Source organism: Panicum virgatum, chromosome 9K (genome assembly GCF_016808335.1).
Source record: "Panicum virgatum strain AP13 chromosome 9K, P.virgatum_v5, whole genome shotgun sequence".
In the NCBI taxonomy this organism is placed as follows: Eukaryota; Viridiplantae; Streptophyta; class Magnoliopsida; order Poales; family Poaceae; genus Panicum; species Panicum virgatum.
Window position 1 is genome coordinate 5824637 of NC_053144.1, and position 61336 is coordinate 5885972.

The 61336-nt window shown below is 49.9% G+C and overlaps 6 protein-coding genes, 1 non-coding gene and 1 pseudogene across 8 annotated transcripts; 5 read left to right on the plus strand and 3 right to left on the minus strand.

Annotated features, from left to right (window-relative positions):
* Window positions 1–8902: 8902 nt before the first annotated feature.
* On the minus strand, window positions 8903–10387 carry LOC120649629 (protein PHLOEM PROTEIN 2-LIKE A10-like). Its single transcript, XM_039926475.1, has one exon. It carries the CDS (start codon window positions 10281–10283, stop codon window positions 9165–9167), a length of 1119 nt encoding a protein of 372 aa, XP_039782409.1. The 5' UTR covers window positions 10284–10387; the 3' UTR covers window positions 8903–9164.
* Window positions 10388–16656: 6269 nt separating this feature from the next.
* On the minus strand, window positions 16657–17572 carry LOC120649630. The gene has a single exon (XM_039926476.1). It carries the CDS (start codon window positions 17344–17346, stop codon window positions 16870–16872), a length of 477 nt encoding a protein of 158 aa, XP_039782410.1. The 5' UTR covers window positions 17347–17572; the 3' UTR covers window positions 16657–16869.
* Window positions 17573–20076: 2504 nt separating this feature from the next.
* Window positions 20077–24590, plus strand: LOC120649631 (cytochrome c biogenesis protein CCS1, chloroplastic-like). 2 transcript variants are annotated; one of them, XM_039926477.1, is made up of 8 exons: window positions 20077–20619; window positions 20744–20963; window positions 21058–21169; window positions 21261–21533; window positions 21620–21891; window positions 21991–22147; window positions 22247–22330; window positions 22437–23083. In XM_039926477.1, exons 1-8 carry the CDS (start codon window positions 20178–20180, stop codon window positions 22596–22598), a joined length of 1722 nt encoding a protein of 573 aa, XP_039782411.1. In that variant the 5' UTR covers window positions 20077–20177; the 3' UTR covers window positions 22599–23083. The 2 variants fall into 2 exon arrangements, with proteins under 2 accessions (XP_039782411.1, XP_039782412.1); XM_039926478.1 differs by lacking the exon at window positions 22437–23083 and adding an exon at window positions 24142–24590 and having other exon boundaries at window positions 20083–20619.
* LOC120649636 (probable calcium-binding protein CML41) lies at window positions 24529–25479 on the plus strand. The gene has a single exon (XM_039926482.1). It carries the CDS (start codon window positions 24615–24617, stop codon window positions 25149–25151), a length of 537 nt encoding a protein of 178 aa, XP_039782416.1. The 5' UTR covers window positions 24529–24614; the 3' UTR covers window positions 25152–25479.
* On the minus strand, window positions 25470–29033 carry LOC120649633 (annotated as a pseudogene).
* A 3899-nt stretch (window positions 29034–32932) lies between these two features.
* TRNAE-UUC lies at window positions 32933–33006 on the plus strand. The gene has a single exon. It is a non-coding gene; the product is annotated as a tRNA-Glu (tRNA).
* Window positions 33007–34818: 1812 nt separating this feature from the next.
* LOC120649635 (30S ribosomal protein S9, chloroplastic-like) lies at window positions 34819–37263 on the plus strand. The gene is made up of 2 exons (XM_039926480.1): window positions 34819–35262; window positions 36805–37263. The coding sequence occupies exons 1-2, from the start codon at window positions 34879–34881 to the stop codon at window positions 37090–37092; spliced, it is 672 nt and encodes a 223-aa protein (XP_039782414.1). The 5' UTR covers window positions 34819–34878; the 3' UTR covers window positions 37093–37263.
* Window positions 37264–37773: 510 nt separating this feature from the next.
* On the plus strand, window positions 37774–47136 carry LOC120649634 (probable hexosyltransferase MUCI70). Its single transcript, XM_039926479.1, has 6 exons — window positions 37774–38162; window positions 44047–44249; window positions 44514–44687; window positions 44769–44924; window positions 45135–45411; window positions 46292–47136. Exons 1-6 carry the CDS (start codon window positions 37844–37846, stop codon window positions 46528–46530), a joined length of 1368 nt encoding a protein of 455 aa, XP_039782413.1. The 5' UTR covers window positions 37774–37843; the 3' UTR covers window positions 46531–47136.
* The last annotated feature ends 14200 nt before the right edge of the window (window positions 47137–61336 follow it).

Consider the following 61336-nt stretch of genomic DNA (forward strand, 5'->3'; position numbering starts at 1 on the left):
TGATTTATGCTATGAATAAATGCACTAAACTAAGAAAAATAGCTTCTGTGCCTAGAAAAATCTGATACTTTTACTAAAGCTTGTTTTTGAGTACTTAATCATTCTAGTAATGTTTGAGCTCCTGGTACTCAGTATAACTACCTATAGAATTTATTTTTCTTTACTGCAGTTGTACATTGTGCTATTTTTCATGCCTTGTGAAATGTTTAGTTAAATCTGAAATTTTTCCAGTAGGTTCATAATAGTATCATAAATACTCAGTTAAAGTTTCAGTACTAGTACTTACATGGTTTGATCTATACAAATTAATCTTGTTCCTAGCAGTGGCTGTTTAATGCTTTTTTTATAATTAATATGCTCAGTAAAAATAGCTGAAAATTTTATGGCACGTTTGTAATTAAGTAATTTACTCTACATAAAAATTCCATCTTCAGAAGCTATACCCTTCAGCGGATTTAAATATTCCATGCTTGCACTTGAAAATAACTTTTTTTAACAAAACCCCCACTTAATTAATAAGAAATAGTTAATCTAGATAATACTATATAAATGATTGCCCAAGGAGATGTAAAGAAAATATTTTACAACTTTATAGTGAAGTAAATAATAAATTGTTACGGTCACACAATTCATGCATGTGTATTTCATATAGATACGCATACTCTCGCCGACGGTACGTACGAGCTGGTGCCAGAGTCCGAGAATGAGCAGCGTGAAGCCCAAGCTAATCTAACTGAAGCCGCCGAAGATCCGAACCAAAGTTCAGAAGAGCCCAAGGCTAACTTTGCTTAGCAAGGCAAGCCCCGGAGCATGTCCTACCTATTTTAATTTATGCAACTATTTGTATTCCTATTTATTGTGCATTTAAGTTGCAGGAAATGTTTGGAACCTTAGTTGCATGATCCTAGATATCTATACTTGAACACTAGTATGTGTAGGTCGCTAGTTGGCTATGCTAATGGTTCGGTAGAAGTCGAGTGATTTCCTGTCACTCGCGAGCTCATAGGAGTTGAATGCTTACTACACACTGCAATATAAGGTTTACGGGCGGGGTTGTTGTACTTGTGATACCCCGTTTGTTTAGTCAAAATGGATAAGGCCGCGGTGTGTGGTAGTGGTGGTTAAGCGTTTGAACGTACTAACCACATGCCGAGAATATGGTAATCGGTAAGCTTAAGTACCTGATGGAACCGGCCGTGGAACATACTCCCCACTGTCTGGTCTATGGTCACGCACGGGTGCAGGGCACCCTAGGACGGTGGGCCTGTTTCATGCCCGGGGAAAAAGGGGAAAAGTCGCGTGGGTGATTGCATTCCCCATGCGTGTGTTTAGGTCTGCCTGGCCAGGTTAACAAATTCGATTCGAATCGTCCGTCTCTCACGGATATTGACACTGCTTAACCCTTTTGCCACATAGAGTAAGAAGTGGAACAATACTGATGAGAAATATGGTTGAATGATGAAAAATAATTGTTTTTCCACCATGTATGCTATTGGATAGATGCTAATGTAGAATGGTTAATCAAACTAGAACTTGAAAGCTAAAATCAGAAAATAAGGACTTACTCTTTATTGCTTGCGGCAAAAACAAAACCCCTCAAGCCAAAAGCCTTGCATGTCTAGTTAGAGGGTTAGATATATCCTAGTCGGGTAAGCCTTGCGGAGTATTAGTATACTCAGCCTTGCTTGTGGCTCCACTTTGTTTCAGGTAATACATGTGAAGATCAGATAGCTAGTTTGACTTGGCCGTGTGTTTTACCTCCTGGTTGGTCGGTGGAGTGGGATACGACTCCGGCCAATGATGGCAATGCCGAGTGACGTCATGTACGGGCTTCATCATGACATCATGTATCGTCGTTTAGAATTCGTTTTATTTCCGCTGCAGTGAACTCTGAGCATCTTTCAATTCGAACTTCAAGTACCTTTCGGAGATTTCGAACTTGGTTTGTAATAATTAATTTAAGACTCTGTAATGTAATGTATCTGGGAATTGTTGTACTTTCGGGACTCACCTTCGTGTGAGTTGCATGTAAGCTTTGGGTTCGATCGACGCTCAGGTAGATTCTTTGGGACTTTACCCGACAGCACTGCCGGATTACTCCGTTTGAAGTGCGTGTTGGCCGGGATTATCTTTAGGGTGATGGTTAGCGCACTTGAGCCGGATTAATTTGGGCGGTACTGCCACAATATGTAACAAAGTTGTCCATAAATACATAACAGATACGTAACATGAGCTGCTACTTGCGTAATTCGGTACTAGTTCGGTACTTCGGTTTACCGAGATACAGAACTGAATATACCTCGGTAAATTCGGTTCCCCAGAACTAGGAACCGAACAGGGAACCGAATATTTCGGTTTCGGTACTTTCGGTTCGGTTCTCGGTAAATTCGGTTCGGTACTCGGTATTTGGTATTTCATGCCCAGGGTTAAACTTGATAGTAATCATCCGATCGAGTGAGAGAGCGATTCTAGTGCGATTGCTTTGAGAGATTGCATCGAGTGGCACTAGGTGATCGTGTTGCAAGCCGGTGTGCTTGTTACTCTTGGAGGTTGCCACCTCCTAGACGGCTTGGTGGAAAGAGGCTCCGTTGAAGCCCGCAAGAAGATTGTGCGGTGCTCCGGAGAAGAGATTGTGAGGGGCATTGTACTCACCCCACGGGAGCCGCGAAGAGCAACTCTAGTTGAGCAAGACGTGAAGAGCAACAAGTGGTTCGGCCGGATCATGTACTAGAGCTCGGTGTGAGCACTCCACGTGGGAGAGTGTGACTTGAGAGTCACCACTAGCAAGAGGATCGACGGCAACCTTGGAGCTTGTCTCAACGGGGATTAGCTTGGTGGCAACCAAGTGAACCTCGGGATAAAAATCACCGTGTCAATTTTGTCTACTCTTCTCGGTGGTTTGCATTCTCCAAATCACAAGCCTTGTATATATATATATATATATGTGTGTGTGTGTGTGTGTGTGTGTGTGTGTGTGTGTGTATATATATATATATATATATATATATATATATATATATATATATATATATATATATATATATATATATATATCTTGTGCTTGTATAGTTGTTCTCTAGTGATTAGTTAGCTTGTGTAGCTTGCTAATCATCTTCTTGCTTGTGTAGCTAGAAGTAGAGATCCTAGTGTAACTAGTTAGCCTGTGTAGTTTAATTAGTTGCTCTTGCTTAAATTGTGTAGCTAAGCAAGTTGAGCTCTTGGGTTTGGATTGTGTATCCTTGTCCTTGAGCATCTAGTAAGCTTAGGTTTGGCTTTGTGCTTTTGCTCATTAGAATTGTGTAGGAGCTCCCCTTATTTGTGAAGTACTAGTGCTTCGGCTTGTGTGGTTTGGCATTAGATTTGTTAGGAGAGCTCTTGCTAGCTTGGCACTCCATTTATTTTGTGTAGGATCTTTTTGGAGGTGCCTTAGAGTCATAGTTAGAGGGGTGAAGTCTTGGCTAAGCAAATAGTTTCAATTCCGCATAAGTTTCGGTTAGCCGGCGCAATTAGTTTTAGAAAGGACTATTCACCCCCCTCTAGTCTGCCATCTCGACCCTACAAGTGGTATCAGAGCCGAGGTCTCTCATTTGTGGTCCTTACCGACCCGAGAGGATGTCGACTTATGGGCTAGATGTTGAGTGTCCACATATTTTTTATGGCACACACTTTGCACGGTGAAAAAATTGGATGATATGCAATTTTAAATTTATTTGTCCTCAAATGTGGTGGATGGTGGGTGTAGGTTTTTCTCATGTGTTAGATGAAGAAAATCTAACTCCAACACAAGAGAAATGCTTAGATCTAGACATTCAAGCTACTAACATCTTGTTTAGATCTTTGCATAATTGCATTCTTGGTGAGTTCATGGACAAAGAAGCCGCCCATGAGATTTGGAGTTATCTAAATTAGAAATATGGGGCGGCCTCCGATGATCATGATGATTATAAGACCAAGGAGGAAGTGCATGAGGATGATGAGCACATCCATGACATGGTGGTTGTGGAAGATTGCTCCACCTCATGGTCAAGTGATGATGATGATAGTCAATCTACAACAAGTTCACTTGACATGATTGATGATGATGATTCAAGTGTTGCAAATTATGATTCTACTCCAAGCACACTTGATGACACAAAGGTATCAAATTGCAATGTGATTAATCTTAATTCATATGATGAGCTTCATGTCACAAGGTGACACAAATGTATCAAATTGCAATATTCATATGATGAGCTCTTGAGTAGACATGCTAGCATGACCAAATTATTTGAGAAAGTATTAGCCAAAACAACCAAATTGGAAAAAAATTTCTTTCTCAAAGACACATGTGAACAACAAAAGCATCTACTTTATGTCATGAGTTGTTCACATGAGGAGCTAAAATTGACTCATGAGAAGCTTAGTGTTGCTCATGAGAATTTTGTACTAGACCATGCTTTACTCACTAACAAATTTTCTAGTAAAGAAATTAAAACTAGTGAGAGCTCATCACATGGGTCAAAGGATCAATTGCAAAATATTGCTAACCCTTGTGATGTAGGCAAGAAGCATGTATCAACCTTATGTGATGATCTATTATCTATGTCATGTTCTTCACAATTAGATGCTTGTACTACTTCTATGTCTTGTGAGACTAAACTCTTGAAGGAGAACAATGAACTTAAAAATGAAATGAAGTATTTGAGCAACAAGATAGAGAGGTGGACAAAATTAAAAGTCACCCTTGAAAGCATAATCAAAAATCAAAGAAGCTTCGGTGACATGAGTGGCATTGGTTCCAACAAGAGCAAAGCCAAAGGCAAAAAATGGGGCAATAATAAATATAATAGGAAGATGAAGAAGTAAGAAGAAATGAAGTTATCTCATTTCATGTGCTTTCAATGCCATGAGATGGGACATCTTGCAAATGGTTGCCCCAACAAAGAAAAACTCAAGTTGAAGAAGGAAGAAGAGAAGCTTAAACATGTCAAATGCTTCAAGTGCCGCACTTGGGGTCACCTCACCTCAATATGCCCAACCAAGCAATTGGTGAAGCAACAAGAACCTCAATCAAAGCCACAAGTTGAGCAAGAGAAGGCACCCCAACCTCAAGTCAAGAGCAACCATGATGATCAAGTTGATGACTTGAAGATGATGAAAAAGAGAACAAGAAGGGGTGGCAAGGCAAGAGCAAGGCATCCAACTCATATTCAAGATGCCAAGATGTTGAGCAAGAACAAGATTCAAGAGAAGAATCCGCATGCTCACATCAAGTGCTATAGTTGTGCAATATTGGTCACCTAGCTTCGGGTTGCCCAAACAAGCTTGAGAAGAAGGCTCAAGCAAACAACGAGAAGCAAGGCAATGAGAAGCATCAAATGAGTAAGGAAGAAAAGGCTCAACAAAAGAGAAGATACTACTTATGTCGGGAAAGGGGACATATGGCTTATTCATGTCCCTTAGGTAACAATTCTAAGCCTATTTCAATTGATGCAAATATTTTGGGGGGAGCCTGCCGCCCCCTGCCGGGCGGGCGGGCTGCCTGCCGCCCGGCAGGGGGGCGGCAGGCTCCCGCCAGGGGTCTCCACGCAAAAAAAAATTATATTTATTTACATATAGATCCCTGCCGCCCCCCTGCCGGGCGGTAGGTCCCCTGCTGCCCCCCTGCCGGGCAGTAGGGGTATAAAATTGTAAAATGTGAAACCGAAAATATATTTCTGTAAAAAACTTTTTTTAAAATATAAAAATAAAAAAGCCACCTCTCTATCTTTCTTTGTTGCGGATCGTAATGTGGGATGGCTGACGCCTTCGTTTGATTGCGCACTCACGGGCCAGCAAAAAGCACGGAGGCTATATGTCGCGCGGGCTGCAAATTCACGATCCATCACCTGAAAGATGCTAGATTTGTTGGTGGGCTATTTGATTAATTTATTTAGCCCAATCACTTAGCTCGGTGCGCCCTGATTTGATGCCTATTGACTAGTTATATGAGGCAGCATGCAAAGTGATTTGACTGGACCAAATAAATTTATAGCAGCCCATTACACACGCGCTACGAAGTTACTGTTTCAACATCACATACTAGTAGTAGCAATGAGCACTGCATGCATGCAAAGCTAGGCTTCTTTTTTCTGTTTGTTACTCTTTTCTTTCTTTTTTTCTCTTTCTATTTTCTTGATCTTTTATTTTTCTTTGTTTCTTTTTCTTCTCCTAGTCTACCCCTGAGTAGCATACTGTTTTTTTACTCTTTTCATTTTTTTCTTGCTGTTTTCTTACTCTTTTCTTTTTGTTTCTTTTTGTTTCTAATCTACAAAGCAGCTGGATCTTAGACTTTCTTTATGAAGATTAACTCGACATTCTTTGTAGATTAAATTATTCGCTCATAAAAACATTTTTTAACTATGTAGCTGCATTTTTCTTCATGTCAAATTATTTTTTGCGTGTAACTAATTTGTTTCATAATGCTAAATTATTTGTTCGCTTTATATATTAAATTGCTCCGTGACATTGATCTATTTGTTCGTGATATGCATTTTTGTTATTTACCCTATACAATTAAATGTTCGTGATGTTTAATAGTTGAAAAAATTAGATATGTACCATTAAAAGATCCCAAAGTTAGATATATACCATCGTGATCCACGTGTCATTAACTCATGTGAGCCCCATATGTCAGTGAGATAACGATGGTATATATCTAACTTTGGGATCTTTTAATGGTGCGAATCCAAATTTTCCATAGTTGTTTGTTCGTAGTATATTATTATTTGTTCGTCATGTTTAATTTTTTTGTTCGTAGAAAATTATCATTTGTTCGTGTTGTTAAAATAATTGTTCCTAGTAGCCGAAATTAATTGTTTAGTATTAAAACTACTTTTAAAAAATATTGTGCAAACATAAGCAAGTGTGATCTTGTTTTGACGATCTTGTCATAAAAAGATAGTGGTGTCATTGGAATTTAATTTGGACGCACCATTTAAGATTTATCGTTTTTTTTGTACAAACTCCCCTTGCATATGGGTGATATCATCAATTTTGTCTTCACTTGCATGTATGCACGTGAAAAAAAGGAAAACAGTCCGAACAGAGTACCGTTGGCACGTCTAAAATCTCGATCTAATAGAAAGTGCTCTCTCGGAAGAAAAATTGATCCGTTGGCGCTAACATCACCTGAAGCGACGCCTAACCGTGCCCAGCAAAAAGCGGCTTGTAAAGTCGCGTGACCACCTGCCTGCGCTGTAATCTCAATAATATTAATAATAATAAACCCTGCGCTGTCAACTGTTTTCAGTCCGGCGAGCCAACCTGTTGGTCGGTGTAGAAATATAAACAAATCTTCAGAGTTTGCAGGGAAGCAAAAAGCTCTACAACTCACGCTGATTGAAGTAAGGATACATCAGTCGGGGACTCGAAGCGGATCGCAACTTCAAAGGAAGCCTGGTTAGCCGCCAGGCGTCCAGGCGGCTAACAAATAAACACACGCAGGCCGCAGCTCGGCACCAAACTACCAATCTGGTCTGGAGTCTGGACTTGGCCCTGCAGTAGCTTTACTCTGCAAGTTCAAGTCTTGCTCAGAGTAAACATTGTGAAGCGACCTCCTTGATTCCTCAAGCCTCAAACTTGGAAGCCACCCCACCTGGTTAGAACCTGAAGTCGTAACTCCAGACTTGTACAAAGATGTTGCGGATCACAGATTCAAAGATATGATGGAAAGTCCCCAGATTTTAAGGAGAAAACAGGAAAGATCAATGAACACGGATAATTTCCGAATGTGCAAATAAAGGTAGCCTACGACAGGCAGACATGCCTCGGCCAACTTTAATGGATCATAAACAATTCATTTTGTTTTCGTGCGCCATATTTGAAGGATAACAATTCATATGAGAAAGTAAAAAGGGCCCTAACAATGAAACAAAAACATGGCTTGAGATCAGGATGTGAAAATGCGAATCGACATGTAGGCCAATGCTCAATAAAGCAAGCTACTTGCATTCCAAAGTGACCTCAGATGAAACTACAGATGGATAAGCTCAGATCATACAAATTATCCCAATATTTGGAGTGCACTTGCATATAACTTGCATATAAAAACAAGTACACAACACAGCCACCAATCAATGTCTAAAATCTTAGTTACGAGATAGAAATGAATGCCAGATTGCCATAGATCACATCATAGTATGATAGTATCACAGTAGTTATGAGAGTGATGAATGTCTAAAAACTATGGACTGTTGTGGAGTGATCACGGAAAATCAATGGATGCTTTGGCGAAAATGGACAAAATGGCAATACACTGCTAAATTTTGCAAAGTACAATTTTTATTTCCTTTCATTACCTTCAGGTCATATCCAAACGGAAATGACACGACAAATGAAATTCTAAACAGTTGCAAAAGATATCTTGATCTAAAACCAGGTGGTGAAATCAATATCGATAAGTATATAAAATAGTAACATAAAGCAAATTACGCGGACCCACAAACCAAAGAATGTCTCAAGATTGTCAGCTCCAACGGATTAATCTCAGCCTCTGGTATACACATGTTGAAGTTGAATAATTGAACACACAAGATAACCAAATCACCAGATTCTAGATTGGAATATCGCACCAAACATATGGTGACTTAGATGACTAGCATTTGTGAATGTTGCATGAAACAATATCAAGATGAACAATTTGGTATGAGTAGTATTTGTAAATGTCTAAAAAATCAAGATCAATATGAAAAAGATACCATTTCATCGACCAACAACATGCATAAATGCTTGTGAGTAAATCACTCAAATCATGGGAATTAAAATTGAGATGATGCACAATTTGAAATGCTGTGAGAAGGCAACCTCTGCAGATAGTTTGTTTGTGCAATACACAATACCAGTGATACCATCGATGCTTCACTGATCAAACTCAAAAGAATCCTTAAAGCATACCACACATCTAAGTGCCAATCAATTCCATTAATATGGTTGCCAACAGACAATACAACATATGAACCATTCTCTCACTAACTGCTAAATCAATGACAAACATCCGACGCCCCAGAATCTTGCAGCACAATTCACCATCTTCCACTCTTCTCCGTATTTGGATTTACACTTTCAAGTATGATTACCTACAGTTTTATACAAACAATGTGCTAAATTATGCAAGTTGAAAGATCCCCAAACTGCCGCATACAGCTTCAAGCTGTGACCAAGAGCCTAGTCCCATTCAAGACATGCAAGCACAATGTGATGCAGATCGTAGCAATAACCATAGACTTATCGCTCATATACCTCACGACATGCAGCCCACTATCAACCACGGTGTTCCCGCCCTTCCTTGCCCCGTCCTGCAGCTTCCAGAGAACAAACTCCAGAAATGACCTCACCGTCTCAAATGTTACTCTCCCAGTAACATCAAGCACAAACTTCCTGTTGCTAGGAACTGCCAGCGTGCTCGACACAGTCTCCACCCACCCTTCCCCAACTCCACCATTTCCATTTGCGTTGCCACTGCCCTCCAATTTGTCATTGGTGTTGTACAGGACATGATGGGTGGTCTTCACCAAGGTCTCGACCGCCCCATTGCACACCGAAATAAGCAATTCCTTGACCTTGGCATCGTGTTTCGGATTGGTGAGCCCTTCGAAGAGCTGCTCGTAGGTGTTGATATGGATGGTCTTGTCAACGAACTCCCTCACGGCGGCGCCCACGAAGACCTCGACCCAGTTGCTAATCGCCTTACGGCACTTCCCGGTCGCCACCACGTTGATCCACATCGTGGGGGAGGAGGAGGCCTCCCCCGGAGCCGAGGGGGCGGAGTAGAAGGCGAGCACGAGATGGCGGGCGAAGCTCCCGGCGACGGCGGACGCAAGGCGCTCGCCGGAGTCGGAGAATAGCTTGTCCACGAGCCGATCTGAGAGGGCCACGGCGCCGCCGGGCCCGGGGGCGGGGCCAGAGGACCCCGCGCCGCGAAGCACCCCGGAGGCCACCGCCTCCGACAGCGCGGAGACGGTGGCGGAGACCTCGGGGGAGGCGGCGAGCTTGGCCAGCTGCCTGACGCTGCGGGGCACCTCGTCCGCGTCGGACCGGACGAAGTCGGCGAGGTCGGAGGCGACCAGCGCGGCAGCGTCCGCGGACGAGGCGGCGGCGTCGGCGAAGGCCGCGACGGCCGCGGCGAGGCGCACGAGGCGGCGGCGGCGCGCCGCGACGGCTGGGTGGTGGTAGATCTTGTACGCGCCGACGGCCGCCGCCGCGCCGGCCGCGGCGAGGAGGATCCAGCGGCGGCGGCGGCGGGAGAAGGCGCCGAGGCGGTCCATCCCCCGGTCGCCGGAGGATAGGGGTTGGCTGGGCCGGGTCGGGTCGGGTGGGGGACGCAGCGTGGGACGGTGGCGCGGTGGGCGTAGCGTGCCGGGCTCGTTTTTTTTTTGTGACGGGCCCTTGCGGCGGCGGTTGTGGTGCGTGCCTCGCCTCGCCGTCGGGTGTGAATGTGAGCCGCGGACCGTGTGGAGCCGGGTCCGATAAGTCGAGGACGTGCGCGTCACGTATTTTAGGTCACGTCTTTTATCCGGATTCCAAAGTCGGCTAAAATTAAATATGACGAACGCGCGTTCAAGTCAAAAGCTAGGAGTTTGAGGTGAAATTTCGCAGCAGATAAATTTACTTGTACAGTCTGCTAATTTTATTCTAGATTTCGCTCGATAACCCTTCTATGTATTTTTTTGAAGACTATCTATGTATTTTGTGGGAGTATGTATTTGCAGAAGGGAAAAGTTGAGGATAGCCGGCTCGCAACCCAATACATACAAAAGGATAACCAGCTGAGAAAGATTACAACACCATTCGGATCATACGTGCCGCGGTCACTTTCACCTTTTTATTGTACGCAATCCGTGCATCGCTCAATTTGCATATCACGTGGAACGAAAAATATTTCAAGTGCAGTGGAGGGCTACATTTTGCAACTCAAATGGGCCAGCCCAACTTCAGTTGATGTGCCGAAAAGACTCTCGTGTTGGTGGTGAATTTTGGACGCAACAAAAAAGTGAGAAGCCCATAATACTCCTCGAGGCCCCGCCAGGGCCCAAATACGAACGGAACACTCAAATGGTTGGCAACACAGACGTCTGAAGAAACGAATTTCTCAGAGCTGATCGAAATGGAACAAAACGTGCTCGAATGCCTAGATCCGTCTCCTGACTCGCCCACCTCGAGCATCCTCTTCGACTTCGAGCTCGTCACGTAAGATTCTGAGCCTTGCTCCATTGCAGGTAACTGTTTCCATTGCGAAGAGAACTCTCTCTTCCTCTTCCCGTCAGGCAGGAGCAGCGCTGCCCTCGAAACTCTGGTGTTCCGTTCCTGCTTGGACAAGATCTCGGGGTTTTATTTTCGAAAAAAAAAATCTCAAGGTTTCAGAGATGACTCTAGGAAAAATACATAGGAGCTGTCTAGTAGGTGGTCTTATGCAATTACAAATCATCTTGGGATAACTGAATAAACAATCTCTACAATACGATAGATTGTCGTTTTTGTTATCTCGTAGTATTACCATATCTCTATAATTATGGAATGAGGAAAAAAATATTGTAAGTAGTGTGATAATAACAACTCTTATAATGGTGACTAAGGCCTTTCTCAGCGTTGGGTGCGGAGCATGCTGAGAAAATAGGAAAGATTTTACTTTTTTGGAAGCCAGCTCGTCCTCCATCGGTGTCATGCCCAACGGCACCATCGTTCTCCCTTTTTCTAACATCGTGATTTGTTTTCGTGTCACAGGTGTGCAACAAATGAACTTGTTCGTGTTCGAGAAAAACAAGTGAACTTGTTCGATTTTTTTAGTTGGGAGGTATCGAACCCAAAATAGGCTTGGATGCTTCTCTCTCTCCTTGAAGGTGCGCTTGCTCCAATCGTTGCCTCGATTCCTCCCGTCGCCATCTGGAATGTGGGTGCGACCACTAGAGAAGGTCTAAGCGGTCTCCTAGTCCTTAATTTTAATCTATAAGGCAATTATTCCACGAAGCAACCATCTAGTTTCCCCTGCACATCATTTAAAATTATGTATTAAAAATCATACATGGATCTACAGGAGACAACCTAAAAAACCACATGCGTAGCAATGTGCTTACCAAAATATTCTCTCTGCCTGGTTACGATTTGCAAGCACAATGACTAATTGCCGAATCACTTGAGCTTTGCCAGATGCACGTGCCCCACTGGCTGACTTTGTTTGGTCACCGGTAGGGGAGAGAATCCCCCACCTTCCACTGGCTGACTTTGATCATGGCCAATTGGCCATGTGTGTACCGACCAACAGCGCCTCGGGTTCAGACTTCAGAATGCGCCGTGGTGTGCCTCCAGCCAGACCTCATGTGGACAGAAATTTCTCTTCTTCTTTTTTGAAAAGATTGAAAGACAACAATGGCACGGCTGTTTTACAGAGCTCTATTGTTCTAAAATGTTGTGCATTACATTTCATGCATGAGATTGTGCGGACTGCAGAGGCGTGTATGAACAAAGGTAAACAGGACCAGATCAATGGCAAACAAGACAGGGTACGGCCGCTCGTTTACCGTCCGACGGTGTGCAGCACGGCGGGGGTGACTCAAAAAAAAAGTTTGCAGGAATTTTTGTTGTTCCTTGCTTTCAGGCGTTGAAACGCAAAAAAAAATTCGAAAGAATCTTGCTAATTTGAAGTACTAAATGAAGTCTATTTACAAAACTTTTTGCACAGATGAGTTGTAAATCGCGAGACGAATCTAATGATGCTAATTAATCCATGATTAATCCATAATTAACGGATGGCTACTGTAGCATCACTGTTGCAAATCATAGATTAAGTAAGCTTGTCGCGGGGTTTCTAGGGTACCCACAGCCGGGTGGCGGAACGCACCCGCCTATTCCCAGAGAGGGAGTGCTCGGTAAGGTACTAGGCGATTGGGCTAATCTAGCTCTGAGACAAGCACACAAGAACACACGATCTAGAGTGGTTCGGGCCGCCGGAGCGTAATACCCTACATCCACTGGGAGAGGTTTTGATCTCTGTTGTTTATGAATCTATCCTCTGCCGGGTCTTGGCTTTTTCCCCCAGCCTGAGTTTTTCTTCTAGCGGGCGCCCCCTTTTATAGACCAAGGGGTGCGGATACATAGGACGTTGGGGCCCCGACAAGTGGGCCCAACGTGACTGTGCAGCATACTGCGCAGAGTATTTAAATGGCTACAGTGGTTACGAATCTTTCCTCCGATACGCTTCCATGCCCTGCTGGCCCTCTGACGAAGGGTGGTCTTCTCTTGTCCCGTCAGCAAGGTGCCCGTTGGGGGAACGTAGCTTGCGGCGTGACCTGTTGAGGCTATTATGTAGGCGTCATAATGGGTGAAGCCGAGCCGTCGTATCCATCTGTTATGGCAGACTGACAGGCGCGGCGTGGGCGGCGCCAGCAGCCCCACTATGCATCTTGGTAATACGCGATCAATAGTGCCCCCTGGTCAAAGAATCGCCTCGGCTTTCTGCTACATCAATGCGGACGTCCTCCTACCGCAATGAATACAGCGGTAGGTGAACCTTAATATGGAGACCAAGCGTCTTTATATACGTGTCTGTGCTTGCAGACACGTGGCGGCTCCGGACCACCCCGAGGCGGAGTGTCGATTCCTTCCCTTGGCGAGGGGTCCGGTTACTATACCGGGGGTCCGAGACCCCAAAGGGGGGTCCGGGATTCCGCGGGGACCCGGACCTCCACGGGAGGTCCGGAGCCTCCGGCTGTTCGGGCTGAGCGCCTGCTTCTTCCGGAACACGTGGTGCTCCCGGATAACTACAAAGCTCTTCTTGCCTAGACACAGCAAGAGGGGGTACCCCAGTCATGGGGTACCGACAAAGCTCATTAGATTTGTCTCGCGATTTACAGCCCATCCATGCAAAAAGTTTTATAAATAGACTTCATTTAGTACTCCATGCATGTGTCGAAATATTCGATGTGACGTTTTTTTGTGTTTACGGGGTTTATGGGGTGGGAACTAAACAGGGCCTCACACTCCAAGAGTGTTTCCGTACACTGGAGTGAGACGCCACTAGGCGCCCGAGCCCAGGCTGGTGTCATCCTTGGCGGGAGGAGAGGACGGCTGTGACAGAATTGTCAAATTAAAATTTTAAATTAAGCGTAATGATCGTCATTTAAACACATCGAGCGCATTAGTTTAATGGTTTAATTTGACGGTCCTTTCTCAACCTACGGCCCGATCGAAACAACACCGGTAGTCCCACGCGAAGACGGACGCAGATGGTACAAGCATGACATTACTTGAAAATACAGGAGGAACATACGAAAATGAATAACTAGCTTTACAAACCGAGTTCAAATACAACAGTTATACCATCCTGATTCAAATTTACAAGTTTTACAACATAAGCCCAGAGTTTACAATAGAACACTACTCCCAACTACACTGCCGGCCCACCACCAGTCGGTCCGGTTAGTCTAACCAGTCAGACCGGCCTACATGAAACCCCCGAGATCACCGGTTAGACCGGTCTACGCAAAACAGAGGGGCTGCACACTCTGCCCTCAAGTGTGCAACCCGCCAACTCGCTAGTCTAGGGGTCTCGCTCCACCACCTCCCACTCATCTGCATCCCGGCGGATGAACTTGATACAGCAGGGGCAGAAGTCGACGTTTGGGTGTCCTGAAATACATTTTTGGGTGGCAACAAACTCTGAGAAACTAATACTACGCAAGACTTATCTGACCAGTGGGTATACTTAGCCCACATACCTAGACATGCAAAGCATTTGGCTGGTGGTTATTTTGCAGATAAAGCTTCTAAAGTAAATTCTTATTTTTCCACTTTTAGCTCCAAATTCTATATGCTTAATCATCAACTAGTATTTGCATCCTCTAATCAACCATAGCAAACATTGAATATTAAATCAAGATAATCATTTCCAATCATCACTTAAATTCCATAAAGCTTTACTACAAAGCGGTGCTGCGATCAAGGTGCTCATATCCGAGAGCGACTGACGGCGAATAGATCCGATTTAACCTTGCAAGGTGAACCTAACCAACACGGCACGAGTATGCCCCGTCGGATCACACGCACCAACCATTCCCCTTTCCGCCTCGAACTACAGGAACCGGCCCAACAACATATAGTCAGCCGAGCCCTACGTGAGACCTCCAAAAGTAAACATACGCAACCCCTTTCTCCACGGGCACTCGACTACCCTAAGAGTTGGGTGCGGGTTCCTGTACTTTCGAAGCAAGGCAGTACTCGGCTTACCGGTTTCAACTACCTCCTACTCCCGTCATGCGGTTAGTACAATTCAAACTCGATCACAGGACTAGACAACGAACGGTCCTTAACCGATACAGACGGGGCTAACCTTTCTCCGCCCGGTCTCCAAATTCTTTTCCTTTCCTGCATAATCCAATATTCCATATATACAAAATATAGATGCATCCTATATCTCGCGAGTGACCAGAAATCACTCGACTTCTACCGGAATCTATTAAGCATAGCATTTCTATCGTCATATACATACTAGTATAACTCAAGGGGACCTAGGAATCATGCAACTAGGGTTCCAAACAACTCTTAGAACTTAATGCACAAGTAATAGATACATATATAGGTGTCATAATTTAAATTAGTAGGTTGTGCACCGGGGCTTGCCTTGAATCTATTGCTCGGCACTAGGGTCGGCTGGGCCTTGGGCCAACTCCTCACGAACCTCCTGCTGCAGGGCTTTCCCCTGCGGTCCCTGTGGCTCCGCAACCACCTCGTATACAACCTCCTCCGCTACGGCTGCTACACGTATGCATATGCATATGACATGAGAAATGCATGCATAATTTATAAAAATTTACAAGCAACCAATAACCAAATTAATTTCTAACTATTTGCACTAACCATGACTTATTAACCCTGCTCAGCCACTGTCACACCGGTCGGACCGATCCACCTGACCGGTCAGACCGGTTCCATCTAACCCGACCAAACTACCGGTCAGACCGGTCCCTAAGACCGGTCAGATCGGTCCCACCCAGACCAAAAGCTAGAGTTCTTGGCGCGACGAAAATCGCCCACCAATTCTAAAACCCTTTTAGGCACTAGTTCATGGTTACAATTGGATGTTTCTGACTAGAGAAAATCACCAAAAATCATCTAGAAAAAGGTGATCGACCCATCTCTAGCTAGGATACCTTAAGTGAGTCGGTTCCCCACGAAGGACTTGTATTCATATCACCCTGGGGAGGAGCACATGGAGAGGATGATCCTTGACCCCAATTTGAAGCTCCCCAAGCCTTGGAATGGATTTGGGGTAAGAGATTTGGGAGTGAGAGTTTGGGGAGGAGGAAGCTCGGGGAGGAAGAGAGTTGGCGTGGTGAGGAGTAAACTGATGAGGAAGAGAGAAAAAAAGAGAAATTTAAATACTGTGGGATCTAAAACGGTTGAATCGGTTCAACCGATCAGACCGGTTTCTTCGACCGGTCAGACCGGTCCGACCAATCTGACAGAAGATTACTAACTTATGGTTTATTTTTTAGATTCGAAACTAATGATCTATATTAAATTAATTAGAGTTAATTAACACCTGCGTGTTACAACGACCTACCAACCGGTCGAGCACGGGTCGACCAAACTCCACGCCTGAGCGTGATCCTTGGCCAACCTCGATGCGCGAATTCTTTTTTTTTTAAGTGCGATGCGCGAATTCCTTGCATAAAACCGAGCGCTGCAAGTGAAAATGCCGCTGGAGCAATACAACGCCGAAACGACGCGAGATGCTTTGAAGCGCACTCGACAGGTGGCGAAACAATCCCAGTTTTTTTAGTATTGACATGACCACACTTGGCACTAAGAACTGGTGCGTGACACGATCGGGCGCACTGGGCACTGACGGTCGGATCATCAGACCAGGGCCGCCACCTTCCGGTGCACGCGGGCCCTCCTCCGGGCGTCCCCGCCGATGCAGCTCTGGCTCCTCGCGCCCAGCAGCGCGCCGGGCCCGTCGCCGGCGCCGAAGTCGTCGCAGGGCGCGTCCTCGTCGATCCGCGCCATGGTGAGCGCGGCGGCCATGCTCTGGCTCCGCGCCACGGCCCGCAGCTCCGCCCGGAGCTGCTCCGCGCGCCTCTCCGATGCGGCGCGCACCAGCTCCCGGAGGTCCTCGTCCGCCCCGGACCCGGCGCCCCAGTCGGACCCCGCGGCGCTGTGGCTCCTCGACAGCGCCGCCGGCGGCGCGAACACCGGGTACCCGAACGCGGCGTGGGAGGGGGCGTAGCCCGCGCACGCCGTCATCCGCCGCACGTACAGGTCCCGCGCCCGCCCCAGCGCCCGCGCCGGCGCCCGCCACAGCCACCGCAGCCTGCACCCGCGGCTCATAGTCATCGCCCACCACCAAGCCTGGAGCACAGCGCGCGATCGGAAGCAAGAAAGCAAAGCAGTCACAGCCGGAGTGCTTGGAGAATGATTAGGTGCCGAGCTTTTGCTGAAAACAAAATGGTGGAGTGGTTTCGAATCTTCTTAAGCGATTCTGGTGAGCTGCTCCTAGTCCTATGAACACGTATATATATAAATCTTTGCTGGTGGCGGTGGCGCGCGGTTTGGTGGTGAGGGCCGGGAGCTCGGAGGAGAAGGTGACGTGACGGGCGCCGCCTGGGGAAACTGCGGGTTGGCTTTGGCAAAGCTGTGGGCTCTGCCTGCGGCGTGCCGCGTGCGCGCGCCCACCCCCAACGGCGTCGTGCGATCCCACGGCAAGAGTCCTTTTTTTTTTGTCTGGCTGCCTGGCTGGCCTTCTAGAAGAAGAGTGGCGAGTCACAAAACCAGAGTGTGACGTGGCACGTGCAGTGGACCGTACTCCATCTCGCTGACTCGGCGTTCTTTTTTCCGTTCATGTGTTTTACACGTGCAACTGTGCAAGTGATTGAGGATTTGGAGAATTCAACGGCTGACGTGCTGGTGTTCCTCGCGGAATGAAAGCGTGAGACACACGAATTATGCCCCCGTCACCTGCTCTTCAGGCAATCACTTGCAATAGTGAGATCATTTGTATTTAAAAAAAAACCCTGCTCTACAGGCAACAAAAGTCCTCACTCACCTACGCTTAGTAGTGTCGGCTGCCGCATATATAGGATTCGTGAGAGAAAGCATGTATAATCTGCATACGAGTACAACACTGCAACATCTTGTCGCGATGTAGGGGTGTTTTCCCTCCCAACAATTTTACACTCCGTCACACAATTTTTTTTGCTATGTAAGAGTATTAAATAAAATATATTTATAAATTTTTTTTATATAGATGAGTTGTAAATCACGAGACAAATCTAATGAGTCTATTTAATTCATAATTTATAACAGTGATGCTACCGTAATCATTCACTAATTATAGATTTAATAGATTTATCTCGTGATTTATAATTCATTCGTGTAAAAAAAATTTATAAATAAATTTTATTTAATACTCCTAAATAGAAAAAATTATTTAAAAAATAGCGGAGGAACTAAACACCAAGAGGAGCTGGATTGTCCGCACGGGAAGCCGGAGCGCGTGCTCGATTCTCCGTCGGCTTTCGGCGCGACGTCTCGCTCAGCTTTGGTGTTGGCGTGTTGCCGTGCGCTGTCGCGCACCGGACCTGCAGAGCAAGCGGCTCCCCGCCCCGTGCGCCGTTTCTCTTCGAGCATATCCACTCGCCCCCGCGGCCGACGTGGAAGCGGAAGCCTTGCTGAGCCGGGCAGCCGGCGGCCACCGATCGCGCGTGGCTGGCGTTGGCGTGCTGTCAGCGTGCTCGACTAGTCCAAAACATGATGCGCGCTGGAAGGCTGCTCGGCGACGATCTGGCTGCCCGGCCGGTCCAACAGGTCACTGATTTACTCGTGATGCCGCCGCTCACACCTGCCGATGACTCGATTCAACCGGCGGCGGCGGCAAAAGGGACCGACCTGCCGACCTGGCGTGGACCGCGCTGTGGTTCTAGAAGGCGCGCGCGCGCAAGGTCCCTCCAGCCAATCATCATCGGTTGGCAATAAGGAGGACGGTTCTTTCGGATGCGTGTTGCATGCGTTCATACACCGTAACGCCTTCGTCCGAATTCTGTTCTCCGGACCTGGAATTTTCTTGGAGAGCTCGCGCTCGTGCTCGTGCGTGCTGGGAGTTTCGAATTCTGTTCTCCGGACCTGGAATTTTGTTGGAGAGCTCGCGCTCGCGCTCGTGCCTACTGGGAGTTTCGGGAGAAAAATTACGTCAGCCTAAGCGCCTTCGTGTCAAAATTCCAGGCCTAAACGGGGTTGCTGTAGAGCTTCCGGAGGCGGATAAAGGATGAATATATAAAATCCACCGAGATCTATATATCATATTCGTCGGTTCTTCCTTCCGCCCCGGCTGGTGGCGAGATCATCCGTCGCCAGCCGCCGCTGACTTCGATCTCGCCATTCCTCGCCTCCACCACCCGCCGCCCACCGGACATTTTGCCTCGCCTCGCCTAGCCGTTGGCGTTCCCGTGCCACCTCACCTCCACTGGTCGAACTGCTGGGCAGTCGCCGCCAACCTCCTCTAAGACCAGTGGCCATTAGAGCTCTAGAAACTTGAAACTCTAACCTTTGCCACCTCGACCACTATCCTGGCCGCGAGTGACCTCGCTGGTGGCCGCTCCCTCCACCACCCACCACTCGCCTGCGACCCCTTCCCCTAGCTCGCGCTTATGTGGCCGGCGCATGTGCGAGTGCTAGCGCAAGATGGAGCAGCGGCCAGCGTGAGCAAGAGGAGGAGAAGGATATGTTTCAGCCCTCGTAAGCTGCACGAATCTCAAACAGTGAAAAATAGATAGCAAAAAAAACTTTTGGAAAATAGGTAAAGATTCACCGGCCTAAATTGGGCCACGGTCGACATTCAAACCAGGTTGGGTGGGGGTTGCTAATTTCCTAGGCCAGCCCATATACATCCGCGAGCCATCCGTCTTGCGGCCCATCAGTTTCGCATGGGCCTATTGGATGGCCGGCCCGACGAATCTGAAAAAGATCGGCAGCCCAACCGCTGAGTCGCTGCACTTGTGTGCCGCGCGCGCGACACGACGCCCCTTATCCACATCACCCCGTCCTTGGCGTCGTTCCCCTTTCCGCGCGCGACACGGCGAGATGAAGATATCCAAACCCGACGACGCCTCACTCCCTCGCCGCTCGCGCGCTCCTTCGCGCCACGCCCCCCGCGACGGCCGGCCGGCGCGATGCCGTCCCCGGCGTCCTACCTCCTCCTGAACCCCGCGAAGCCATTCTACCTCCGCCGCCTCTCGCACCCGCCCACGCCGCCGTACCCGTCCCCGCGCCTCCACGCCCGCCGGCTCCATGTCTCCTGCGACGCGCCGCGGGGGAGCGGCGGCGTTGGCGGGAGGCGCGAGGCCATCCCCGCCGGCGCCAGCAAGGCCAAGAAGCAGATCGTATTCTTCGACGCCGCGCCGCCGGTGGCGCAGCCGCAGCCGCAGCCGCAGCCGCAGCAGGGCGGGAGCGCCGCAGAGAAGGGGGAGAGCGGGAAGGCGACGACCAAGGAAGGCGGCGGCAACGCGGCGCTGGCGCTGCTGAGGAGGGCGACCAAGAAGACTCTGTCGGCGCTGTCCAACCTCCCGCTCGCCATCTCCGAGATGTTCGCCATCGCCGCCCTCATGGCCCTAGGTACCGGCTGCCGAGTGCCGACTGGGACTTAAAATTTTGTTTCTTTGTTCATGCTTCTCGAATTCCTTCCTGCAATCCTGCTGATTTTCTTGTGCTGGCATTGCCAATTCTGCAACTACCGCAGGCACGGTGATCGACCAGGGAGAGGCGCCGAGCTACTACTTGGAGAAGTTCCCCGAGGACAACCCAGTGTTCGGCTTCATCACGTGGAGGTGGATCCTGACGCCCGGGTTCGACCACATGTTCTCCTCGCCGGTCTTCCTCGGCCTCCTCGCGCTGCTCGCCGCGTCCCTCATGGCCTGCACCTACACTACCCAGCTCCCCATGGTCAAGGTCGCGAGAAGGTATAGTAAGCTCTTGCTGTTTGTGTATGCCACTGCTTGCTAGTCCAATCAGAGAATCATGTGACACATCAAGTGCCGCGGCGTGTTGTTGCAGATGGTCCTTCACACATTCCGGAGAAAGAATCAAGAAGCAGGAGTTTGCGGACTGTCTTCCCCGAGCATCCATTCAGGATTTGGGTGTCATCTTGATGGGTGCCGGATATGAGGTGATTGACACCTCCAGAACTTTATCTGCTCCAATTTCTGTTCTAGCCTCCTTGGCATTTGCATTAGGTGTGTGTGTTTGATCTGTTGCAGGTATTCACAAAGGGGCCGTCCTTGTATGCTTTCAAAGGGCTGGCAGGTCGGTATGCGCCTATTGGCGTGCATTTAGCAATGCTTTTCATCATGGCTGGAGCCACGCTTAGCGCAACGGGAAGCTTCAAAGGCTCAGTGGATGTGCCTCAAGGGCTGAATTTTGTCATAGGAGATGTGATGAAACCCAGAGGGGTCCTCTCTGTCGCGCCTGATGTTTTTAATACTGAAGTTCATGTCAACCGGTTCTACATGGAGTACTATGATAGTGGAGAGGTAGTCTCCTTGCTCAGCAATTTCAAATATTTTGTGCAGTTATGTGCACTTGGCTGATTGACAAGCAAATATTTTTCGACTGCCAGGTCTTACAATTTTATAGCGATCTTTCACTTTTTAACCTTGATGGTAAAGAGGTGATGAGGAAGACTATCAAAGTGAATGATCCCCTCAGGTATGGAGGAATCACAATCTACCAAACGGACTGGGGATTTTCAGCATTGCAAGTGAAGAAAAATGGCGAAGGACCTTTCAATTTAGCCATGGCCCCCTTGAAACTGAATGGCGATAAGAAGCTTTTTGGAACGTTCTTGCCGCTTGAAGACTCGGATTCTTCGAATCCGAGTGTCAAAGGAATGTATGTTTAATGTTTCCCTTTGCTAGTTTATAAATAACAAAGTTGAGCCATTACCTATGGGTCATTAAATTGTTATTTTGCCTGCCTGGTGACCTGCAGATCGATGCTTGCTCGAGATCTGCAGTCTATCGTGCTGTATGATCAAGACGGCAAGTTTGTAGGGGTCCGTCGGCCAAGCTCAAAACTCCCCATTGAGATCAATGGTAATGAAATACTCATTGAAGATGCTATTGGCAGTACTGGACTTGATCTTAAAGTAAGGCTAACTGATTCATTGTTTCAAATTTACTCTTGAAGACAATTGGGCTTATTTGGTAATAAAATTAACCACGCCTTTCATTTTCTTTTCCATCAGACTGATCCAGGAGTTCCTATTGTGTATGCTGGATTTGGTGCACTCATGCTAACAACCTGCATTAGTTATCTTTCACACTCTCAGGTATGTGCACGCGCCTACTTCTTTTTTTTTGCCATAGTTCTTATAGACAGAGATACAATAATTTGATTGCCGTTACAAATTTATGATTTTGTTTCCACGGCACTAGATCTGGGCATTGCAAGATGGAAGTACAGTAGTTGTTGGAGGGAAGACAAATCGAGCCAAACTTGAATTTTCTGAAGAGATGAACCGGTTACTCGATAAAGTACCAGAGCTGATCGGTGCCAATCACGAGAATGTAGTAGATAGCAAATCCACTGCTACATGAGAACATTTTGTCTGTTTTTTTCTCGAACACGCAGGAGAACTGCGTATCATTGTATTGATAGAAGAAGAAAAGAGTCATACATAGACCCACACACACACCACACACACCCTTGACAGACCTAGTATCTTATCACCTGTTACATACTGAAAACATTTTGTCTGTTGAGATTGCTGAGACGCACATGCTCAGTTCAGGTGAGCCGAAGTTTGAATTCGCAAAACAGAGCCTTCAAGAATAGAGAACTCATTACTTTTCAGTAGGAGATAGCTCATGCTGCAATTGGACTCTCTGTACATCGCTGAATCAGAAATCGCTATACAAACTTAACTCTGGTAAAGGCTTCTGTTGTTATTTCTGCAAAGAAGTATAATTGATAGCTTATTGTATTGCTATACTTTAGAACTAAGTGAAAAACTGTAGCCTTTGTTGTGTAACTGAATTTTTTTTGGGGAACACGATTCAAAATATATAATCATTCAAAGCCACAGCAGACGTTTGATTGTTCTTGAGATCTGTGTGTGGGCAATTTCCTCCCTTAATTTTTTTCAGATAACAGAAAGTTTCCGGCTTCCGTCATCCTCTAATGAGGATGCATCTGACCAAAATTATTACAAAGTAGCACGTCCTAACGAACATGTAACCTAGATCCAGAGTGCAGAAATATACCTTGGTGAACCAAAAAGAAACAAAAGAGTAAAATGTAAAGAATTCCTCTGTCGCATAGGATGCAGATTCCATTCCTTTCATGTCCTTACTGTTGTGGTCGGTGTGGTGAAGTTGGAGTGTCAAACTGTTTGTCAATCTGTTGGTCCATCAAATTGGGTAGCATCCAATGATTTCTTCATTCTAGTCAAACACAAGGATGAACAAAAACTAACAGGAAAGATGCTTCTGCCGGTCATCTTCGATGCCCGAACCCAATGATGAGTTTCAGGTGGGTCATTTATCAGTAAGTAAACAGCCAGTAGCATCTACTGCCATGTGGTGATGCCTCACAAACATGTGGCGTGGGCAATCCCTATGCTCAAGTTGTTGGTAACCTCCATGAGAGGCACATGGAAGCTCCGCATTTGAAAAATTTTCTTTGCTCGTTCTTAGGTGATATCAATGTGCCTGAACCTTGAACTTATTTCTTTTGGGTTTCATCTCTAGCCTACCCCAACTTGCTTGGGAAAAAAAGGCTATGTTGTTGTTGTTGTTCTTAGGTGATATAGAGATTGCTTATTTTCCTTTGCTCCCCGAAAGATGGCCAGATCTCTCTTGGAATCGCAGTATCTGCAATGGAAATCTGAACTTGACATTTGAAGATTGCAAGGCCAAGACCAATCATTTTGAACTCCAAGATGATTGCTTTTCTAGTTTCAGATTTCTTCTCAGTTCTCTGTATCTGAAAGTGTGAAGACATGCCATATGCCATGTCTGCATTCTGCTGCAAAGATCACTGCCTCGCTGCATCACTTGTCTTGCATCTTGCCAGCAGCTTCTGCATGCCTGCAAACACCGAATTTTTCAGTGAAATTAAGTCTGACCCATCACTTGTCAGGTCCAGGCGCTCCCAAACGGGAAATTCAAATGCTGAAGCTGAACCACCACCGGGATCTCGTCGGAGCCCATAACTAAATCTCGGATTCCGAGATATCGTTGTTCGGTGGGCGGCGGCGCAGGGATCGTGAGCACATGATCACGTTGTCTGATGGGAGTTAGATAATGCCAAGCTGACAGATTCTGATTAGGGAGGTAGTTGCGACGCAGGCCCAACTAACTTCTCATCAAGACCGGTCAAACCCCCACACAAAGATGCATTGCATGGCATGGGCGGCAGCTTCTTCTTCTTCTTCTTCGAACCGCAGCAGGCAGCAGCTGACCCTGCTCGGCTATAAAAGGAGGCCGCTGCACTTGCTTCTTGTATACCTGCAGTGCACAAGTGAAGTGGCATTGAGACAAGCTAAGTGTACAAGAGACTATATCTAAATATCTTCCTGGTTGTTGCAAGAGTTGAGTTGCGAGAGCACACCAATGGCCAAGCGGGTGTCGAGCAAACGGAGCTTCAGGCTGCCCTTAATGTGCGGGCAGTCGGACGTTGCCAGCCCGCGTGGCGCGGCCGTCACGCGGTCGTCGTCGTCGTCGTTCGGTAGGGGTTCCGGGTCCAACTCCAGCTCCAGCAGTAGGCACTCGGAGCTGCAGCGGATCTTCCAGCACTTCGACCGGGACAACGACGGCAAGATCTCCGGCGCCGAGCTGCGCGCCTTCTTCGTGTCCATGGGCGACGACATGCCGTCATCGTGCGGCGACGGCGGCTACATGCTGGACTTCGCCGGGTTCGTGGCGCTGATGGAGAGGGAGGGCGGCCAGGAGGAGGACCTGCGGCGGGCGTTCGAGGTGTTCAACGCCGTGGAGTCCGCGGGCAGGATCACCGCCAGGGGCCTGCAGAGGGTGCTCGCCCAGCTCGGCGACAAACGCTCCGTCGCAGACTGCGAGGCCATGATCCGGGCCTACGACGTCGACGGCGACGGCGGCCTCGATTTCCACGAGTTCCAGAGGATGATGAGCTAACTGAAACCAGCTTATATAGTCAGAGTCTTCACCTTCAGAGCCCTGAAGAGTGAAAGGGTTGTTCATAAGTCTGCATCCAGATGAGCCAAAGCCGCAAGTTGTTACAAGGCAAAGGAGTCATCTACTTGGATAGGATGATCTGCTTGCCTGAAGCAACTTGCTGTTGCTGTCTCATCTTGTGTTGTTTGGTGTGTCACACCAGTGTATCAGTAAAGTTGCAATTCAAGCACTGCTATTTGTTTCTTATGATCATGGACTTGGACTCAACAGAAAGTGGCATGGTAGCTCACTATATCAATTGGGCAAGCGTGCAGACAATTATCCATAAGTTTTCACTTTAGAAGAACACAATCTCTGCAAAAATCTTTACAGTTGCATGATTGCATCAGCGACATTGAGTTTATACATAAGATCACCTTAATGCAGCCACATTAATATCGCACAACGTTGTAAGAAGCAACAAACAGATGCCTGGTTATATACAGACCAGAGAACAAATACTGTACCCAGAACCCAGAATTCAGAGAGCGTCACATGCATATGAAGCATCGCAAGCACAATGCACACATTTTCTCAAGCCCCACAAGTCAAAAGTACTAATCCTATCTTTCAAAAAAAAGTACTAATCCTACCCTACACCCCCATTTCCTTCCACATACTGGGGATCTCCCAAACAGCCTGCCTTGTAAGAAATTAGCACTCTAATTTCTGATCAATATGCTACATTAGGAAACAAGGCTATTGTTTTTGCAACCAATTGATATTCAACTCCGACCCGATTGCGATTGATTACCTTGTTGCTCAGCATAAGGCCTTATAAAAGTCCTCCTCCACCAAACCGCAAAGGCCTTCTGGAGATTTGGGCAGCTTACCCCAACCTTCAAGAACTTCCCAAGCCATGAGAGCAGGATTGTCTGCTGATCCTCCAGCGGGAGCGTCAAGATGGTCCGACCGATCCCTTCCTCCACCACTTTCCGATCGAATGACCTGCATCCGTGCTGCAACCAGTTATAGTCATCCATGAGAGGCTGCAACCAGATGTCCAAGAGAAGCCGTCGTGTGTCCTTTGAAGGAAGCATCTCTCCTTTCCCAATTGCCACAAAAAGTCTCGCCGTCACACAGCTGACAAGGTGGCGTGACTTGACTGGTAACATGGACCGCGAAGTCATCAGCAGCATTCCTGTCAGCTAAAATCTCAGCTAACCATAGGAGATTATCTGCTTCGAGTGCAATTTGTCGGAAAACTGGTTCTTTAATATTCAGAGATAGCTCGGCAAAATCGCTGTCAGTTGCTTGCTGAAACAAGGTCAACAAGGACTCCAGGCAGTTCTGACATGATTTGTAGAGAGTATCAGCACATAAGTCAGAAGATCCACTAGTACAGGTAGTGCTATTCTCTTTCAGAAGCTTCTGTACCAAGGATTTCATCTCACGCCGGCCCCTATCCTCATTGCTTCTCAAAACTAATTCAATGATATGTGAAAATGTGTCATTTGGTGGGGTTGCTAGATCAGATGCTACCCTCTTCAGTACAGGACTAACACCATAGTTCTCACTCTGCAGATTCCTAACAGATGAGATCACATTCTCTTCTTCTTCCCCGACCCAAGGGACAGCTTCTAAGTAATCTAAGCATGAAATGATGCATGCTCGGAAACCTAACAACTCCGCAACCTGCAAAGCAAAAGGGAAAAAATCACTAAGAGAACAGTAAACTATAAGTAGAAGAAAAGGAGCATTTATTCTGACTTCTGAAGACTCGAGATTGGTCGATCCTAATATAAGACACCGCACTAGCATGGTATGGCCAGGGTCCATCTAGTCATGGGTCCGTTGGTGCAATTATCTTTCTGTGCCATTTGTGCTCCATAAAGCAATCACATAATGCACGACAGCCTGCCTAGCTTGAAATTTGTCCCAACCCCCACCAACTGGTATGTGCAAAATATATAGGACAATGCAGTCTTTGTCAGCTTCCATTAATTAAGTGGCATGTTGTAGTATTATGGGTATAACAGACAATATCCCTTTGATGTAACAGCATGAACCGGACATGCAGGCACCATTCATTTGCACTGAATAGTGCCTTCTTTTTATATGTGAGAATAGTTAGTTTATTACTAACAGTTGCTCATGATCATGCTCCTATAAGGCAAATACCGCCTCCAGTAAAATATAAATGGACTTTAGACTTGCAAAAGTGAATAGTTTTTTTTTTAACAATGCAAAAGTGAATAATGACACTTTGAACTTTAAATTCCGGGGCAGTGCCTTGATACTGAATAATGACACTAAATATGCAAATCTTACCAACTTTAGTCAGCAGTAGGGTTAAAACTACAGAATGAATTTTTAAAGAGCAAACCTTCAAGATTCGTAGGACGCGCGGAACAGTTTGCTTGATCAGTCTCTGCTTGACATCGCTGCAGTACATCAAGCCAACAGTCTCAACATAAATCTCCACATCGTCACAATCAGTAACCTCTACACTCGACACTGGAGATTGCCTTGAGAGCTTATCAGCAAAGAAGGTGCTGTTTTCAGCTAGGATGTTCTTGTGGACACTCATCTTAACCGCAACTCCATCCTTACCATACAGCACAACCTTCAAGTCACTCATCTCAAGCTGGCCAAATCCAACAGATACCTTATGCTGCTTCTGTGGCCTTTCATTCACAGTCTTTGGTGGATTAGTCGCAGCATTCTCCCCTGACAAGCACCTCTGCTCCTCTGAATTGATTTTGGACCTTGTAGGAGTTGAATGTGTTCGTCTCTCTGATGAGATTGTCGGTGCCCTTTGAATGGACGAGGCCTTTGATGCAGGAGGGGATGCACCGCCTTTGGTTTTCGCCTGCTGGTTCTGGTTCTTTGCCGTCTTCTGGAGCACGGCCTGGGATGGGCAGCACCAGAACCCTTCTGGGGTTACAGCAATGGGGACATTTCTGATCTTTGTTGTTCGGGCATCGAGACTTGCTGTTGCAGCCTTCAATTCCGCCATGTTGCCTTCGGAAGCTTAATATCAGTTGTGATATCAAGTACAAAAGCAGGTGTCCTTCATATACCTGAGCACGCACGCGCAGGAGTTAAATTGGCGAAACAGAAGTTGCAAAAATTTGAATGAAGTAAGTCATGTACAGAAGAACATATTGCTCACAAAGTGACTAAAAATCCGATGAAGTTTATACTGCCTTCTGACTGAGCACTAATTACAACCCCTAGAATGCCAAATTATGCAGTTCCCCAATTTCAGAGTAGTAAGAACTTCAGAGCTAAAAGTCATCTTTGAATCATGAAAAAAATGCTAAAAGTAGCAGGAATTACTAGGGAAATTCAGAACCAAAACCATCTTGGAATAGAATCGAACATGCAGCAAGACTAAACGTCCCTGCTCTTCTATAACCCGATACATGGAAGTTGGCACGTTCATCACAGATCACCCCCCAAAAACGCCACCAAATCGAAAAATTCAGTAACTGACGAGCCCAAGAGCACCAGTAGGGCAAAAACTGGAAAACAACCAACAAGGCCACACATACCTCACCAAAACGATCCTCCTCTATAGTCAGTCCATCTCTCCAGAATCCAAAAAACCAGAAACAAAATCCCCTCAAAATTTCAACCCGTGACGACTGACGAGCATCCGCGAGCGAAACCCACCGAGAGGCCAGCGCAGGGAACCCTCACCGCTCACCCTCACCCGGCGGCAGCCGTAATAAAGACGCCGGTGGCCCTGCCTGCTGCAGCACCTACCTATCCAGCCAGCCGGGCGCGAGTGACGGGAACCTCACATCACCTCTTTCCCCCAAAGCAACAGCCGGAGAAAGACGAGGAAGGAGGCAGCGAAAAAGCAACGGAAGGGAAAGAGCGCAAAGGGAAGAGCGGCAGCAGCAGCAGCTTCTTTTGAGCTTTACCTGATGATGAACGGTGTCCTCGCTTTAACCGTCTACGACGCCACACCTGCCATCATGCGCCCTCCCTCCCTCCTTCCCTCTCTGAATTTCTTCTAGGATTCCTCCTCCCCACCTCTGGCTCGTCTTCTTCCTCCTCCCGCCCGGCGCTCCCCTCCTCCTGTTTATCCCACCGTGACACTGACTGCGTGCGCTTCTCCTCTCCCCGCTCGTTTTGCAGCTGTACCAGCCCGGTGGAGTACGGCCGCTGCAGCAGCTGCTCTGTGTGCTCCGGACACCTCACTCCCAACAGTATCCTGACTGGGCATGAGATTCTACCAGTATCCCGTGGTTTTTACACCCCTGCCCGTCGCCATGGGTTCTCGCGAGGAGCTCACTTGTGCCCGGCGCGTAGTGCGGGACCCACCGGCAGTGTCACGTCTCTTCCCCGCCAGTCACGTCCGATTAGGCTTGGGCTCTGCAGTAACCCCACTCCACGATGCTGTGACAGTGTAGTTTACCGTCCCTCGGGCATTGCTCGTCGTTTTCTTTTTGAGTAAATTCCCTATATGACATTTATAAATATAACTCATCTCTTATGTGCCATTGAAAATTAGAACATCTCTTTAATGCTATTGTTTTAAATTTTCCATCCCCTCTATGCCATTGCCGTCAAAAACTCAGTGACGGTAATGGCATATAGGGGATGAAAAAATTAAAACGATGGCACATAAGGGATGAAAAAATGTCCATCCGTTAGTGTTTTTTGACGGCAATGGCATAGAAAGGATGTAAAATTTAAAACAATGGCATTGAAGGGATATTCTAATTTTCAATGGCACATAGAAGATGAGTTACATTTCTCAGTGGCATATATAGGGAATTTACTCTTTGTTTTTACCGCCCTCGGCGCTGCGGTACAGTACTGCAAACTGCAGCAAGGGTAATCTGCCTCGGCATCCGGCCTGCGTGGTTTGCCCCGAAAAGCCTTTTGATCACGTGCACGCGCTGGTCGATCCGCGGTTTAGCCTGCTGCACCGATGGATTACGCGCTTGTTTTTTCTACTAGTAGCAGCAGTAAAACGGGTTTTACTTAATTACTGCAACCCAGGTGCTCCTCGCCTCTCGATTAAAATTCAGGCCAGGCCAGGTGTGCAGCGCATCACACGATCCGCGGCAGATCAGCACTGATGTTAGAGGAGATTCTTTCTTGCGGCAACTTTGAAGCATGTCGGCACGATCGCGTGAGAGGAACTCATCATCAGGAGGACGAACCACGAACACGCCTCCCAGCTCGATCGCCCGTTCAAATGGTCCATCATTGTCCTAGGGCTTAGAGGTGTTTACTTCCTCGCGCAATCTGCGGGGTGGATGGAGTACGCGAGCTGATGGCGTTCCCTTGAGTAAAGGCCACTCCTCTTTGCCAATTAAGTACGCTTGGAGTGTCAGTGATCGTCTGCTCGAGAGGTGCAGAGACACCAAAGTTTGGCATCAGAACTGTTATGGCTGGATTAGGATCTACGTTGCCCGAGTTTGAATCTAACCTAGTACGGAGTACGGGGGCAGCGACACCAACTCACCAAGTGCTAGACCGGACTGTCATGGGGGCCAGGACGAGAAGAGGACACCGGCAAGGAGGGAACCGCAAGGGCCAGCAGGAAATCCAAAGGGCGAGACGGTGAACGGCGAGAGACAGTGGTGGCACTCGAGTGTTGCACTCGTCTGTACGGGCGCTAGCACTTGGAGCCTGGCGTTTGCTCTCGGATCCTCCTCGACCAAATTTGCATCGAATTCGATGTGCTTTCTTTGGAACGGATTCGGTGTGTGCTTTTGCGTGCTTTCTTTGGTGAGACTTGAGAGCACGGCTGGCGTGCCGTCGGACGGCGGGAATGGCAGCGTGTTTTGCGTGCTCCAACGGCCCAACCGGCAACCGATGCGTTTGTGTTTGACCAAAAATGCGCCTAACCCCCCTGTTCAAATTCAGGCACGGCTAGGCTCCTTCCACGCAACGGCGTACTTCGCGCCGGCATGGAGGGTCAAAACAGCACGACGATTCCGCATGTCATGTCACGGCGTGTGGAGTCTTAAGCTGTTGATTCTTCCTTTGGCCTAAAGCTCTCGTCACTTCGTCAGGCCAAGTTTGTAATCCTCTCCCTCCATTTGCCCTTTCTTTTTTCTTCCTCCGGTGTTTCCATTTGGTAGTAGGCCAAGCAGCAGAAGGTTGGTGCCAGCCTTGAGTCTCTCTGCCTTTCGTTCGAACCTGAAACCTTTTCTCGTCGCTTTGATCGTTTTTACAGCCAAAAAGGGCCATGGGAACGGAATCTGGGGCACACTGGCCGCTGCTGCACTTGGATTTGAAGTTTGGGGTTTCAAGTTTGAAACCGTATGGTTCCAGGCTTCCAGCCCAGCTGGCGACCTGGGCTTTCATTGGGCGTCATTATTAAAAATCGCCTTTGCCTTTCGCATTTCTTTTTTTTTATCGAATATGCAAGAGAATTGCGCATCTTTGTATTAAGATAGAAGAAAGAGTTTTTACAACGTGCTAGAGCACACCCCTTGCTATTTAGTTTTGTATTACACGTAACAAAAAACAACAAAAGATGAGAGACTAGTAATAGTGAACTACTCTCCCCCGAGACAACCCAGCGCTACTGCTCCTGCGGCAACCCAATTTTCAGCTTCGGCTTTGATCTTGGAGAGCAGTTGACTCTGTTGCAACCACATTGTGCGAAAGATTCTCGCATTTCTCTCTTTTCAAACTTCCCAAGTGACCGATCTTTTGGGCAATTAATTAGGCGCGAAATCCAGCTTTTCTTTTGGGCAAGCAGAAAAAATTGTGAAGGTCTACAGAAATGCAGTAGGTGGAGGACTAGGTGATGCATTCAGCCTTATTTTTTACGGCTGAAATGGTAAAATCGATTGGATGGGATCCGTTTACAGCAAATAAAACCGGACACTTTTCTAGGTGGAAGAAGAGGGTGAATGAACCATTCCGTTCTCTGCTGAAAGAGGCGACCGGATTGTTTGCTCTGGAGGCCGAAACACACAGTGTTCATCGCCCATTTCCAGTCTGGATTCTGGAATGGTAAATGGTGCGACCCGTGCTTGTTCTTGGGGCAGGATGGCTGGACCTGAACCTGAACCGGCAGAATGGGAGACACCTGGGGCAGGGATGGCTGGCGTGACGGGAGGGCCCTCCGGCCCTGGCGCGAGGCGCGTACGGCGGGTGAGCCGAGCGAGCAGGTGGGGGCATGATTTCGCGGCGCGCCCGTGCTCCCCTTGTCCTCGGGATATCTCCTCGCGCGCGTGCAGGCGCCGGCATCGCGGTTCACGGGCGCGTGCCACAGCGCTCGCGGCCGGCGCGCGTCCTCCTCCTCGGCGCTCCCTCGTCGTGCTGCCGACCTGCCGTCGTGCGGCTTCTGTTCTGTTCCGCTACCGCATGGCCCTGCACGCGTAGCAAAAAGGCCAGGCCACCAGGAGACGCCCTGTTTGCTTGCGTGCTGCTGCCGACTGCCGTGCCGCCCATGCCGCGGCGACGCCGCCGCCCAGCGCCCGTGTCCATGCGCCGTCTTGTTACTCTGCCAGTCTCCCCCTCTTGCGCGCTTGGCTGTGCGGTTGGTGTCATCTGTGAAACGTGATGGATGGATGATTCGTCCGTTCCTTTCAGAGAGCGCAGCACGCAGCCTGTCTAAAACCAATCAACCTTCGTCTCGCAAAAAAAAAAAAATCATGCCTTGGTCCCGATATGAGCGTTCCATGTTGTTGTTGTTTTTTCAAAAATATTCTGTGTGAAGGGCACATGCAAAGCAAAGATAGTTTATGATTCTGCCTTCATGCCGAACAAACAAAGAAATACACCTGTCATAAATATTATAAATAATCTTCTATCACAAATCCATTGTCGTCTAGTCCGGTTAGGATACCTGGCTTTCACCCAGGCGACCCGGGTTCAAATCCCGGCAATGGAAACTTTTTTTGTTCATGGCCTTGATTATGAGTTCTTGAAGCCCAATAGATTCTCGGACGAGACCTCTCTGCAGCCCATTTGTACTTTTGTTCACGGCCTTACTTCTGGGGCCCTGGTAGCCCAAATCCCGGCAATGGAAACCATTTTTGTTCCTTTTTTGTTCATGGCCTTGATTCTGAATTCTTGAAGCCCAATAGATTCTCGGACGAGACCTCTCTGCAGCCCATTTGTACTTTTGTTCACGGCCTTACTTCTGGGGCCCTGGTAGCCCACTTGTTTAATGAGATGCAGTCAAGGCCTGCTAAAATCCAAGTTCCCTAAAAAGAGGATGTTGGGGTCCTTTCCTGTTAATAATTTTTTTATGTATCTTATTTGGCTACCGAGAATCTGCTCATGGATCTCAAAAAAAAAAAAGAATCTGCTCATGCATGAACACACACTAACTCTACACCTGCACATACACTCACTCCACGTGTACACGAACCTACAACTATTCTCAGATCAGAAGATCGCATCGTTAATAGGGATGTCAACGGGTCAGTTATGGTGCGGGTAGACGCCCGTGACGATACCCGACACTAAGATATACCCGTACCCGCTATGCGAGTATAATTTTATACCCATACCCATACCCACCGGATACGGGTCGGATTTCGGGTACCCATCGGGTCTACTAATGATAACATAAATAACATATCATTTGGTCATATAGACTAGCATATTTTGAATTTATCGCATATACATGTGAATGCAAAGCATTAGTAAAATAGAGAACTAATAATCGGTTCATCCTGCACTATTTTTTTCTTTTCTTCATCATCTTTTTGTAGTTGTATGAGAGTAAATGCACAATTCTAGCTAAGTATTTCATCTAAAAAAGCTATAATGATGCATACACTTCACTACAAACTATAAGCAAAATATGTTGCTTTCACATTTGTAACATAATCTTATTATTAATCTATATAGTTCATACAATCACAAGCATAAAATTTGAGAATGAATGATTTCGCTAGGTTACAATTATTGTATTTCGGGTACCCAACGGGTACCCGCGGGTAATAATTCTTACTCGTGCTCTAACCGCGGGTAAAATTCTATACCTAAACTCGCGGGTAAAATTTTATATCCATACCCTCACCCGCGTGTAAAATTGTCATCCCTAATCGTTAAAGACATCAACGGGATCATTCATGGTTCTGTAAACGACTAGCACGTCGCATTCCCATTATGACATCATGTGTGAGAGGTAGCGAAATTTATTAAGCGAAAAATCCCGGTGAGATACGCGAGTGCTCATGCCTGCTGCATGCCCATCGACGCTGCAAAGTCAACCGAACGTTCTTCCCCGCAATACTTTGAGAACTTTCTTCTTAAGTTAAACCAGACATTACAACACATAATAGCTAGTTTTGGAATGTATAGATCGTCTTAGTTTATGCCAAATTAAACTTCCATAATCTCAACCAGACCAGGTGAAAAAGAATATGTTGTAACATCTACTATATCAAATATTTTTGTTTTTGATGTTAATATTTTGGATGTATTTTTCTATAAAGTTGCAAAAGTTTGACTTAGTACGGTAAGAACTTATATTTTGAAATTGAGGAAATACGAACTTGGATTAAGCCTCAAAATGATATGATATGATATGATCCCTTCTGCAAACCCCTATGCAATGCAAAGACATGTCAGGACATCTTAAATCTTGGCCCTTGATTTCCAGTCCAGTGGCTGAGAACAGACGAGTAATTCCGCAGACCGGCACAGTCGCACAGACAGAGGCAGCACAGCGCTTAGCTTATCCCCCCTCGCCGCGGCCCTCCCAATCCAAAGCGCTGAGCCTCTCGCCCCCATCAGCGCACGCCCAAGCATGGCGCTCTCCGTCTCCTCCCTCGCCGCCGCCCTCTCCCATCTCTCCCTCCCCTCCACCTCCAAGCCTCATCAGGCTTCCCTCCTCCGCCTCCACCCCTCCACCTCCCGCCGCGCCGTCAGCCTCGCGCTCCGCGCCTCCGCGGCCGAGGCCGCCGAGCCGGCCGAGCCGGGCCTGCCCGCGGAGGAGGTGGTGGCCGTCGAGGAGGAGGCGGAGGAGGATGCGGTGTCGGGCGTCGCGCTTCGGAAGTACGTCAAGCAGCGGCTGCCGGGCGGCTTCGCGGCTCAGCGGATCACCGCCACGGGCCGCCGCAAGACGGCCATCGCCCGCGTCGTGCTCCAGGAGGGCACCGGCAAGGTCTTCATCAACTTCCGCGACGCCAAGGTGCCTGCCCCAGTGACTCTATACGAGAAATGCGCTCGTTGTTTTCACCATTGTGGCGCCATTTCGTTGTCCGTCCCGCGTTGGAACCTGTAGTATTATCCTGCATAGCACCGAACAACATTTTTGAAAATTTCAGGAAACGAGCTAACTAGGAGTTTTACCATGGACAAGACATTGCCGCAAAAATGAGCGTTGCCAATGTCTGTCAGCGTGCAAATTAGACTAGTAGTAATAGCTAGCAAATCTGAAAGAAGCATAGATACTGCTCACAACCGTAAATGGGAAGCTTCCAGTGAAAAGAAAAGAAACTTAAACGCTGAAGGAGGAAAGAGATAAAATGCTCATGGATCATCATACTTTGGAAACTACAGCTATGGATATTTTTGCCAAATACAGTGAAGCATTAGCAGTAGGCTTTGCACTGATATCGCTACTACACCCTTGCATTTGTGATGAACTTTTGTCATCGATAGATTAATCTAGTCTAGCTAGTGGTTCAGAATTTGTAGTCATTATTGGCTGAGTACATCCTAGCACGAGAGGCTGGGATATGAATATATGATACTGTTACATTATCTAAAAACAAGAAGTCAATTTTTTGCACAAAAGTTTCGGCAGTATGACATAAGTGACTACCACATTCGTAGTGTTACCTGTAAAAGGATGATAATCTCGCATGGTCAATATACTTATGAACTTGCTTTTCAATCTGTGCTGCAAGCATCTTTGCGGGTCTGTACATTTCCTTCGTTGGTCAGCTTCAAAGGCAACTGTCTTTGGGAATGTTGTTTGTAATTCGGTCTGAATCTGGTTTCAAGTTTGCCGGTGCTTAGGATGTAGGCTTTGTTCTTTGTCAAAAATGTTCGGATTCCAATTTTCATTTGATTTGAGGACTGGTATACTGGACGTGATCATGTTATAAGATATGGGCACAAGTTTTGCGCAAATCACTCATATGGAGGTTCTCTAGGGCCAAGGGCCTTGCTGCCTTGTACCCAGGAAGGATGGTAGAACAAGTGTAGGCTGATAAGTGAGCTGTGGTCAGGTCCTAGTGTCACCCTTTTATGTAATAGCTCTTAGATGTTTCTGCAGCCCTCTCTCTGGTCCAAGGAGAAGAGCTGGACTCTGTAATTTGGACCAACCCCCTTTTCCTCTTAATACAAAGATACACAGCTCTCCTGCGTGTTCGAGAAAAGTTTTGCGCAAAACTGCACTGTTAATATGGTCCTTTCTGTTAAGGTATTGAGGGTACGGTACCAAATTCCGTCAGTTTCATGAAAACAGTTGCCTTGCAGCCATGATGTTATCTGCAGCTTGGATATATAATATGAATGTAGTGTCAGTTTAATTAAGCAATGCATCAAGGTTTAAAGACCACTGAAAGAGCCTAGAGGTTCATTTCCAGCTTCTTTCTCATCGGGCAGGTTCATATAACACATGTATTATTGTGAACTGAAAGCACAATTTCAATCAAGTCAACTGATTTAGTTGAAGAAGATTGTTTGATTCACTGTACTTACCAAAGTTCTCCAAAATATGCAGGAGTATCTGCAGGGAAACCCAATGTGGATGGAGTACTGCAAGGTCCCCTTGGTGACTCTCGGATTTGAGAACAACTACGACGTCTTCGTCAAAGTTCATGGGGGCGGTTTGTCAGGCCAGGCCCAGGCAATTTGCCTTGGTGTCGCCCGTGCGCTAGTGAAGATCAGCACTGCCAACAAGGTTCCTCTTAGATCAGAAGGTTTGCTGACGAGAGACACCCGTATTGTTGAAAGGAAGAAGGCTGGTCTCAAGAAGGCACGCAAGCGCCCACAGTTCTCAAAGCGTTGAGGGTGCTCGGTTGTTCTTACAGTTTTCTCATTTCCATCTCTTCACCACTCAGAAAGCCCTTCTGTATCATTTGCTGTGCAAATTCTGTAATGGACGCCGCGTATCTGTAATAGTTGATTCTTGAAAGCAATTTTCCTGAAATCATTCCCCAAGCTTCATAAGTTCAGCTAACTATATCCTTGCACTGGACAAATCGTAGTGAACTCATAATGAATAAATATATGACCCTCATGAGTTTTCTTAAAACATAAGCTCTTTCTCAGGATGAAAACAGTGTCACGCTGCGGTTGCTTTTTCATAATGTTATTGCGTCACTTTTTGGTCTGAAAGTTGAAATACACTCTGTGGTCTCAAATATGAAAATAGTGCCACGCTGCGGTTGCTGTGACAGTGTGACTGAACAAGAACATGTGAGGGCAGGTATGAACCTAACAAGAATTGATACCAGCTAATAGATCCTTCTTCCTTCACAGTTTAGGCTAGTGCTAGTTTCTGCTGGTCCAAACAGATATGCATACAATTTGGATTTTTTTTTACAGAAGTACTGATGTACTATACATATACAAATTATTAAAAAAAACAAAATTCGTGGTGTTCGCGGATGTGTGCAAATCGACCGAGCCGCCCATCCCAAGTCTCACGGCCCAACCCAACCCAATGCCCCTTGCCCACCACCGAAGCCAACTGGCCCGAGTGCCCCACCCTTCTTCTTCCGTCCCACTCCCGGGGCTCCCCCGGCACAACTCCGGCCATGCCGTCGTCGTCGTCGCTGATCCAAGGCATCTCCATCTCCGTCTCCGACGACGACGAGGCCACCGGGAAGGTGCGCGTACGCGTCCGCCGCAAGCGCTCCCGCGCCTCTGCCTCCGCTTCCGCCCGCCGCCGCCGCCTTCTCTTCCGCACCGCGCGGCTGGGCGTGCCGCTCCTCCTGGCCGCCCTCGCCGTCTCCCTCCTCCTCTACGAGTCCTACCGCCTAACCCCTTCCCACTCCTCCGCACTGCCTCCGCCATCCTTCGCGGACGTCGGTCACCTCTCGCGCGCCGCCCGCGCCGCTGGTACCCCCAGGAAGTGTAAGCCAACGCTCGATCCTTAAACCCTTTAAATTCTTGCGGGTAGAGCCGCGTCTTAGTTTAATTGTTTACTTGGTACTTCTAATCTGGGAATACATGGTGGTATGACTGTTTTATAATGCGATGCTCAGTTTGTTCAGTGAAGTGATTTTATTATTTGGATACGAATGTCCTGACCTGCCCAGGAGTAGTTTTATATCGAGGTATTCTCTTTGTTCTCAGGATGCATGATATGATCTGAATTTTCGCTCTGCATCCACTTGTTTTCTGTAAATATTGCGCTCTTACATTGAGGATGTGGGTATAAACAATCTCAGATGTTTATCCTATTGAGCCTGTGTATAAAACTTTAGTGCAACTGTGTAGCCATTAGCTGATACCCAGGAAATATCTCAATTGCAGCTGAACCCAACGAGGGCAGCTTGGCTTATAGCCGCTTGATTGAAATGGTAAAGGTAATTGTCTCACGGTTACAAAGGATGGCTGCTGCTTATATAGAGCAGGGCCTCTACTAGCATATTCCTTGCATAAAGCAAGATGCTTAGGCTACTTGGGAACCAAGGCATCTCATGATCAACTTGAGAGCCAAGGCACCCCTACTTGATAAAGTAAAAAGTTCATAAAATAAGATACAAGTGCTAGCTTAACACTAACAATCTCCCCCTTAAGCCTAGCACTAGGTGACCTGCTTCAAGCCAATCTTTCTCCTCATCTCCTGGAACTTGGTCTTGCCCAGTGACTTGGTAAGGATGTCGGCGAGCTGGTCAGCGGTGGCGATGTAGTTGGCCTTGATGCTCCCTTCCTCCAGACTGTCCCAGATGAAATGGAACTTAGTCCTGATGTGCTTGCTCCTGTCATGGAAAACAGGGTTCTTGGCCAGAGCTAGAGCAGACTTGCTGTCCACCTTAAGCTCCACTGCTTCCATCTTCCTATCCAGGAGCTCCCCGAGCAGCCTAGACAGCCACAGCGCTTGAGTTGCTGCGGTGGTGGTTGCAATGTACTCAGCCTCGCAGCTGGACAATGCCACCACCCTTTGCTTCACAGACTGCCAGCTGACCAAGCAATCTCCCAGGAAGAACAGAGTCCCGCTGGTGCTCTTGCTTGAATCCACGTCACCGGCAAGATCACTGTCGCAGTAACCGACGAAGCGCGCTGTGTCTAGAGCCCTCTTGTAGTGCAGACCAAAGTCCAAGGTCCCGGCCACATAGCGCAACACACGCTTGACCGCCTGCAGATGCTCCGCCGTGGACCGTTGCATGAACCGGCTCAGGTACCCGACCGCGAATGCGAGGTCCGGCGGAGTGTGGACGAGGTACCGCAGGCTGCCGACAAGCCGCCGGTAGTGCGTGGGATCCACTTCCTCCGCCTTGCTCTCCCGGCTGAGCCGCAGCTTCTCCTCCATTGGTGTGGCGGCTGGATTGCACCCCGCCATTCCTCCCAACTCGAGGATGCGCTCGGCGTAGCGGGCTTGGCGAAGAACGATGCCCTCGGCATCTTGGCGCACCTCGACGCCGAGGTAGAAGCAGAGGAGGCCGAGGTCGCTCATGTCGAAGTGCTCCTTCATGGCGGCCTTGAAGTTCTCCACCTCCCCCTGATCGGCATCGGTGATGATGAGGTCGTCGACATAGACGCCGACGAGCAGGACAGTGCACCCACTGCCTCGCCTGTACACCGCCGCTTCATGCGTGCTCTGCGTGAACCCCATCTTCTTCAGTGTGGTGTCCAGCTTCGCGTTCCAGGCGCGTGGTGCTTGCCTCAGCCCGTAAAGAGCCTTGCGCAGCCAGTACACCTTCCCTTCTTCTCCGGCGACGGCGAAGCCTGGCGGCTGTCGTACGTGCACCTCCTCCTTGAGGTCGCCGTTGAGGAAGGCAGACTTCACGTCCATATGGTGCACCTTCCACCTTTCCTGCGCCGCCAGTGCAAGGAGAACCCGCACGGATTCCATCCTCGCCACCGGCGCGAAGGCATCTTCGAAGTCAATGCCTTCCTGCTGCACGAAACCGCGCGCCACCAGCCGGGCGTTGTGCCTGGTCACCATCCCCTTCTCGTCCTTCTTGAGCTTGTACACCCACTTGAGGGAGATTAGGTGATGGCCGGCGGTCAGCTGCACCAGCTCCCACGTCTTGTTCTTCTCCACAGCTTGAAGCTCCTGCTTCATGGCGGCCTCCCACGCTGGATCGCCCTTGGCTTCCGCGTATCCTGTCGGCTCGCCAGCATGAGAGAGGTGGAGCTGGGCGAAGAGTCGCGGCGCCTGACCTGGAGGAGAGTCGTTGCCGAATATGTTCTCCATCGTGCGGTAGCGGAGGGGCTCATCATCGTAGGATGCATTGAGCCTGTCCTCGTCATCCTCCAGAGGCGTGGCGTGCTCGATCTCTGGCACAGGGGGTGGAGTTGGTGCTGCCGGCGTGGACTCTTCTTGAAACAGAGGAGTCGAATCCTCTGTTCCAGGGCTCCCCTGCTCCCCCGGAGCTGGAGATGGCGAGTGCGGCGCAGATGGAGCAGGGGAGGGGCTTGAAACAGGGGAAACGGGCGTTGGTGTCCGTGCTCCCTCTGTTCCTTCCTCCCAGGCGTGCTCGACGGCGAACTCCTCTTCCGCCGGAGCCTGTCCGCCTCCTTCCTTGATCCAGTCCCACCCGCGACTCTCGTCGAAGACGACATCGCGCGAGACGCGCACACGCTGTGTCGCCGGGTTGAAGATGCGGTACGCCTTGGCGCCGTCGGCGTAGCCGATGAGGATGCCGGGGATGCTACGATCGTCGAGCGTCTTAAGCTGCGACAGATCCTTGGTGAAGGCCACACATCCAAATGTGCGCAGGTACCCGACTTCCGGCGCCTTCCCGTGCCACGCTTCATACGGCGTCACGCCCTTCAGCGCCTTGGTAGGTGCTCTGTTCAGCAGGTGAACCGCGGTCACCACGGCCTCGCCCCAGAAGCGTGCCGGCAACCCGCGCTGCTTCAGCAGAGCCCGCGCCATCGCGACCACCGTCTGATTGCGCCGCTCCACGACTCCATTCTGTTGCGGCGTGTACAGGGCGCTGTAGTGGCGCTGGATCCCCTCCTCGGCGCAGTACGCAGCGAACTCGGCGACGGTGAACTCGTGCCCGTTGTCCCTGCGCAGCGTCCGCAGCTTCTTCCCGCTCTTCTTCTCCGCTGCGGCCTGAAGATGCTTGATTGCATCCGCTGCAGCATCCTTGGTTGTCAGCAGAGCCACCCACATGTACCGCGTGGCGTCGTCGACCAGCAACAGGAAGTAGCGCCTGCCGCCGGGAGTTGCCGGCGCGGTCGGCCCGCAGAGGTCGCCGTGGACGAGCTCCAGCGGATCCTGCGCGCGGTACTGGGCTTCACACGGGAACGGGGCTCGGCGGTGCTTGGTGATGACGCACGTGTCGCAGAACTGGCCGACGTGGCTGATCACCGGCAACCCACGCGCCATGCGTCCTTGGACAGCTGACGAAGTGCGTCGAAGTGGAGGTGGCCATACCGCTCGTGCCAGCGCCAAGCTTCATCATCCTTGCGCGCGGCGAGGCAGAGCGGCGATGCCGTCTTGATGTGGAGGATGTAGAGCCTGTTGGCGCAGCGGCGAACCTTGACGAGCAGCCGCTTGTGCTGATCCCAGATCCTCAGGACTCCGTGATCAATCACCACCTTGGATCCTCCCTCATCTAGCTGGCCGAGGCTCATGATCAAGTTGCGAAGAGCGGGGATGTAGTACACACCATGAAACACCCGGTGCTCGCCGTTCTTCGCCTCGAAGATGATGGAGCCGACGCCGTGGATCTCCACCTTTGACTCGTCGCCGAATCTCACCGTGCCTCTGGCCGTCGTGTCTAGGTCGGTGAAGAGCTCGCGGCGTCCAATCATATGGTGGGTGGCGCCGCTGTCCAGGTACCAGCCGTCGAGGTTGTCGCCGACGCCGGAGCCGATGTCGAGGAAAGCGCTGGCTTTCGGCTCGTGGAGGTCGAGGTCGGCGTTCTTGGCGTAGAAGGACGAAGCAGGAACCTTGCCGCTGTACGCCTCCGCGTCCATCTCCAGGAACCTATGCACGAGGAACATAGCATGGTCATCCTCTGCTTCCGCCACATTCGCCGTGCCGCCACGATCTCTACCACGATCACGCCGGGGATGGGGACAATCGCGTGTCCAGTGGCCGGCACCGTTGCAGTTGAGGCAGGTGTCGTCGCGTTTCGCCCTGCGTTCACCGCCGGCGGCGCCTGCCTTGTCCCCTCCGCCGCGATCCGCGCCGCCACGGTCTCCGTCGCGGTCACCGCCCCTGGGCTTGTTCTTCTTGCCTCCGCGGGGATGTCGACGGCGATCCTTGGACGGTCCGGCTCCCTCCTCCTTCTTATCGAAGGCCCGCCACTTCTCGACGGTGTAGAGGAGCTTGCCGGCGGCGGCCTCCGACTCCGGCGCGCGCTCGCGGTCCTGGGCCGCCTTGAGCCGGCCGGTCACGTCCTCGATGGTGAGCTGCCCGAAGTCGAGTAGCGTCTCGATGGAGAGAACAAGCTGCTCGTACTTCTTGGGCACACACCGGAGAAATTTCTCCATGGCGCGCTCTTCGTCGAGGTTGGTGTCGCCGTTGAGGGCCATCTGCTCCATCAGGTTTGTCAGGCGAAGAGCAAAGTCCTCAATTTGCTCACCGGGCTGAAAGGCGAGGCTTTCCCACTCGCCGCGGAGCCGTTGCAGCGTGGCGCGACGGACGCGCTCACCACCGAGACGCCTGGTGGCGATCGCCTCCCAGGCGAGCTTGGCCGTCGGCTTGTTGGCAAGGGCGGCGCCGAGATCTGCCGGCACCGCAGCGCACAAAGCCTCCAAGGCCCGGCGATCATCCTCGTAGATGACGTCGCCGTAGGCAACGGCCTCCTAGAGCCCGAGTGCCTGGAGCTTCACCTTCATGAGAAGGCTCCACTCGTGGTAGTTGGCGCGGGTGAGCATGGGCCACCAGCCGCCGATGTCGCGGTAGACCTGCACCACCGGCGACCGATCACGTCGTCTGTGGCGCCGATCTGGGGACGGAGAGAGGTGTCGACGGCACTCCGGAGTGTGGAAACGCTCCGACCCATCGACCGCCGGCTTGCCATCCTCGATCTCCTGGCGCAAGGCGGCGGCCGCGGCTACGGCGGCTTGAGCCGCCTCTGCCGCCTGGGCTGCTGCCTGTGCTACCTGCGCGGCCGCTGCTTCTGCGGCGGCAAGACGGGCCTCCCGTGCCTGGTCTTCACCGTGGCCAGATCCGGAGACATCCTTGCCCTTCGCTGCTGCGGCGGCAGCGGCGGCGGCGCGCTTGCTGGAGGTGGACATGGCTGTGGCGGCGGCTGAGGGGAAGGGTGTCTAACCTAGGCTCTAGATGCCAATTGATACCCAGGAAACATCTCAATTGCAGCTGAACCCAACGAGGGCAGCTTGACTTATAGCCGCTTGATTGAAATGGTAAAGGTAATTGTCTCACGGTTACAAAGGATGGCTGCTGCTTATATAGAGCAGGGCCTCTACTAGCATATTCCTTGCATAAAGCAAGATGCTTAGGCTACTTGGGAACCAAGGCATCTCATGATCAACTTGAGAGCCAAGGCACCCCTACTTGATAAAGTAAAAAGTTCATAAAGTAAGATACAAGTGCTAGCTTAACACTAACATTAGCCAATGCTGATTGACTAAACTAGACTGGAGGGCAATTTACAGTGCAGTACCTTTAACCTGCATAAGCAAATACAAAGCTGTACTATGCTATTTGTTTAGTGCTTCTTTCTCACATGCTTTAGTTGTTCTTCTGGTTATGGTAGAATTTTCTTTCCTTTTCTTGTGCTTCCCTTCCTTGCACTTGTAGAATCTCAATACAGCAGATAAGACATGTACTCTGTTCATAAATCAAGCGTTTTTGCATTGACAGCATGCTTGAAGCTTCTTGATCCTGAGAAGCTTCAAAATCTGGAGCTTCCAGAAATTCCTGAAGCAAATACATCAATCAAGGAAGTTGTATACAGATCAAGTATGCACCATATCGAAGATGATATATTGTCACATACAGAGAGTTCACGATTTAACTCATTCACAGGATACCAGACACTCACTGAAAGAGAAGAAAGCTTCAAGGTTAAATTTTCAGCATATCAATTTCAATGTTTTTTAAAATCTTCTGAGATGTTCTAGTCTCCCTGAAACTTCAAGATGTTTTAGTTGCCACGAAACTCTGCACCCATTATACAGTCTCAGGTCGAGGTCGTACATTCCCCTTATCCTTATCCCATTTGGCAACTACCGACAAAGTAGATATTGTATGGTCTACGGTGTTAACTTGTTCAAATTATAGTGTTTTATTACATGCCATTCTCATTTTAGTCTTACTGATGTTTACAGATCAAGGAAAGTATGATAGTGCATTGTGGCTTCTGTAATGAGAATTGGTTCCAAGTTTCTGCTGTTGACAGAGAATATATGAGATATTGCAGAATTGTTGTGGCAACCTGTGCATTTGGTGGAGGTGACGACCTTCACCAGCCAATAGGGATGACCGAAAACTCTATCAGAAAGGTTTGTTGTTACTTTTTTGCTGGATGTTAATGTCTTCAGCTTCTTTCCTATTTACTGATAGATGCTTGCCTTTTTTTCTAGGTTTGCTATGTTGCTTTCTGGGATGAAGTCACTCGGGCGTCTCAAGAGGAGGAAGGCAACAAGATTGGTGAAGACAACATGATTGGTCTATGGAGGATCATTCTTGTCAGTGATCTTCCTTTCTCAGATCAACGGTTGAATGGGAAAATTCCAAAGGTAAAAGTTGGAAAATTCGTGGCTCCATTCCATTGTCTTGTTTACCATAGATGACAGTAGTGCAGTGTTTTGATGTGCTGCTGTATTCCTGAATAAGTAAACAGCTACACACATACTTGTATCTAAGTTTCTATACCTCTGCATAGTGACTCACTGTAGATTATCATTTTCCACAAGCTGACTTCTTTTTTGGTGATTGTTCCTCATCAGCTGATAAGCCATCGTCTTTTCCCCATGGCACGATACTCAATCTGGGTGGATTCAAAGTCTCAGTTCCGGAGAGATCCATTGGGAGTCCTTGAAGCCCTCCTGTGGCGTTCAAACTCTTCTCTAGCATTATCTGAACATGGAGCTCGGAGTAGCCTGTATGATGAGGCGAAAGCAATTGTTAAGAAACACAAAGCAACTCCAGAAGAAGTTGAAGTGCAGTTGGATCAGTACCGAAAGGATGGCATTCCTGATGAGAAAAAATTCAATGGGAAGAAAGGTGCGTCTCTCATCTCAATGTGCATACCGCTGTTTACATCTTCTACTCATATTATGTCTCATTTCTTTTTCTTAGCACTAGTTCACTTTGGCATTTTTGGCATGCGGTTATGTTTACTGACTTGTTTGGTGTCCGTAGTTTACATATCGACATTATTTCTTCATGCATCATCCTTCATCCAGTTTCTTGAACATTTCTCGAAGCCGATTCCAGTTACCATCCGGCTATAATGCTATGCCCTTGGATCATGTCCCTATTAGTGCCCCTCACTGTTATGCAGCATACATGCAACAACAACAACAACAACAACGTAGCCTTTTTTCCCAAGCAAGTTGGGGTAGGCTAGAGATGAAACCCGAAAGAAATAAGTTGGGTTATGCAGCATACATGATTTGCATTTTATGTCTTCTAGTTATTCCTGGTAGTAACTGTTTACCCTAGCAATCAGGACATTGGGCTACCAAACCTTTGCACACTTTGTAGCAATAAATAGAATAATTCCATTTCCATCCATCACTGTGGGCAACCATGCTTGTCGTTCATCAACTAATGTGCAGTACAACCGCTCAGCTGTAGTTGTGCAAAAGGCACAAGTAATAAAGCTGTCTAGTTGCATGCGTTTATTTAGCATAAAAGCGAGCTCCTTTTCTGTCGCTGAACCAGTGATACAGAGGGTGGCCTCCGCATGCATTCGAGCCCCCCATCAACCCCACCTGTGGGCTGGGTGGTAGAACCGGAACCACTGCCAAAGCAAGCCTAACATAATGCTTCGCTTCAGAGTCTCAGATCATGCACATCCTTTCCGGTGGTGGTCCTCGTTACGACCTACGGACCCCGGTAATGGCAGTTAACCGACCCAGTTTCCTTTTTCCTTTTACAGCGCTTGCAGAAGCTTCAGTGATCGTCCGGGATCACGCCCCCTCGACCAACCTCTTCATGTGCCTGTGGTTCAACGAGGTGGTGAGGTTCACGTCCCGTGATCAGTTGAGCTTCCCCTACGTCCTGCGGCGCCTGAGGCCGCCGGGCGTCCACCTGTTCCCGGTGTGCGCGCGCAAGGACCTGGTGAACAGCTTTGGACACAGGCGCAAGGTGAAGCCGCTCGTCAAGGACGCGAGATGAGCTTCCGGATCGGCTGCTTTAGGGGGTCTCGTCTTGGTCGAGCAACTCGGCTAGTTGCAGTCATAAATATGATTGTGTAGATGGATTCTGACGTAGTGAAATTACAGTGAGAGTGCTGCCATCGAAGTAGTGCATGACAGTGTAGTAGGACTCTAGGGTAGGGTAGAGAAGATTGCAGCTGACGGCGTGTTTGCGCCGTGGAAAGTTGTTTCAGGCAAAGCCAGCCTGAGCTTTTGCCATTCTTCCTGGCGAAGAATTGGAGAATTCACTCCCAAAGATCCGGTCGTCGTCCATCTTGGCATTTGCAGAACAGCGCAGAATTAGCAGCGGTATCCACCTGTCGTGAGATAATCCAGTCGCTGGCTCTCCATCGTTCTTGTTACAATACTTTTATTTGATCTCATCAAAACAGCAGTTACAATTGAGGCCATGAAACTCATGGTTGAGGCAAATAGGCAATGGTAACAGCCATTGTTAAGGCTATTGTAACAGCCATAGTTATTGCTGCTGTTAGAGAATGAATTGAAGGATTACACTTATGTTACGCATAACATCTATCTTGTATTCCCTATATAGATCAATGAGAAAAGTTACGACAATTCACTATTATATTGTCTCCACCAATTTTCTTCTAACACGTTATCAGCACCCTCTAGTTTTGCAAGGGTAAGAATGGCCCGTCAACCTTTTGAGGCTGGTTCCTCTCTCCCAAGAAATCTCCGTGCACGTCTTCTTCCTCGCTTGCTTGATGCACTCCTTCGGGCTCTGGTGCATCGCACCCGACGCGGCAGGCGCTTCTTCAATCATGGAGGAAGACGCCGCTGTTGCCCGAAGAGCTGCTCAGGCCGACAGCGACAACTCCAGCACCGACGCGAATCATCGCGGAGTTTCGGTGATGCCCCACGGGCATCCACAGGAAGGACCCGTCATGGTGACAGCGTACTGTCCACGCCATGGCCGATTGTCCTATCCTTGTGGCGATGACGGATCGTCTTCGCCGGAGTACACGCGGGCGACGCCACCCAACTCCCCAACTCCGGCCACGTCGCCGGAACTCCTCCTCAGAGGACTGATTGATGCGCGCCGTGGAGCTCCGTTCTTCTCCATGACTGCGGGCAACTCCAGCAGTATCGCCCTAGCAACACCGCCTCCACCTCCCCCACCGGCTTCGTCGACTGCCGCCCGCCCAACCGCAACCGCGGCGGCCAACGCGCGCCACGGCCACCGCCTGACTGCAGCTGCGGCGGCCAATGCGCGCCTCGGCCTCCGCCACCGCATCATCAAACCGGGCATGTCCCAGCCGAGACAAGTGGTGGCGGCGCGGCCCGACGCCCCCACCCTCAGGTGAGGGGAGGCCTGAGCAGGAGAGGGCGAGACGGGTCCGAGCGGTGGCAGACGGCGCGGCGTCGACGGCATCCTGGGGATGGCGAACCGGCGGCGGCGGCACATCAGCGCGCGCCCAGGCGTGGAGGATCGGCTCGGCACAGCTTGAAGCATTTCCTCATAAGAGAAGACTTAAATGTGATACAAATATCAGTCTCAGAAGCCTGATAACACATTTATTACATCAGATGGTACGTCACCGTACAACTCTACGCGGTAATGGGCAGTGCAGCGCCACTATCGCGAGAATAACAACTAAAACCCACACAACGATATTAACTACGAAGAGGTCATCAGAGTCTTGCGCCATACGGAGCTTTCTGCGGGTGACCCTATCCACAGGCAAAGTTGGGTGCAGGACGGAACCCCTACTCAACGTCTTCGGAAACGAAGTTTGGATCTTCCTTTGTAAAAATTAAGAATGTGGTGAGTACAAACGTACTCAGCAAGTCCAATCACACCCACGAAGGGGGGGTATAAACAAAATATAATGCACAGGGTAAACCAAGGATAAGACTATGGTTTATTTTGCGGAAAGCTAATTTTTATGCATGGGTTTATTTGAACGAAGGGGTTTTTCAAAAGCCATTATCTTGCACTGAGTAACACGTAGGGTTGATCCACACAGGATCCAAGTTTTAAACTACTACCGGACTCCTCATCCGCTGTAGCACACGGCACAACTGTCGGACACTTTTCCAAAACAACTCACGCCAACCCATCCATTCCCAGAAGAAACACTAGTTGTGTGACCAAACCGTAACTCGCCCAGTACTGTGGGCACGGCTATTCGAATAGATTCTATACTCTGCAGAGGTGTGTAACTTTACCCACAAACGGGGTACCACAGCACGATCACCTTAGTGTCGGTGCAGATCCCAACAAAGTCATTACCCACCTTAGCTAGACCTGACTAGCCACCACAGGATTCACCAAGAGGTCATCGACCTATCTCCGAGGTTTAACCGGGGCATCAGTCACACAGAGCTTATCCCTTCTCCTTGGTCACCCGTTGCTCTCAGCTCTCCTGATGGCTATCAGACTAACTAGTGGGGTTTATGCTAAGTCGTTGCCCATACAACGGTCGAGTGGTTTGCACGATAGTGGAGTTAGGCAAGATGACACACCAACTTGGTCCTTAATTGTGACAAGATGGATATCTCCCTTCCTTGCTCAACCACACAGGCACGAGCACACCATTTGACAATTCACACAGAAGTGCCATCCATCCCGTCTAAACTCATCTTTCGAAAATTCCATATTTTTCCCTTCCCACACACTCACACATTTTCCCTTTATAAAACAAGTTGTATCATATTTAAGGTCCGAAGCGTTCTAGCAGTGATTAACGTCCAAACAGATCACATTCAGACATTAATCTAGGTGGTCAAAGAATGGTTATAACAAATCAAGGGATGGCTATTCAACCATGTTTTCTGTAGGAAAAACATATGCAGTTTTGTAAAACAGGCCAATAGGTTGTGTTTATAAAAACTAGGACAAAACATGCATCAAAGGATGGGATTGAACTTGCCGTTCTCAAAGCCTTCCGGGAAGTCCTGATCGAGGTACTGTCCTTTGGATTCGGGGTCGCGGAACTGGTCCTCATTCACTTGCTCACAGTACTGCTCGTCGATGGGTTCTCCCTCGTTCACACCGTGATCTACGACGCACACAAACAAGCACACAATCAAGAAAAAGAAATAAAGGTTTTATCGCTGAGCTCGAATCGGAAACAGTTAAGATATGGAGACAGGAGTAATATTTTTGGGCGGTTTTCGAATGACATGGTAAAAAGTATATTAGAAATAGCGTGGTAAAGTTTCAAGTCGATCGGGGGATTTTTGGCGCATGAAATGACGAGTTAAAGGAGTGGTTAGGGCTAAACCAGGATTCGGGGACTTCCTTGTAATTAGTTTTGGGAAGGACTTAATTGTAATTTCCAAAAATGAACGGGTTACTCTGAAAAGGGCCAGGGGCATAATAAGAATTATGTTTATACGGTGGAGGGTTTATTTGTGAATAGGAAAAATAGGAAGGTCTCTTTTGTAAAAGCACTAGAGAGGTGGGAGGGTTCTTAATAAAATAGAGAAAAAGGCAGGGGGTTTTGTGGCAAAAAGCCACCTTCTTCCTCCTCCCTCCACGAGAAACAGAGGAAGGGAGGGGCGGTCGCCGGCGGCGCCTGTCCGGCGGCCCTGGGCCATGGTGGCGGATGGGAGGAGGGGAAAAAGGGGCAGGGCGGCTCAGGGGACCGATTCCCCTCCTCCATTTCCGAGGAGGGGGCCCGCAGGGGCGACGCCATGGCAGCGGGCGGCGACCGGCGGTCTGCGTGCGTGGCGGCGGTGCTGCGGGGCTCGGCGGCGGCCGGGGCTAGGGGAAATGGAGAGGAGAGCGATGGGAATCCCTCCCCTACCTCGGTTCGGGCTGGGGCGCAGCGAGGAGGTGGGGCGATGAGGGCGGGCGGTGGCGTGGCTTTTGGTGGTGGTTGTGGAGCTCGGACGCGAGGCGGGGGGCCTATTTGTAGGTGAGGTAATGCGGTGGAGCGGTGGCCGCGTTGGTGTCGGCCGGCGAGCTCGGCGGAGCACCTTTAATGGCGTGGGGGCGGCTGCTGTGCTGGTCGGCGTCGCGGAGCGGTGGCGCGGGTGGCGAGGTCAGTACATGGTGACATGATAGCTCGGACAGGGGGCGAGCAGGGCAGGCGGCGCTGTGCTTGACGGTGGAAGGTGCGGCGGAAGGTGCGGCGAGCAGTGCCGCGCGTGCTGCGCGTGGGCGTGCACAGGAGCGGCCGGCGGCGAAGGCGGGGCACGCACGTGGTTCTGCTCGCTGGCGGTCGTGGGGGTTCGAGCGTCGAGGCAGGCGAGCGGCACAGCGGCTCCATGAACTCGCGACCCACGTACTCCAAACGTTCCGGAATACCAAGTCGCACCGTGGCAGCATAAAGCACTCTAGGGAATCCATCTCGTTAGCATTTTCGTTTACTTCCCGATAACTTTGCCACCAAGCAAGGGGTAGTCCCCTTAACTGTTGTACTGCGAGCAAAACCTTATCTCTGTCATCGGCATGGACCACTTCGAGCTTCATTTCAATCTCTCGCAGCCAATCATCTGCCTCGATTGGGTTATCAGATCCTCCAAACTTAGGTGGTTGCAAGCGGTTGAAATCTGCAATTCTGCTGCCATTGCCATTAGGATGTACTGCAGGTCTATGGTTGCCAAGATTGCCTTGAGCTTGAGCTGTGAGAGTGGCATAAGAACTTGAAGGAGTTGGTTCTGCTGCTGCAATATGGCTGCCAGATCAATGGGTGCTGGGGCACGGGGAGGTGGCGGCGGCAGGTGTCCATTTTCTGGTGCTTCTGGGGCTACATTCAGAGGGGCTTGGTTTCTCAGGTTGACCTCGTCACCGTCTTCCTGAGCATGGAGTCCCTGGACTCGGCTCGAACGACGGGACATCTGCGGTCAAGGACGGATAAGGTAAGATTAGGTGACTCTCCTAATTTATTACTGGGGTAGATTTGTATAGCACACAACACAAACAAATCATTCAAGCACCACACAAGCATTCATTCAAACAAGCAGGGATACATGACACGATGGATTACAATGACGCGGCTCGACTTTTAAGGGTCGGCCGGAACAACTTGACTACTGAACCCTACAACACGGTCTTCGGGGTCACTGTTTTCGGGATCTCGGGGAGATGCGGGAGGTGTGGGTGGCACTGATTCACTAATCCTCCTGCGTGGTTGGGACAAGGGATACATCGGAATTCCCTCTAGGATTGGCGGCTCCGCGGCAGTCCTGGGATGGCGTTCCTTGCGCTTGGCACGGTCCACTAGGTAGACACCCCTAAGGACCTGACTGTGGCAATCTGCCTGCTCCCTAAGGTTCTCTTCAGCCACGGCAAGGCGGCTTTCAGCTTCAGCCGCTCGGGCTTCTGCCTGAGCTAAGGCCAGCTTAGCCCCACGCCAACGGGACTTAGACTTCTCACACGCTGATGTAGTTGATCGCACAAATCGTCGAGGCTAAGCAAATAGCCAGACATTGCGACAACTGTGGGGTTCTTCTCTGTCCCTATGGCGCTCTCCAGGTTGCGGATCCTCGCCACCCAAGCAGGACGGTTACGATCCAGCGGGAGAAAGTACTTCATGGGGGTGGAACCCAAGTGCCATTCAAACATCTGGCACAGGTACTGCAATGCCTTGCGAGCTGCAAGTTGAATGGTGTCAGGCATACGGGCTCCAGTGGCGGTGACACTCCAGGGTTGCATCTCCAAGTACTTATCACTGGCGCCAATATGGATGGTGACCTCACAGCTTTCGGTGCCATGCTCCATGAACTCGCGGCCCACGTACTCCGGACGTTCCGGAATACCAAGTCGCACCGTGGCAGCATAAAGCACTCTGGGAATCCATCTTCGTTGATGCAGTAGGTGGTGGTCCAGTCATCAGTCATCTGATTTACAAGGGTAGGGTTAGCATAACAACGATAAAGTTTAAGGAGTAATAGGGTTTCAAGGATTGACCATCCTAGGGCTCCTACGGTCATCGTTCACTACCGGTTCGTGTCCTACAGCCAAGCATGGCTCTGATACCACCTGAAGCGCCCCGACCCCAAAGATCGAGGCTAAACCATGTATTAATAGCCGAAGCAAGTCTCCGGTACAATACATGTTACATCAAGTGGAGTCCAAAGTCATACAGAGCTTTATTCAACCCGTACACGAGGAGCAAAGTGACAACACAGAGCTACCGCAAATAACCACAGGATAACGAGTAGCATAACGACATGCAAGACTAGTTTTTCGTCCATTACGGCTCCACTCGATCAGCTTGGGTGCGGACACGATCTACTCGTAATCTTCAGGCACAAAGTCAGGATCCTCTAAAAAAATAATCAACAAGGGTTGAGTACGAAAGTACTCAGCAAGTCCCACCTCACCCTTACGGGGAGGGAGTTACAGATTAATACGCAAGGTCCATTAATCAACCAGAACAAATAACAAATGTAGTATTAAAGGTAACCCAAACAGTCATCCATCTCAGGGGCTAGGTGACTCAACTAGTTGAGATGTCCACACCGTAGCCTATCCAAACCGAGAACACGGACCATTCGAATGGATTGTACACTCTGCAGAGGTTGTACGCTTTACCCACACGCACTTCACTGTCCAGAGACGGCTCCATCATAGCCGACATCCAGCCGTGGCTCAACCCCGACTAGTCGCCCACAAACCCCCGGGGTCTTGACCAATCCAGGTATCACCCCAAAATATATCCACCCCGGACGACTACCAGGTTAGCCAGTAGGATTAGACTAAGGTTTGCCCATACAAACTCATGTGGTCGTACTGAAGGTAGGTTAGGTGAGATGGCACCACAACACACGGTCCTTAAGGTTCATCAGGGCAGTCAACAACCATAACCAACCAAACCCGAGGTGTCACCACGACAACGCTCGGTCGCAAGTCTACCACCACGGTAGCGCATGCTCCAACACATTCCACACTGCCCTGGTCTCATTCCCATTCTAGTTTCATCAATTAACAAGGTCTGATAATATGCCAGTCTGACAGTAAATCAATATGCAACATGGCTTCAATCAATGGTTTCTCTCATTCCCTCAGTGTATCGTCTCATGCAATCCCTAAGTATAGCAAATTTTATATTTAACCTTACTTGGGATCAATCATAGTCAACGTAAGGGATCGATGAGACTTGCCTTCGCTTTCGTACGCGCCGGCGACGGCGGTTTCCTGATCTCCCGGCTCCTCTGGTTTCTCTTCTGGAATCGGTTCTACTTCGTCATAGCGGCGGAAACAGCACAACCGACAAACAACATAAGCAAGCATAAAATAAAATGAACTCGAATTGGAAACAATTTAAGATATGGGGACATGAATAATATTTTTGGAAGATTTTCTAATGGAATGACCAAAACTATGTTAGAAACGGCGTGATAAAGTTTCAGGTCGATCGGAGATTGTCTGGCGCATAAAATGATAAGTTAACGGGGTGTTTAGGGTCTAAACAAGGATCCAGGGACTTGTTTGTAATTAGTGAAAGGACCTGATTAGGATTCTAGGAAGTGTTTTGGGTTATTCTGGAAAAGGTAGGGGTTTATTTAGAATTAAGTTTATATGGTGGAAGGGTTTATTTTGAAATATAATAAAAGAGGGGTTTCTTTTGCAAAATGGTTAGAAAGGGGGAGGGACTCTTTAGGAAATAGAGAGAAGGGGAGGGGCTTAAGGGCAAAATAGCCCTTCATCCCCTTCCTCTCGACGCAGAACAGGGGAGGGGGCTCTGGGCGCCGGCGGCGGCCCTCGCCGGCGGCCCAGGGCACGGCGGCGGCCGGGATCAGGAGGGAAAAGGGAGAGGGGAGTGAGGGGGTTCGATTCCCCACCTTGGCTCGGGCTGGGGTGGAGCGAGGAGGCGACTCTGCGATGGCCGGCGGAAGGCGGCGGCTATGGTGATGGTGGCGGCGCTGTGGGTAGTGGGAGGGGCGCTGGTGGTGGCGGCCGGGGTTGTGGGAGCGAGGGCGACGTCGAGGACCCTTTTATAGGCGGTGGCGAGGGGGGGCGCCGATGGTCGGCCGGTGCTCTGCGCACGGGCAGTAATGGTGGCTGGGGTCGGCGCGGCGTCGTGGAGGCGATGGTGCGTAGCGGCTGTGAGGACGAGGCGTGCAGAGGGCGGTGGCGTGGGCGTCTAGGACGTCGTCGAGCATGTGGGGGAGGGGGGCGGTTGCGGTGCTTGTCGTCGAGCTGTGCGGCCTGTGCGGCTCGGTGGGCGGCGCGGCGACGGCACTGTGCGCGAGCAGAGCGAGTATGGCGGCGCGAGCGACGAGACGGCCTGGTGATGGGACACGTCCGGCAGCAGCGAGCGGCACGGTGAGCAGCACGGCCGCGTGGAGCGCGCGAGCGTGTGGGCGGCGTGGCACGGACGCGCGTGCAGCGAGCCGGTGTCGCGGCGTGCGGTGCGCGGCGAGCGGCGCGGCGGGGGTCGCGGCACGCGGAGCGCGTGCGCGGGGCGCGCACGTGGGCGCGTGGAGGCGGCCGGGAGTGGGCGCACGCGAGCCAGGCAGGGAGCAGGGGCCGGCGTGCGCGGGCAGGGAGCGGCCGGTGGCGGGCCAAGCGTGGGCGGGCGCGCGGCAGGGGAGAGGGAGGAAGGAGAGAGAGGGAGAGGGAAAAGGAAAATGGGAAAAGGAAAAGAAAAAGAAAAAGAAGGATTGGAGAAAAAGAGAAAGAAAAAAAGGGGAAAAGGGAGAGAGAGACGGTGGGAATCGCGGCGGCGACCGCGACTGAACTCGCTCGCGCGCCGGTCGGGCGTGACGCGCGGGACGAGGACGAACAGGGAGACGGGACAGCGATGAATTCGGATGTCGGGGCCGATTTTTCGGGAGATCGGGCAGGAAACGATTTTGAGTGGACTGAGCTCAACGATTGAAAAGAGATTTTGAAATTATTTGGCGCGTGATTTGTTTTGGTAAATTTTCGGGATGTTACAATGATTGACGAAGCGCCTGCCGCGTCGGGTGCGATGCACCGAAGCCCGAAGGAGTGCATCAAGCAGGCGACGAAGAAGACGAGATTTCTGGGGAGAGAGGAACCAACCTCAAAAGGTTGACGAGCCATTCTTACCCTTGCAAAACTAATGATTTCTCTTCCTTGTTCTTTCTCAGTAGAGGGTGTTGATAACGTGTTAGGAAAAAAATAGTGAAGACAACGTAATAGTAAATTGTCGTAACTTTTCTCGTTGATCTCAAGGTTTCGTATATAGGGAATACAAGATAGATGTTATGCCTAACATAAGTGTAATCTTTTAATTCATTCTCTAACAGCAGCAATAACTATGGCTGTTACAGTAGCCTTAACAATGACTGTTACCATTGCCTTAACCATGAGTTTCATGCCTCAATTGTAATTGATGTTTTGATGAGATCTAATAAAAGTACTGTGACCAGGCCTGCTTCGCTATAGCTGTTCACCATCCGTGGAGTTACTGCATATCATTCAGAGCAATAATTCGGCGCGGACAAGCACGTACCTACTCGGAGTCCAGAGGCGACCGACACAAGCCAAAGCGACCGGGATTGGACAACAGAAAAGCAGCACGGCGCATGCATGCCACTGCGCTCGTGCCCGTGTCCCCGACGCCCCGTGCGTATCGGCTTGCAATTTACTCCGACGCCGACGCCACCGGCCTGACCCATTCGGCTCACCTCACCGCCCGTGAATCCGAGGCCCCTCCGGCGCCCGGTCTCGCTCGCCGTCTCGGCGTGCGCGACGCGGACGCGGACGCCGGCGAGGGGCGCGTGCATTCACTGCGGCCGGCAGGCATTAACCCGCGCGAGCCCTGGACTGGGAGGAGGAGAAGGTCAGGGGCCGGCCGGTAGGTAGGTAGCCATGAATGGGCTCTGCCAAACCTGTGTCGACTGCAGGGAGCGGGCCGCGTTCCCCGTCGCCGAGCCATGCCATGCTTGGCCGGAAAGGCACGGCCGTTTTTGTTGCGGAGCGGGGGCAGCGGCGCTCCCCGTCAGCTGCCGTGCCGGGAAATGTCGCCGGTCGCCGCGCACAGCACAGGGATTCAGGGAAGCGAAGGATCAGGGATCGGGAACGTGGGGGTGGGGATGGGTGCCGTAGCGCGCCCGGGACCGGGCGCACGTGAACTCAAGTGCCCAACCCAACTGATCGCGCCACTCCTCCGCCCATTGACCTCGCTCCGAAACAATCTGATCGAGCCGCAACCGGCGCTAGTGGGGTTGACGTGCCGGTACTCATCATCGCCGTCTACTCTACAACTATCGGCTAGGCAGCTGGCTCAAGGACTCAATGGAGAAGCCGCCCGCACGCCCGCCGGCGAATCCAAGGCCACCACTTTGGAAAGTTGTCTCGAACCGTGCCGAGTGCCCGAGCGCACTACGAATCCAAGGTGGGGCGTCAGGATCCAAAGTCCACGCCCACGCGTGTGCAGGCAGGCAGGCACACGGCGCACGGAGGGATCACGCTAATCGGAGACGGCCGAAAAGACGGCTGAAACCCGGGGTCTTTTCCCTTTCGCTTTGCCCTCACTCCTCGGTCCTCCCCTAGTCCCCTGCTTTGCTTTAGCTGAGCAGTGAAGTGAGAGTATCTCCAAGTATCAGTTGTGTAGAATCTTGAACGGGAGGCCTTTCGTTTTACGCTTCCTTTTGGCCTTTTCTGCCCGAGACTTTCCCCTTTGATCTCTTCCTTGTGTTAAAGATCGCCCGGCCGCACGTATGCGGCGCTGGCCGCCGGCTGCGCTTTCGCCGGGAGACGTGAGGAACCCCGCGATTCCCGGCCGGCGCGCGGGAGATGTTCTGCTCTCGCTGAGATTAGTCGTCGCTGATGCGATTAGTGTTCGTGCTTGCTTTGCCCGAGAGTCTAAAGTAAGCGAGTGTTTGTGTTGGTAATTGCGACGGGCTTGGAGCTTCTCTGTCGAAGCTATGGTTTTCCGCGTCGGATGTCCTTCTCTAGGCTCTGGCTTCCATGTCTTCTCTATTTCTTCAGGGATTGTTAGCTGGGTAGCTGTAGTATATTGATCTTGACTATTGTCCATTGAGGCCCAATATTCGGCAAACTCGGTGATGGCATTGTTGACCTTAAAACGATTCCCAGCTGCTCCTCAACTGCAACTCTGCCAACTGCCAAGGCTGCAGCTCAACTGCTGAAGGCTGGTCAATACTGCTACTCCAGTACCGTCATTACCGTGGTGTGAAGTGGTGATCAATCATCATCAGCCGTGGACCTGTGGATACAATGCAACTAGTATGCGAGCAGCGCATCGGCATCGGATCCGCTTTTCTTTTTGACCTCGCAATAAAGAGCGCGAGCGCGGCAGCGGCGCGCAGACCCAGACGGGGGCGGGCAGCAGAGAGCAGAGCAGACCTTGGGGCTGCCGAGACTTGCAAGAAAATAGTAGATGGACGGACGGATGGATGCAGGGGAAGATTCGATACGAAGGATCGGACGTCGCTTGGCTCGGCGACACGGCGAGCTCTGTGCGCAGCCGCACGGCACATGCATCGTTCTTTCCGGGTCTCAAGAAGATGATCCATCATCCATTGATCCATTCCATGCAACCAAGCAAAAGCAGAGAGGTGCATTGTCTAGTCTCCTCCATGTGACATTTGACATCGGAAATCAAGATTCCAATCCCCATCGTCACAGGCTGCCAAAGTACAGTAGGATGTCTGTCTCCCAAATCACCATTGTTTTTCTGTCCAAATCACAAGTAAATAAACTGCGTTCCTGCAAACTGCAAAGTCGTAGCATCCTTACCTAACGCGTCACCGACATGTGGGCCTCCGAACTCCATGAGCTTTGACTCCGTTAACTAGGCCGGTGACTGTCAGCTGTCGGAGCGGTAGTAGGAAGGGCAACGTGAACGCCCACTCAGGTTTTTGGTGCCTAGCAACGAGCGATTAATCATGCGCCGCGCCGGGGTGCGATCAATCAGTCACTCGCGGGTTGACGTGGACAAGAAGCCATGTGGTGGCCTGTGAAAAGATGATGGGGGCAGGGGCCCGAACCTAAGCAGGGGGGCACACTGTCACTGCGAGGGCAAAGCTGACCTCCGAGAAGCTGGCATGGAGGCCCTCTTCCCTCCCCAGCTCCCCTTGGCCCTCCCCAGTCCCCATGGCAGCGATAAGGGGCATGCATGGGGGAGACCGGCAGTCGGCAGACTGCTCAAAATTTGGCACGGCGTAAATCAAGTTGGCTTGTCTGTATTAGCAGCTACTGTTGCTAGCTGGCACGGCGTAAATCAAGTTGGCTTGTCTGTATTAGCAGCTAGTGTTGCTAGCTGCCAATTGGCAAATTATCAGAGTTTCGTTAACCATTTTGGTTTGCCATGAGATTCATGCATCCAATCTTTTCAAAAAAAAAAAGATTCATGCATCCACAGACGACAGACCACGGTTCAGTATTTTGCGTTTGAGGACAACACACCGCTGGATACGCCGACAGTCCACAGCCGTCGCTCCACACACACAAATACACAGTCACCAAAAAGCCCCAGCCTTTCCCCTTCCCCCCGCTGCGCTACACCACCTGGACCTACTCTGCCCACGCCACGCCACGCCACGCCACGCCTCCCGAGTCCCCCCCAGCTCGGCCGCCGGAGCACCACCGAACCGAACCCACCCACGCACGCCCCCGCCCAACAACGGCTCGCGGCCACGGGGAAGGCGAAATTCCCCGTGACAAGCGAGCGCCTCCCCGCAGCCAGCGGACAAGAGCTCGCGCCCCCGCCTCCCCCCTGCTTTTCATGGCGGGCAACGACGGCGAGGGGGGGGGGGGGGGGGGACTCGGCCACACGGCCAGGACGCGCGGGAGCGGACGACAGAGAACGGGACAGGGGCAGCCAGCCACGCACGGCCAGGGCCCCTCCTTTACCCCCCTCCCCTGCCTGCCTTTCGACCCTTTTGAGGCCGAACCCCATCTTTTCTTCCATTCTTTTGGGCCCCCTCGCTTGTGTTACCCCTAAAACTAGGCCTAAACAAGCATGCTTTTGCACAAACGCGGCCTTGTCTTTAACGACTGTTTGTCTTTGCTTGGAGGGGGTCTACTATAGGTCTACTACTAGTAACAATTTCTTTCTTTGTTTCGCGTCAATCCATTTGGTAGGACAAGGCGGTGCTGTGGCAAGACCACTTCTAGATGGAGCCACTTTAGGAGCCAAATGGCATATTTGCTCTGGTTTCCCTCTGTAGTGGTGATTTATGAGGCAGAGCCTGTGCTTGCATCGCGATGTGTATGCATATTTTCTAGCTAGCGTTGTTCGGATGCTATGTTAGAAGAAAAAAACTGAACTTTCTTACTGGACAGAAAAGTGGCAATGTAAAAGGTCAGGTTAGTGCTTGAGTCACTCATGCGGTATCTGCAACGCTGGGCAAACTGATCATTCCACAAATTTCAGTTTCTACGTTAGTGGTAGCCTTTTTTCCAAATTGTAGCTTTGAATCTTTGATGCGACATCAATTTCGTGTCTGTTCTGAAAATCCTGAAACTTTAAATATCATTACAATATCAAAGGGCATTCTGCTTATATTTTCACCTTGTTCAATGTCAGACTTCCAAGGATATGGTGACGCGGGTTCGGCAAACTTACCAGTTAGAGCATCTTTCATCTGTGCTTAACTGTTCCCGTTTCATGTGCTCGCCGGCAGCCCGGCACTGTCACCACTAACTAACGTCATAAATCAAACTCATCTGGATAGGGGTGACAGTGCAGTACAGAGATTTGAAGTGCTCATGTCAGATAGATCTAGAAACCTAACCGCACCATTAACAACTCCAAAGTACACTGACCGCTGCCACCACGCCAGCATCAACCACCAAGATTAAGCAGGCTCACACAGTGCATCAAAACGGAGTGCGTATAAGATATCCTAATGCTTTTGGCTTGTTTGTCGTCGTTTGGTGTGCGCATCACTCACCAACTGCTGCTGCTACTGTATCATGCTGAAAATGTCCTGCACAGGTTTGGCACTTTGGTAGGCAACGTGCTACGTACTAGTTTTTTAAAAAAGTATTTTTGATGTTTTGTCAGTTTGGTAGACACAGGGCTTGGCTCTGTTAGGCTTGTACTTGTACAGGGGCGGAGCCACATGGGGGGCGGGCAGGGGCCTGCCCCCTAATGCTCCATTAATTCCACTTAGAATTTCTAATCAAATACAAAATTACACTATATGACTCCTCTAATTAGCTTTTGGCCCCTCCAAATGACTGCTTGGCCCCTCTTATTTGGAATTCCTGGCTCCGCCCCTGCACTTGTATACTCCCATAATCTCAGTCCTACCACATGTCTGATGTCTCAGGACCCCAAAACTATTACCGTATCAGGGTTGGGTTAGAAAGCCTGATTGAGCATTACCAGGTTGGTTGGAAAGGCTCCCCCTTTTGAGTAAAATTTCTTATATACCATTGGAAAATGTAACCCATCTCCTATGTGCCATTGAAAATTAATACATCCCCTCTATGCCACTGTTTTTAATTTTCAATCCCCTCAATGCCATTGCCGTCAAAAAACACTAACGGAGCTGTTAAATTGAAAGATAAAAGGACAATAATACCCCTAACTCCTATTCCTTGCCCACTCTCTACCACTGACGTGTGGGACCCACACAGCAGATTCATCTTCGACCTTCACCCCGAAGCCCCGTGCTCCGCCGCCCCGTACAGCCCGCATGACGGCGGCCCCGGCAGGGGCGCGCGCCCGCTCGGCGCGCGGCGGCTAGCACGACGGCAGCATGGGTGCGGCGGGGCATGGGTATGGCGGAGGAGGCAGGGGCATGGGTGCGAGACGGCGGCCGCGGGAGGGGTGCGGCGGCCGGCGCGACGGCGGCCGGGGCAGGGGCGCGGCAGAGGGCCCGACCGGCAGCGGAGGATGCGGCGCGTGGCGGCCCACGCG

Excerpts from the sequence above, each read along its gene's own strand:
- LOC120649629 (XM_039926475.1), bottom strand. The coding sequence starts at position 10,283 with ATGGACCGCCTCGGCGCCTTCTCCCGCCGCCGCCGCCGCTGGATCCTC.
- LOC120649630 (XM_039926476.1), bottom strand. The coding sequence starts at position 17,346 with ATGACTATGAGCCGCGGGTGCAGGCTGCGGTGGCTGTGGCGGGCGCCG.
- LOC120649631 (XM_039926477.1), top strand. The coding sequence starts at position 20,178 with ATGCCGTCCCCGGCGTCCTACCTCCTCCTGAACCCCGCGAAGCCATTC. Across the intron at positions 22,148-22,246 it reads GTACTGGACTTGATCTTAAA|ACTGATCCAGGAGTTCCTAT; the intron begins GTAAGGCTAACT and ends CTTTTCCATCAG. Across the intron at positions 22,331-22,436 it reads GTTATCTTTCACACTCTCAG|ATCTGGGCATTGCAAGATGG; the intron begins GTATGTGCACGC and ends CCACGGCACTAG.
- LOC120649636 (XM_039926482.1), top strand. The coding sequence starts at position 24,615 with ATGGCCAAGCGGGTGTCGAGCAAACGGAGCTTCAGGCTGCCCTTAATG.
- LOC120649635 (XM_039926480.1), top strand. The coding sequence starts at position 34,879 with ATGGCGCTCTCCGTCTCCTCCCTCGCCGCCGCCCTCTCCCATCTCTCC. Across the intron at positions 35,263-36,804 it reads TCAACTTCCGCGACGCCAAG|GAGTATCTGCAGGGAAACCC; the intron begins GTGCCTGCCCCA and ends CAAAATATGCAG.
- LOC120649634 (XM_039926479.1), top strand. The coding sequence starts at position 37,844 with ATGCCGTCGTCGTCGTCGCTGATCCAAGGCATCTCCATCTCCGTCTCC. Across the intron at positions 44,250-44,513 it reads AAAGAGAAGAAAGCTTCAAG|ATCAAGGAAAGTATGATAGT; the intron begins GTTAAATTTTCA and ends TGATGTTTACAG. Across the intron at positions 44,688-44,768 it reads CCGAAAACTCTATCAGAAAG|GTTTGCTATGTTGCTTTCTG; the intron begins GTTTGTTGTTAC and ends CTTTTTTTCTAG.